Below are 71,204 nucleotides of genomic sequence, written 5' to 3'. Positions count from 1 at the left end.
GTTTTTTTTTTTTTCTCTGCAATACCCAAGAAGATGGAATATCCCTCGTGAAACAAGTCCTTCCCTGGGTTCACAGAGGTCTTTATCTTTTTATCGATAAAACCCACTGTCGTGCTGCTGTGGTTGAGCCCACAGTCTGGAGCTTGCAGATCTACAACAATCAGAGTTGATGAGGCAAAGCACTTCCGAGCCAAGCTGACCCCACTGGAGGGCAAGGATTCAGAGGCTCAAATTCAGTGGGGCTGGGATGGGACTCAGGCATCAGTGATTTTAACAAGCCCCCTCATGTTAATTTTAACGTACAACCATGGTTGAGAATCCCTGCTAGGGAGACCTAGAAGGTTCTCTACTCCTAATGCCCCTCACCGGCATCAGCCACAGCCATATTCTGATGGAAGCACACAGGGGCAAGGAGGACTTGGAGTCCCACAGGCCTCCCCTCGGGGCAAGGGAGACTCGAGGCCCACAGACGGAGTCTGCTAACCTCTGTCTTCCCACCAAGAATCTTCATGTAAAAGTCACAAGGTTTATTCTCAAAGATTCCCAGCCAAAATGCACCAAAATGTATCGGTTACTGCCCCATCCATCCCACAACTGTAGTATGGACAAACACGGTGAACTAACAGGCATGTGGGAAGTAGACGCTGAGAATGAAACCACAGAAGAAGCTAGAATAGTAAAGAAGGAGAGCCGGGTTGGAGAACACACCTGGATGTGAGGCCACCTGAGACTCCCTACCTATTTCTCCTCAGGGATGAAGATGCCCGTGCCCACCGATCAGGCTTGGGCCGAGAAGTTGGGAGGGACGGGAGCAGAAGCCTGAGGGCCCCCCACAGGCCTTCAGAGCTGGGCCCCAGAGGGCTCCAAGAGGGTCCGACACTTGCTCAACCCAGAAGTGAGACGTGTCCTGGCTCAGGGGAGGCCTCACGAAGCAGGTCCACCCTTCCTCTTCCTTCCTGTAAAAGGCAGCCAGGCACCACCGCGGTGCCCGAGGAAGGGTGAGAAGCAGCTGTGAGACAGGAGCCGTTCCGGAACTCTCCAGAAAGGAGCTTCTCTGGCAGGACCTGGGTCTGAATCTCTCCTGTCCACCTCATTGGGGACAACGAAGTATAACCAAGCTGGATGCATCACCTGCTACTTCCTGCCACCGGGGAGGTGGGGGGTGGTCCTGGGGGGTCAACCACGTGACATGTCTCGAGCTGACCCTGCATCTGCCTGCTCGGTGCCCTTGGGCCAGCTGTCAGCCTGGGTGCCTAGATTCTGTGATGGCTACTTGGGAGGGATGCTGGGTTCCCCCCGGGCTCCCCTCTGTGTCACTGCCATCGTCCATGTGAGCTGTCCCAACAGTCTCCATGAAGTCTCGCTGGAGGCCTGACACTCTGTCCACACTTCCTGAGTGAGCTTTCTAACACACTGCCCAACCAGGCGCCCCTCCTTGCCCTGGCCTGGCCCCACCATGCTGCCGCCACCTCCAGTCACACCTCGGGGACACTCCAAGCCCCTCCTCTGACCATGGTCTGCTCATGGCTGCTCCCAGCTCACCATACCACACCGTACCTCCCGGCTGGAAAAGGTCCAGTCATCCTTCCAGACTCTGTCCAGGCACCCCCTCCCCAGCCCAAAGGAGGCCTTCCTCCACCCTGATAACACCCACCGCTCCCCCAACCCCAGATGAACTCGAACCTGCCTCCCCAGTGCCCCCCCCAGGACACATTTCTGTCACCGTACCTGCCCCACGTCAGCACACAATTACTTTAGATGTCCGTCTGCTCCTGGCCATGAGCTCCTCAGATCCTCTAACACCTGGCATTTTATTGGTCACACAGTAGGTCTTCAAGGTGTTTTATCCCTTCAAACGTTTTTTTTTCACTTTCAAATACTAGTCCTGAGGAACATACGAGACCCCACTTGGCCAACAGAAAACAGCTTGTGAGTACAGGGATTGGTACTCTCAGAACTGGCCACTAGATGAAATAAACGGGATTGTCCTTGGAGACTTTGACTAGTGAAGAAGACTTGTCCCTTGGAAAACAAGAGGAGAACAGGAGAAGCAAGATCCTCCTCTCTTCCTCCCACTAGTCTGCTTCTCCTTCTTTTTCTCTCCTCCCTTCCTTTTTGGTTCCTTTCTCAATATGTTTAGTTGGCATCCTTTTATAATTTTCATTCCACCTTTTTTGAGACCAAAATAATATATTCACATAGTTCTAAAAGCCAAAGAGTATTTACCAGAAGACACAGAACAAAATCCAGCCCTGCGCACAGCCCTCTCCTGCTCCTCCAAGACTGGCCCTTTCCGCTCTTTCTTCTGGTATTTGCTTATATATTTCTAAATGATAGGAATGTGCTGTCGTATTTTGATTCATCAAATTTAGATACTACGACAAAGTCATAGAAGACTTTGTCATCCATGTGTCCTCTTTTCCCATCCCCCAAACTCCTAGTCTGACCACATGATATTTTTAATTTCTGTAACTTTTGACTTCTCCTGGGGTTGATAGTCACTCCATTTTTTTTTAATCGCTCATCATCTTTACCAAATATTGCTAACTCCTGCTTCTCCCCAAAATATGGTCCGGGATAAGAAAGCTTCCCAGAAGCATCTCGCATGTCATCAAATATATATCTCCTGTTTTCCCTCCTTTTAAAATCAGGAAAAAAAAATAGCCTATAAAAGTCAGGTTCAAGTGCCACTTCTCCCAAAGCACACTGACCCTCACCATCACAGGAGGTCTGGGTGGCCGCCTCCCTCCCTGAGGCTGCTCTGGCCCCCGTGTCCCTCACCCATGTGAATCTCTTCCTTCACCTGTTCTCTTGTCCCGTGTATCAGTTAGATCTGCCAGCTGCTGTCACACAGAAACCTTTGAATCTCAGAGGTGATCACCAAGGAAACATACTTCTCACCCTACAACATCCATTTTAGTATTTGGCAGGCTGGCTGCCACACAGTGATTCAGGGACCCAGGTGCCTTTGATCTTGTGGGTCTGCCCTAGGGACCTTTGCTTCCAGCTGATGGATAGAGAGGGGAATGGGGAAAAAGGAACACCTATTTTTTTTTTTTAACTGCTTCGGCCCAGGGGCAATCCTAGCCCCATTGCTGTTCAGATCCCCACTGCCAAGACACAGTGGCGTGGCCCCACCTAGATGTGGGGCTGAGAAGCTGGGAAACTTAGTCCCTGGGAGGCAGTCGCTTCTCAGCAATGACTCCACAGGAAAGCAGGACTCTGTGGAGGACAGCGGACCACCTCTGCCACACTCCTAGGGCTCAGGGTCTCCAAACTCCCCGGCTCTGCCCCCATTTTCACAGGAAGCCCCAAACCAATTAACATTCCCACCAGGATATTATACACCAAAAATCCAGCAAGCACACAAGTGTCATTCCTTTGTTTTGTTATGCAGTCATCATACATCAGTGGCAAACAAAGAACAGAACACTTGAGTCCTGTGGCCCACCAAACACACTCACCAGCTCACACGCTGGTGTGTCCAGTCGGTAGGTGCCAGGCACCCTGGCAAATCTTGCTGCTCAGCCAGGAGAGGGTGCACTTGGCAAGAGCTCCATTACATATGTCCCGTCTCCACACCCAAGCCTAATGGGTCCTTGAAGGTATTTTTGAATTGAAAGGTCAAGCTCTGCTTGGTGAGAGGAACAGGGTCTGGTTTGCATTTGTTTCTGCTCAAAACAGGAAGTGTTTACCCCATTTTATGAAATGTGTTTTCAAAAAGCAAATGCACTGTGGTGCACACAATGATTCAACCCTGAGTAATATGTGGAAGCTGCTTCCAGTCTCTGCACGGCCTGTTCCCTGTTCGTGTCCTCTTGTCACCATCAGCTCAGCCAGAGCGTATGTCGGAGCCTCTCTTTCGTGTAGGGTCCCGTGTGACAGGCACACAGTGTGGTGACCGCCCTGATCTTTGCACGTCTCACCTCTTCGCTTCTCGACCTTTTGGCTAAGATCAAGTGCACATCTCACCTCCATTTTCCCAGCGGCCACTACAGGATGGTCATTCTTGTGGGGGCGGTGGGACCAAGCCTGAGAGCACTTGAAATGATGCTAGATGTGGGGACCAGAGTTCCAGCTCTGCCTTTCACTAGTCAGAGGACGTTCGACAAATCAGTCTCTCTGAACTTCAATTTTCTCCATAAAATGGAGTGAGTCATGGTAAAAAATGATCTGAAATAGCAATGATCACAAAACTCAGAGTTGTGCCATATCTTACACTTTCCAAAGCACAGACACTCCAGTGTCGTGTGCCATGATTCACCCCGTGGCAACCCCAGAGAGCCAGCAGGGAAGGGGACGATCTCCCACTTCACAGATGAGAAAAGCAACACCCAGGTAGGACCCCAGTGGCCACAAGGAGAGATGGCAAACAGAATACGGGACAGTCCAGATTGCTTCAAATCAACCTTTGTGGGAAGGTACAAAGTGCCAGACACTGCACCAGTTGCTTTGAAAAGAAATAGAACAGCAGGTCCTTACATGGGGCTCAGGGTTGAACCGGGATGACACGGGGCAAATGGGCGAACCCCATCCCCTGGCCCGGCCCAGTCTAGCTCAGCAAGTTTGGATGAATTGAATGATGTGACGTTCGGCCACTGAGAGAGCTTCGTGTGGACCAGCTTTGAAGGAGAGTCTGGGGAGGGTGAGGCCAGGCCTGAGAGGAGCTCGAGACTTGCAGCGGGGACAGGAGGCCGGCCAGCAGCTGAAGAAGGTGCAGCACTCCGCAAGCCGGCATGACGACCTTCGAAGGTGCGTTCCTGCAGGGGTAGTCCACGGGCACGCCAGCTGAGAGACGTTCTTACGGGACTTGCTTCACTGAACATATGAACACGCATATCGACGATTCGTTAAGTAGACTGCCTCCCAGAAGCCATGTCTTAGTCACATGCTTGGGTGAGATGCTCCCACGGTCATGGACGACGTGCTTAGTTTCGACGCCTGCCCTTATCCTAGCTCGTGTTTTCAGACGCTGGACTGACAGCCCTAATCTACGCCTTGGGTCTGAGTTTCCGTTTTTATACATTCGCTGAGGACGTGACGCTGTTGTAAAAGGATGCCGATGGCCAGGCGCTTCTCCTGTGGGAGAGAAAGCCAGGTCTCCTCTGGAGCCCGAGTCAAAGCCACTGTCCTCGCCTTCTCCTCCATGGGGTCGGCAAGGGTACCTTGGGAGGCCCCCGGTCTGGAGCTTTCTCATCAGCCCGGTTTTGCTGGGCTGGGGCAGTATGAGCTCCGGTGGATCGGAGGCTACCCAAGGTCCCACTCGTCTCCAAGTATCAAGGTAAGGTCCCTCCCCCCACCTTTTCTCCAGGTGCCGAGTGGATCGGGATAGACCTCGGGGCATTGGAGGTGGCTCAGCTATCCTGCCACAGCTCCTGCAGGAGGAGGTACCTCTAGGAGAAGAGGTGCCAGGCCAGTTTCCCCAGCCCCCAGAGAAAGCCACCTCCCATCCCAGGGTCCCCCTAACACCATGCAAAGGCTCTCACCTGACCATCCTAACTCGCTCCCAAAGTAAACAAAACCATAATGCACTGTTTCAAAATAGCTTTGGCTCCCGAGAAGCAGAGCTGCCCACTGGGCTCCCGGAAGCGTGCAGATAGAGGTACGTTCAGGCCACGTTATTAGACAGCAACCACATCCGTGCTGGTCTGCAAGCAACCGCCCCAGGATCTCTGCTCAGCGGCCCCTCTCCCCTCCCCACGAAGGGGCAGCTCTGGTTGGTGGGGGCCCGGAGCCTCTGCCCCTGTGACCAGAGTGCAGGCCGGCCGGGCTCGAAAGCAGGAAGCAGGCTCTCTCCCTTCCCAAGCTCAGGCACAGAGGCTGTTCTTACACCAGGGTAAAGACTGCTTGGGGAGCCCCCCGCCTCCATGGAGCCAGAGAGGGGAGGCATTCTCCAGCTTTGGACGTGAAAAGAGATATTTAAAAGCCCCAATCTGGCTTCAGGCAACGTCAGTAACTTCTGTCACTTTGGACAGTACAGCTGACCCCTGAGTGCCCATGTGACTCAGTTCATGTTCCATCAGCCAGAACCTTGGAGAGAAGGGTGATGAGCACCCCAAACCCCAATCCCCAAGGGTGCGGATGCTTTAAGCACACAAGATGATGGCAGATAATGTCCACACAGAGGTCTTACGGCACTTCAAAGAGAGAAAATCAGGACGATGGAGTCGGGGTAGTGCCTTCGCCAGCTAAATTCAAGAGTCTCCCTTTCCAAGTCAGTGCCACATTTATCTTATGAGACGGTTTACTGAAGGCCTTCCACCCTGGGTGCAAGAATCTGCAACAGTTCATTTGCAGCCAGAGTCGATGGAAACATGTGATCAGAACTTTCCAGTTGCTGTATTTTGTGGAAGGCAGTGTTAACAATGATTTGGAGGGTGACCGACCATGCTCAAGAGTTGGAAGAACCGAGTTGACAAATGCAATATAAAACACAAATACCTCTGTTATAAACCCCAATCCAACATCATTTCGCCAGCTCCCATTTCCCATCACATAATGTTCGTGTTCATTTGAGTCTTATTGGTGTTATAGGTTTAGCTGCAATTAATTTTAAACGCATTTTGGTTTATTATTGTATAAGGGCTATGGTTTTATGTTGGTACGTATTCACACAAAATTATGTAAAAATAATTTAGTTTGCTGCAACGTTCTGAAGACGACTATATTATTTGGAGAAAAAAAAAATACTGCGTGGGGTTTGTCCACTTTGCATCCCCTCTCGTCCTAAGAAACGTATCGGTTCACAAACCATAAACCGAGTTCTGTGCAAAGTCATATGAGAACGATTTTACTGTAGAAGCTGTGATCTCTGTTATCATCATCCTTTGTGCACGGCATGAAAGCGAGAACACAAACTTTTGTCCAGAACCAAGTCTCTCTCAATAAATCAGAGGTTAACCACCTCACTCAATTAGCAAGCGCCGTTTATTTTTTAGCATATCCCTGAAATATGAATCAAGACGACAAGGAACAAAAACAAAACTATCAAGCCACTCTGGAAGGAAAAAGACGAAGTTCCCAAGTGAACGTGTTACTTGAAAACCATATAAACCATTTCTTCTTAGCTTGGCTCCGTCATCCATCTCGGGAAAGGATGTTTTTACAATCAGAGCAGAAATATGACTGGCGCTCGGACATTTACATTTCTTTGTTGCAAAATGAATGTAACTTGTTCAGATTCCAGCAGCGGAGAAAGCAGCAGAAGTAGTGGTTACTTTCCAAAGTGAAACTTAAAACCACAATCTCCAGAGCACAAAAGGCAGAATGAGTCACCGGAAGAGGCCACTTGCTTGCAAAACTCATTAAAGGCAATGCAGGGCTAAATGGACTTCCTGTGCCAGGGAAAAGCTAGCTGGCATCAGGACAGCCCCTCCAGGCTCCCACAATTTGGGGGAGGAAGGGAGCCACCAGGAATCTGGGCACAGCCCAGGTCTGCCGTTCACACGCACCCAGCTGCCCGGCCCGGTCGGCGGGCGGAGTCCCCTCCCCGCCGCCAGCCCAAGGAGATGCCGGGAAGGGGGCTAAGGCTGGCAGCTGTGCATCAGAGGGTTCCCACGGCACCCCGTGACTCAATCGAGCCCCCGCAGTGGGTTTCCAGGGGCCTCCTCCTGCAGCAGCTCCTTTCTGTCCCTCTGGCCCGGCCAGGTTAGTACAGTGCCCAGGCAGCCCCTGGGAACAGAGTGTGGGCCTCCACTGTGTCATCTGGAACCTGAGCATGCATCAGAATCCTGGGGAGGACACACCAGCTCGGCTCATGGGTCTGGGGTCGGGCCCAAGAACTTGCATTTCTAACAAGCTTCCGGTCGGTGCTGGAGCTGCAGGCTCTGAGACCCACAGATCTAAGTGGTTCTTCGACCTGAACAGCCATCACCCACAAACTGTTCCCTCCTCTGAGCTGGTTAGTGATGTCTGGCCGTGCGCTGTGCCCACTGGAGGCACTTTGGCGCCCAAACAGTCCCCGTAGGGCACTCCTCCCCCTCCCCACCAGCCCTCAACACACCTGGCTGGTCTCCAAGACAAGCACTACGGGGAGGGGCCTTTGTCAAGCCCGGATAATGTTTTTTAAAAAAAGGCTGTTGCCTCCGCACCAAAACTGATTGTGCCCCCAGGTGGCCATTTGGGGCCCGCTGGCTCCCAGGGGCCACTTCGATCAGGTCATAGTCAGGTTTCCTTTGGGCACCAAGCCTTCCTGCCACAGCAGGGATGCTCCCCTGTTTCGGGATGGAGCAGGAGTGGGGAAAGGCATCAGAAGCAGGAGGGAGGCACAACGGGCGTTTTGAGCACTTCTGTTTGGTGCAGAGACGGGATGCCCTCCCACCACCCCCAGGCCCGTGGAAGCAGGGCAGTCCCGCTCCACCCAGCCCCCCACCCCCCATCTGAAGACAAAGTACAGACGTACAAAGGGAGGAAGAGGGATGAGTGATGGGTGATACAACACAGCTCTCCTGAACAGCTGCTTAGAACAACACTCCCGCTACAACCAGGAAATCCAGATTCCAAAGGAGTTCGGTTTTTCATTTTAATGAGGCCTGCTTAACTTTCCTCCACGACCATGACTATGTCCCAGGGCTGCACCAGGGCCGCACGCCATTCCCCTTTGTGGGAAAGGGCGCTCCGAGGCCCAGCGCTGACGGGCACTGGCCCCACCGTCCGTGTGCCCCGGGCTCCAATGAAAGGGCTGGTGAATCCGGCCGGCTGTGTCAATTTCGAAGACCAAGATAGAAAGTATTTTAAATATTCAGGTGATTACAGCTGAGACACTGGGGAAATTCAAGCTGCCGAACTAGCTATCCTGCGTGTGTGAGAGCCGCCTACAGCACCGAATGGAAACAGCATAGCCTAGGGGACCGCTGAGAGGAGAGTGGCCAAGGGCGGGAACAGGTGGCGATCACCGGGCCAGAGACTCCAGCTCATGCTGATTTTTACTTTACAGATAAGAGAGTCTATAGTCTGAAATCAGAGGTGGGATAAATCTGTGATGTTCAGCTACGTGAAGGGGCTTGTTTTGTTTTCAAGATACAGAAGCATTAACTCTGAGTCGCCCAGATGGCCTGCTCGGTTCTGGCTTCGAGAGAAGCTCGGCCTGGGGCCCCGGATAGCCGTCTTTTACGCATTTAGGGACCCATACGCTTAAACATTTATCCCAAAACACTTAGGCTGATGCAGGTGAATCAAGAGGATGTCTCGGCATGCCAAGGTTGCACAAAATCAGTAAGAATTAGGACCGTTTTCAAGTCATCTGTGCAAACTAGCCAAGGGATTTCACTGATTCAATGAAAAGAGCGGGGCTCCTGGGTGGCTCAGTCGGTTAAGCATCCAACTCTTGATTTTCGCTCAGGTCATGGTCTCTGGGTGGTGAGATCGAGCCCCGCATCGGGCTCTGTGCTTAGCGCGGAGTCTGCTTGTCCCTCGCTCCCTGCCCCTCCCCCACACCGCTCCTGCGCGCGCACACTCTGTCTCTCAAATAAATAAAATCTTTAAAAAAAAAAAAAAAAAGGCAAGAGAGCCGGCCAGGTGCCCCCGGATTAAGGAAGGCACTTGCTGACCAGGTGCCGCAGGTAAGTGCTGAATCCCTAAACTGCACCTTTGAAACTAATACTACACTGTATGCTAACCGGAATTTAAATAAAAATTTAAGGGAAATGAGTCAGGTATAGCACAGAGAAGAGTCCAAAAGTTGAGGACAGGGAATGTGAGGCGAGGGAACCTGCACAGTTTATACTTTTATTTTCTGTGTATTATTACAGTGTTTTGACATCTGAGAGCCCTTTTGGCTGGGGAGAGCCTGGCAGGCCACTTCCCAGAGGCAGCCAGGGGCCCAGCTGGGGCTCGCCAGTAACATGCCAACCGACCCATCCAGAGCCAACCCTCCTGTCTGCTCTGCATGCCCAGAAGCCAACATTCCTCTGCCTTAAACATCCCAGGGCTGGGCACCGGCCCACCAGGGACCACCCCTCCAGCTTGGAGGCTGCGGAAATAATTCAAGCTGGACACCCTGTCCTGCCCTGGCTCTCCTTTGGAAAGCCCAGAAAAGGCTCTGGCCTGGGCTCTCACCTCGTTCCAGCCACTTCTGCCTCCTGACCACCCTGGGGCTTCCCCACAGGGCACTGCAAGCATGAAGTGCCTCCCATGTCATTATACTCAGGTATAATGAACTTGGTTTCCTGAGCCTCTCCTGTGTCTCCTCTTGCGGCTGCACCTGATGGAGCAGCTCATTCAAGAACACAGACCAGAGCCTGCTTGTGTGACACATCGATCATGGGCCAAGCCCTGGAGGAACCTGCATGCACCACACTTAACTGAGCCCACTCTGCTCTCAAGCAATTCCCACCGGGAGGACGGGCCCCGGACACAGCCTCCCCCCCCCCCCCCCCACCCCCCCCCCCCCCCCCCCCCCCCCCCCCCCGTGCTTACGGAGGGTCAGTACTGCACCAAAGGAAAACACTGGCTCTTTTATTCCAAATAATAAACAGTTCATAGCCTTAAGGATTTTTTGAGTAGAGAATAAAAATGTTTGATATCACACACTAGAAAGAAACTTAATAACTTACCAAAAAACTTTAAAATTCACACGCCTGATTTCCAGAGAAATGGCTCATCCATCTCCTTTATTACAATGTTTTCTAGCTTTGCAGCCAGCACGACACCGTGGGGCTTACAGTGATTGGGATCATCGTGCCAGCATACACAAATACAGACCAAGTGTTGTAAATTAAATATATTTAAAGCGGTGATCTCAACCTAGAAGTGAAAAGGGAGTTTCCCTGTGAAGGTGTAATCATTTGTCCATGTACCAGGTATGTGTGTTTCCCCTCGTCACACAGGATGATCATCTGATGATGCCATGTGGAGGGACTCATCTCCACAGGGCAACTGTGAAATGTGTGGTCCAGACGCAGCATGACCACAGGGTTACTGGGTAGTAAGTGTGTAAATACAGAAAAACCAGCTGATAGATGCATGAGTGTAGCCACGTACAAATCTCATTTTCGGAAGCCACAAGGCAGGTGCGAATGTTACAGCCCCTCCAGGGGTCACACGCTGGAGGGGACACACATCTGAGCGTGTCACCTCCTGGAGGGCATGCTCTGTTTCGGAGTGCAGCGGTGCGGAGGTGTTTAAGGTACGTCAAAACTAGGAATGCAGGGTTGCAAGCTCTCTGACGTCCACGTGGAGAGTGACTGCCGCTGGTCGTCCTGATGAAGGGTACGCAGGATGGCACGACGTGGGACGCACCACCCCTCCTCAAAGCCGGATCCTCCCCAGTGCAGGGGACAAACTGTGTCAGCCTCTGCAGGCATGTGACCTTATGCTTAGTTCACAACACTTCAAGTTCACCCCGAAATACCCTCATGACAGAATTAATGCAGCCTCTAAAAGTCACTAATGAACAAGCCCAGAGTAGTTAAGGCAGAACTATTTTTAATTATTTTTAATGCCTCCAAAAGGGACTCAGTGCATGCACGTTCCGATTCTAGGCAAGTCTGTGACCGACAACACACGTATGTTTGCCTTTCTCCGTCGCGCCAGGCGGACAGTTCCGTGAAGGCACCCCTCACTAACGGAGCCCAGCAGCTGCGAGGAAGGCAACACCTCTGGATTTTCTTTCACAGAAAGAGTAAAATTTCATTCAACTGTTGCAGGTTCTGACTCTAACAAGGCAATTTAAATAGGAAAGCATTTGCAATCATTGGAGTAAAACACTCTCTAAAAAAATAATACTTCAAAAAGTAAAGCAAAATCTTTTACCAAAATAGTTCTTTCACTTTTCAAATTATTCTCTCCAGAAGCCAATTTTATAAACAAGGAAAGGAATCATCTTCTGCCAACGTAAAGAATGTCACTCGAATTATTACTTATCCACTTGCCCTTAACTCGAGCAGGAAAAGCGAAGGAAAATAAAAAGTATTACCCATAAGCTCTGAAAGAAGGTCAGTGTTATGAGATATATAGAATAAGGCTCTTTGGATGGTCTAACATCTCTATCGTTTTAATGTATTCATGACAGTTATAATAGAAAGACTATGGCTAAAATGCTCATAACAATAACCCAATCGGAGTAAAGTAATAAATAAGAGTATCTACAAAGAACATAACGTCTTGAAGCGATTTTCGTAAAACCACCTAGTTTCTTTCGAGAGCTCCCAAGAGAAATCGACATCACCACCACATGGCGTGAGCTCTGTTCGAACCCACGTTTACAGCACCACGCGGCTGGAGAAGGGGGCTGGCAGAGTGTGGAGCTCATTCCAAGTGCTGCCCTAGGAATGCTTACTATAACCTGAATTTAAGGCATTGCAAAGTTACAGAGAGCTGGACAAAGCACATTCTAAATAAAAGGCCTGCCACAGATGCATTAAGGCATAGATATTCCAGCCTTGGGCCACAAAAATGGGGGGAAATATACCAACTATCTAGGTTATCTTTAATCAAAGGAATTAAAGAATTTATGGCCTCACCATCAGCCCTGTCGGCGAATACTACAGGGAGACACCCCTGGCCGAGCCAGCACAGTGAGGGTGGAGACCCCGCACAGGCACGTCTCGGGCCCCTCAGCACACACCGCCACGGATGGAAATGGGCCCCTCCTCTACCAAAGTCCCGTGCATCTGGCGTGCCTCAACTGAATGGTCATCGGCGGGGACCCCCTGGCGGCCACCTCTGCCCAGGAACCGGTAAAGGACCGCAAGAGTGGACGGGGCAGGGCAGCGTGGCAATTGGCTTGAAGCCACCACCAAAGGATGCCTTCCCGCTCTGAGTGCACCCAACGCCTCGTCTATAAAGTACACCCTTCGTATTTCACTAAGAAATGTCCACCCCTGGGGGCCACGGGGAAGTGAGAGAAAGTCCCCTCAGATTTCTCTGCTCTTAAGCAAATGACCGCACATCAGGCTCCCGAGCTCCTGCTCCGTGGCTCCCAAAACCTGTCCTTTAATCGGGGGTGCTGGTCTTCACATGATGTCAGGAGGTTGCTTGCAACATTTTATGCTGAGGAAGAATGAACATCCTGGTTTTCAAAAGGTGGCAGTGGCTCTCTCCAAAAGGTGAAATTACTGAAGGTATCTGAGCAGGGGAAGTCTGAAGAATGGCTTCTTTTCAGCAATGGGAAAACGTGGTCAACCACTTCGCAGAGTCTCACGTAGCTGGAGGGAGAATGGACAACGTCATTGCCTCCAAGGGACCCCCGGCCAGGTCCCCTGCGCTGTGCCTGGAAGCTAGGAGAGATCCACGGCCCCGGGGAACAGACCACCCTGCTTAACACACTGGCAGTTGTTCTAGAATAATTCCTTGCTAATTAACAGGAAATCAACGAGTGTGCCAAGTAGGACTCACAGAAGGCCCCATGGGCAAGCGGGTGGAACCTGACTTTGCTCGAAAGACCGAAGAAGGGAGACAAGCGGGAGTTGGGGGATGGGAGGAAATCAGCGTGGCAGCGGATGTCCAAGCCTGGGGGGAAGAATCACAGATAAAGCCTCAGAGACTGCTCCACTGTGCAAGGAGATGACCCTGGGCCTTGGGCTAAGGAGACACAGACTTGACCTTCAGCTCTGCCATTTACCAGCTGAGTGACCTTGGGCAAATGGCTTCATCCCTTCTAAGCCACAATCTCCTCAACTGTAAAGGAAAGGAAAAGAAAACTGACCCTGTGTCCCCATGAGAGTTAAACAGAAGAACATATGCGACAATAAAATAACTCATATTTGGTGCTCAGTGAATTTATTCAACATCCATTATTAACATTAGCCCTCGCTAATTATTAGCCTTAGGGAAGAAGCCTTAGTTAGCACGAGGGACAAGAGACCTGGGATCCACTCCCACCAAGCTTGCGATGTAACCTTGGGCAAGTGTCTTGCCCTCTCTTGGCCTCAGGCCCTTCATCTTTATGGAATATGGAGTTGGACTAGATGGGTGTTTCTCAACGTTCCCCGCAATATTCTCTCCCTCCGTTGTCTGTGCATTCCCAAGATGTTGTGTCTTCGTCTCTTTGGCCTATACTACAAAAGGAAAGCTGCTGTACTGAACATGCATTTTCAGACCTTTGGGCGCCTCCAACCAGAAATTTTGACAGCCCAGGCCTCTCCACGTGGGGAACAGAGGACTCCCAGAGTCCTCCCCTGACAGCCACGGGGTCCCTCTCCAGTTCCAATTTGCTAAAACCAAAAAGGGCTCTCGAAACAAACTCCAGGAATTAGCATGTTCTGAGGCATCAAATACCTTATTAACTAAGGATGAGAGTGTGTATTTAATAAAGGACCCTCAAACATCGTGCTTGCACAGAATGGGGAAAATCTCCCCTAACAAGCAAGAATTACGTCTTTCCCGGGGATTAAAACAAATTTTTAAAGTACCTCCTGGCCTGAAGACCTATTTGTTTGAGCTCTGTGGCTTGGGACGCGGCCCCTCCCCATGGGGAACAGTTCATGGCGCGTCCTCAGGGTGTGCGGCAGGCACCAGATCCAAACTGCTGAGTGCTCTGGGTGCTGGCCAGGCCCCATCTGCGCCCCTCTCGCACACAGGCCCTTGGGAGCAAACAGAGCTCCCACACAGACGGTCACAAACCACGGTAGCGAGCGCTGACACTCCCCGTCCGCCCGGGCCCACTATCCATCTGATTTCTCAGACACTGTGTCCCAGGATCCGAACTGACCATCCCAAGTTTGGTGCCAGAGAGAGCGTGTGCTCTCCGGGGGACGGAGGGGCACTCCCCCCCAGGAAGGGCCTCGTGTCCTGGCCCAGCATGAGATGACGAGGCGCCAAGTTCCTCCCACATAGAGATCCACCCCGAGCCAAGGCGCCTGAACCCCAGAGTCTCAGGAATGAGATAACCCCACAGGGCTCCGGGGTAAACCCTCACGGGGGCTGGGACCCCTCCTGCCACATCCCTTGTGACAGACCTGCCACCAGGTTGCTGCCATTTCTGGGCAGTGTCTCATCAGTTCAGGTGCTTTCTGACCCTGAAGAGAGTTCTCTTCGACCTTCCCCCGACCAGGAAACCCTTTCACATGGGAGGGTTAGCCCTGCGCTGGGGAATGCGGGAGAGCGGGCCCCCGATGCCATTGGGGCCGGGGTAAGGAAGGAATCCGTCCCTGCTGTTGTTCCGCCAGCCCGGAGGGGGCCCGGCACTGCCTCCTGTTCTGAAGGATGGAGGAGGCTCTTGGCTCCATCCTCCTCTCTCTCCCCGCATATCTTGAGAACTGCTCAGGAACAGGCATGACTGGGGGAAGGAGGCGTGTGGGGCGGGCCCCAGGGCCCCCTCCAGCCTACAACCGCCCTCATTTAGGCTAAAGTAAGCTTGAACGGGCATAAGGATCATCTTGGAAGTGAAAATGGGCTCTAGGAGGAACCTAAATCTCTCACCTACCTAAAACGCCCGGTGGGCAACACTCACCAACACAAGGCCTGAGAAAATGCTCTCCACTCTCACAAGTTAGGAACCCAGAGCGAAGCACACCAAAGTCAAGGGAGATTCTACAGCCGGCCAGGCTGCCTCATTTCAGACAGGAGCCCAATTCAGCCCACTGCCCAGGGAGCCTCGGCTCCAACCACAAGTATGAGAGGAATTCTGACGATTTCTGGTGAGAGCGGTGTGGCAGGTCAGTGTGTGAAGGCACACAGAGTTTCTCGTCCATAAATACAGCTTCACATGATATTTCAATTCGATTACATTTCCAATTTGCACACTAGGCTTTCAGTCCTCACTTGGCAAATCGAAACCACTAGTTTTGAAATTCATTCAATTCCACTCAGTAGCAGAACCTAACCACTGGTTTAAATTGTTGACTCAGAGGGGGCCTGATTTAATGCAGATTGTCCAAAAATTAAGTTTTGGACAAACTACCAGGAGTTAAACTATATTCTCTTTGTAGGAATTAAAAATGAAAATATAGGCAACAAAAAGGCAGAGTGTAAACTGTAAAACATCTTTCCAAGATCGAGACTCTAACAACGTAAGGACACAGCAATCCCACAGAACGTGCACAGTACTCACGAGGAGATGTTGGTCTTTGCGTGTTCCTGTACAAGTTCTCCTTTGGGATTGACAGTAAATATTCTGTTCAAAGACACTCCTACTTGCTTATATGAATACACATCCTATATTTGGGAAAGTATAAATTAGGGAAAAAAAAGAGTGCATTATAAACACAAATACGGGATATTTCAGATTTGATGCAATATTATAAAATTTTCATTAACCAGAACTCTACTTCCAAGTAGCGCAGAGAAAAAAGTCTGTCTGGATGTGAAATTATTAAATCAGTTCCCCCCTCAGGGCCTCCGTGCGTTCATCCGTTCAAGAGCTGAGCTAATGAGTAAACAACCTACCACATCCCCCTGCAATTCCTACACCCCTTAAGGCTATTCTCTGACCCACTTTTTCAGGCATGAGTTTCAAAAGGGGAATTTTCTTACTGGGAAGTTAGTCCCCAACTATATTATCCAGAATGCTAAACTCTCCCACAAATTTGGGTAGTACACATAAAATCTCAAAGCACTTCTTTTACCATATGCAACAGTGCTCTGAAAACTTGCGATGCCAAATTTCACCATGGTGCTAAGGCCTGGCTTTGCGGTTCCCTTCTGGTAGAAAGGGTCTAATCCTTTCGTTCTTGTTCTACTAAACTGGCAAGTGATTTGGAATTTGAAGTTTCTAGTCCCACATTTCAAGCTTTAGACTGAAACCCACCAGCCAATCTTCAAAGAAAACTAGAGGCCATGAGATAATTGAAAATCTCCTTACAGCTATTTCTAGCAAGATGGGAATCTGGCTCCCCATGGAGTCGAGACCCACCTTTCAGATGACTGCTGTCAGAAAAGGCGGTAATTTCAAGAGCTCTTTTATATACCCAATCTACTACTTACAGCCGGTCGGTTTCCAAAAGCAGCATAAAAGGGCTCTGTGTTTGGAAAAAACAGGTTTTTGATGTCTGTCAAACACTGGACTTTAAACTTCTCTGGCTTCTTCTCAATCACTTCTCTGTTAAAACAAATAAATAAATAATGGATCAGCTTGAGAGAAGAAGCTTCATTATCATCAAACTATTTCTAAATTCACAGAGGGTAAATCCATACTTTCAAGTCTTCCCACAAAGAAAATGCTAAAGACAAGTAATTTTACTAAAGACCTCCACCAGTCACCCAAGCAACAAAGAATTCCAGACGTAGGAGAAGAGAGAACATCTCCAAACTCATTTTATGAGGCTAACGTAGCCTCAAAAACAAAACTGAAAGAAGAAAAGCATGAGCAAAGTGTGGGCCAATCTCATTCATGAATGGCAGTGCAAACATCCTAAATAAATAGGCATATGCAAACTGACTGCAGCAGCAAAGCACAGAAGTATTATTCCAGGAATGCAAGAGTAATTCAATACCTTAAACCAATGAATGTAGCCTAACCCATTAACAGATTGAAGGAGGAGAAAACATACCATATTAATAGACACAGACAGGGTGTTTGGTACAATTCAACATCTTATCAAGATGAAAAATCTTAAACCCGGAATAGCAGGGCATACTCTAAACCCACAGCGAACGCCCAGTTAACAGTGAAACAACAGGTAGCCGTTACCACCAATTCAACCCAACACTGTGTGGCGGGTCCTCCCTGGCACGGTGACGGAAGGAAGACATAGTTACGAGGATTGGAAAGGAAGGAAAGAGAACTGTCGCTATTCACAAAAAAAAAAAAAAAAAAATTCATTAAAAAAAGAGAATCTACAGATGAATAATCATCATTAATAAGAGATCAATAAGATTGCTGGCTATAAAATCAGTGTACAAAAAAAAATTAATGAACAAAAATCAACTGCACTTTCATGCATCAGAAGAAACAAACAGGTAAAAATGTAATTCCGTAAATAGAAATTTAAAATTTAAAATGTCTAGGAATAAACCTAATAGAAGATATGCCAGGCTTTTATGGTTAAAATTATAAGCTTTATTGAAATACATTAGGGAAGACCTAAATGAACAAATACACCATATAGGTGAATTGGAAGACTCAGTATTACAAGGAGATACTGACTCTCCCTACACTGATGTACAGATTCATTGTAATTTCAATCAACCTCTCGACAGGATTTTGTCTGTATGCCTTTATAAAACTTGATCGTCACAATTACACAAGAAGGGCAAAGGCCAGAAACCAAATCACACATTTATGGACACTTGATTTATGAGCACAATGACAGCTCAAAGCAAGAGGAAATGGGCCATCATTTCAGCAAATGATGGTGGGACAACTGAACATCCCTAGAAGGGAAACCAAAAAAAGAGAGAAAATGGGCCTCTCCTGCACTTAATATGCAACAATCAATTCCTGGTGGATTACACACTCAAACATGAAAGGCAACACCTTTGGATAAAATAATAGGAGCCTCTCTTCCTGCCCACAGCCAGCGAAGCCGTTTTTAATACACAAATAGCACAAACTACAGGGGAAATGATATGTTCAAGCACATGAAAAGAAGAATTTATGTTCATCACAAGCCATAAACTGGGGGAGGCTCTTTGCAACGCTCTTAAGAAAGGCTACGTATATAGAATCCATCACACACATATCAAAAAGAAAATTGGGAAAACACTTGAGCAGGCACCTCACAGAAGATGAAGCCCAAATGGCCCATAAAGGCACGAAGAGAGACATTTCACACCCACCGGACTAGCAAAAATGTAAATGGCTGACAACGTGTTGGCAAGAAAGCAGAACAAGGGGAGTGCTTACACCCCACTGTCAGTGCATAAATTGGTTCAACTACTTTGGAAAGCAGTTCGGAATGACCTAATGATGCTGAATATGTGCATCCTCTATGGCCAGCAATTCCAATCCTAAGTGTGTACCTTGGAGTACCTAGTGCCCCTGTCCCCCAGTGCAGACACACAAGAAACTGCTTTTAATGGTAAAATCCTGGAAATGACCCAAGCGTCCATCAGCAGTAGGATGGATAAACTGTGGTTGTCCTACAACAGGATACCACACAGAAGTAAAAGCAATGAGTCACAACTCTACTCAACAGTCATGGGAACATAATGTTGAGCAAGAAAAGCAAGCTCCAGAAGAACATATGATATGTTTACATGAAGGCCACACATGCGCACAATTAAGCATATTGGTCAGGATCACAAATATACGTGATAGAACTGTTCCAAAAAGCAGGGAATGATTAACACAAGATTCAGGGAGAGTGGCTACTGTCACTACTCGGTGGGGAGGGATGGGAGGGTCTAGGACTTCAAAGGGAACGGTCTGAGCTTCTGCTTTAGCTGGATGGTGGGTACACTGCTGTTCACTATTTGATTATCATTTATACCTTGCATGTATTTTAGAAATATTCTTCTGTACCTACTCAAAATGTAATTTAGATGATGATGATGGTGGTGGTGGTGGTGGTGGAAGACTATCAACCTGAGTATCACAAGACCCCAGGGCTGGTCCTGGCTCTGCAGGGACTTCCGTGGACTCCAGAGCCTTCCCTAAAGGTAACACTAAAAGGGTTTTATATTCTGTATCTCAGGACCCTATGGCTGACTGTGATTGAGTCTCAAACTTCAATCCACTCAGGGGAAACCATCCAAATTCAGCTTCCTGCTCCAATCTCAATTTCTATCTCACACACACACACACACACACACACGCTCAAGCACACGCCCCTGGCACGAGTGTGTGAGTGTGTGGCAGGCGGGGAGGAGGATGTCTGCGTGAGTATAGAGCGCAGTGGCCAGTAAGAGACGACCCGTGGCCCCGTGGCCCCGCGCAAGGCTCCCTGTGGGCAGTAAGGTACGCCGGGAGGAAGCAGTGAGGACTGCTGACAAGTACTGAGGTGAGCATCCAGATTGCTCCTTGGCACAGCCTAGGTCTTCGGTGATCTGAATGTGCAAATAATCCCTGGTCCTAACTCACCCTTGAGGTAATTTTACTCCAGCGAACAACAAAATGTCATTTATCCAAGTCTCAGAGCACCTCAGAAAATGCCAAAGGGAAAAACGTGGTTACTTGTGAAACAGCTTCTTCCTTCTCAGAGCTGGAGGCTCTGTTGTTGCCAAACTGCGGAATTTCACATCTGCCCAGTAACCCAGTCTCGGGGCTTAGCAAAGGCGAGTTGCCTGTTCAGTGAGCCACCCCCACCCCCCGCCATGAGACTGAGCCACACGTATCAGCAAAGTGTGCCGTACTCACAGAGGCTTTGTGAAAACGATCTGAATTGCCCTGCCGCTGAAACACAAGAGGGCAGGTAACGAAAACTCAAAGCCAATTTCCACTTTAAAAGGAGAAGCTCCTGGACCAAAAGATGAGGTGTGGGAAACAGATTCCCTCAACTTCTCTGACATGACATGTTTCTTAGAATCATAGCATTTCATGGCTGAAAGGTGACACCTGAGATCACATTCAGCAGCTGAGGACACAGACTCAGGACAGGGAGGCACCGGCTGGTCACACCACCAGCCAGTTGCCAAGCAAAGCCTGGGGCTCCCCGTCCCCACCTGCCGACTGGGTTCCGCCCACCATGTGGATCTGCCTTCATTCCAGTTGAGACCCAGGCAGTATCATCAGAAGTGCACCCAATGAAAGCATCTTGCTAGGGAAGGTCATTCTGGCTCATGGCAGACATGCCCATCAATTCTAGAAGCTCTGCAGGACGGCTGACACAGAGAACGGCTCAGGCTAGAATGTGGTGTTGGAAGGACCAGGCTGTTGGCCCTATCTGTCAGGAGCCCCTCCAGCTCCGAGAGGGAACACACACTTGGAGGAGTCCTTGTTTGGTTTAGTGATTCCTCACTGTCTAAGATCGATCACTTTTGATAGATCTTGGACAGTGGTATTTAAATAAGAAAAAAATGAAAAAGATCACCTTAAATGAGTATTTAGTGGTCGGGTATTAGAGTAATAATGTCAACGTTTGCCTCACCTTGCAAATCCGCAGTACTTAACACATGACAGTGAGTCGCTTGCTACAAACGGTCGACATACATCAGGGACCCCATTTCATTACCGTCCGGATTCTACGGAGGCCTACGCTGTCAGGACAGCTCTAGGGATTTAAAATACACTATGGCATCCAGAGGTTTGCCTGAATTTCCTCCCCAGAATGCGCAAGTTTCAGTGTGAGATCTTTTACCACAAGAAAAAAATTACAAATCACACAAAACAAAGCTGCGATGGAAAAGGTATCTGCAGAGCTGAGGAAAAACACCTAAGAGGAACCAATATGGTGCTTGGGGTCCATCTGGATTTTTCTGTTGTCTGCATGGTGAGCAGCAGGAAGCAGGTAAGCTGGTCCTCAAATTGAGGCAGAGCCTCTCGCTGGGTCTTGAAGACAGAACTATCTGATACTTAGAACCAGCCTTTGGCAGAACCAACGTCCTGTTATGACCACAATAGATGATGCTTTGAGAGGAGCCTGGGAAGCTGCCCTGGGCCTCAGGGTACAGGGAAGCCCTGTCTTCTCCTCTCCCACCCCAGGGGGGCCAGACTTAGTTTGGCTCAACTTCTCTGAATGAGGCTGTGATGGTGAAGAGAGGGGGGTAATCAGACATTGGCTAGTGATCATCAGAGGACCAGTAAACCAAACCACGGGGGGGCACCAGGGGGCTCAGCCAGTTAAGCGTCTGCCTTCAGCTCAGGTCATGATCTCAGGGTCCTGGGATCGAGCCCCACATTGGGCTCCCTGCTCAGCGGGGAGCCTGCTTCTCCCTCTCCCTCTGCCCCTCCCCTCCACTCCTGCTCTCTCACTCTCTCTCAAATAAATAAATAAAATCTTTAAAAACAACAACAACAACAACAACAAAATGTGCGAGCACAACTCCCAGAAAGGACAACTCCTCTGGGAGCCAAGGGCCAGGTAGGTGGTGGTGGCAGGTAGAGGGGCCACTTAACCCAGCCCAGGTCCCCGATTAGATGGAATGCAAGTTGATTCTCAGAGTCGCTAGGACTCAGCCCGGCCACGCCAGCGGGGCAGCCGCCCTCTAAGGGAGGACAGCAGGTGTACAGGCTTGTAGTAGAAACACTGTTCTGGAAAAACGGGGGCAGTTCAGCGTGACTGAGTTTTAAGAACTGCAAAGGAGGGCAGGGGGAAGTCAGGAAGAGTCACGTGAGCCGAGCGAATGAATCTGGACTTGATCCCGAGAGCCGTGATGAGCTAATGAAGGGTGAGGCCAGGGGGACAGAGCCAGACCTGCATTTTAGGGTGACCTTCCTGATGCCCACTGTGGGGCACGGATACAGGTTGCAGCAGAGCGGTTGAGAGGCTCTTCTCGCCAACACTTCCCGGGGAGGAGGCGAGGGGGCCTGGACGGGCCCGCAGCTCTGGGGCGGGAGGTGGCTGAGCCGAGTGCCATACCTGTGCAAGGCCGAAAAGAGACTGCTTGGGCTCAGGAGCAGGGGCCCCTGAGGCAGCACCGTGCCCCTCTCGTTGACCCAGTGCAGGTAGCCCCTCGTCATGTCGGCCATCCCGATGGCCCGTGCAGAACAGTAGAGAAATTTATAGCCATTTCTGAAAAAGAGACAAAGCATTCACGTGTCATGGCATCACACCACAGAACGGTTCTGCGTTCACAAACCCTAACCCGAATGTTTCACACGGAATGACACTGCTGCAAGCTTCCCTCCCCAGCCGAAGGCCACATTCTAGAAATATTCTTTTGCATTGAGAACAAAGCCTGAATGCATTTCACGGTCCCTTACTAAGCACTTTTCGCTTCCCTCACTTGCTTTAATCCTCTCGAGAACTTCGTTCCGGTAGGTATTTTCCCTCCTCTTCACTGCTAGGGAAACTGAGGCTCTGTGCCAACTGGCCGACCTGCCTGTACCCACCGAAGGATTTCCCTCCCTCTGGACCAAATCCCATCCCCCCGTTCCCTTGGCAGCAAAACTCCTTCAAAGGGCTGTGTATCTGCACTGACTGCACATCTCACCCCGTCAACCCACTCCAAGCAGACTCGTTCCCCTGCCTCGTGGCCCCGTGGGTCCCTGCGATGCCACAGTTCTCATATGGACAGACTGCCCGGCAGCACCCCTTCCTCTGGAACACCTCCGTCCCTCGGCTTCCCACACAGGTCCCCTGGCTCTGTCTCCAACCAGGCTCCACGTGCACAATCCTGGGGTCCTGGGGGCACTGTCCTCCTCAGCACCTAGCTCCCTAGGGGATCACACCCACTCCCCGAAGGCTCTAAATGCCACATCCAAGCCAAAGCGGTATACAATATTGGTGATGTTGTGATATAATACAGATGTATGTGCTCTTCATCTCGGATCCCAGCATGGAGCTTCTAAGCCCTTGTAACAAGCCATATATTATTTGAAAAAAGCCCCTCCCTCCAACCTGAGTTTATGCTACTGAGGTGGTCCTTGGAGGGCGGGGCTGGTTGCCATAGGAACCAACCATGCAATCAGAGTGTTGGTACTTTCAGCCCCACCACCACACACACACACACACACACACACACAAATCCTGGGAAAGGGAGAGGGGCTGGAAGTTGAACTCAGTCACCAATGGCCAATGATTTGATCAATCATGCCTACATAATGACCCTCCACAAAAACCCTAAATAATGGGGTTCAGGGTTCAGAGAGGTAGGGGAATGCATCCATGTGCTAAGACACACCCCAACCCCATGGAGGGGAGACCCTTCCAGACCTCACCTCATGTACCTCTTCATCTGGCTGTTCATTTGTAGCCTTTAGAATAAACCGGAGTGTTTGCCTAAGTTCTGTGAGTCATTATAGCAAATTACTAAACCTGACAAGGGGTTGTGGGGACCCCTGATTTGAAGCCAAGGAGGGCAAAAGTGGGGGTAAGCCAGGGACCTCCTACTTACAGCTGGTGTCTAAAATGGGAGCTGTCTTGTGGGCCTGAGCCCCTAACCTGTAGGGTCTATCCTACCTCCGGGTAGTTGGGGTCAGACCTGGATTGAATTGTTGGGACACCCAGGTGGTCTCTACAGAGAATTTCGGAATTGCTCCGTGTGACAGCCCCATGCGTTGGGTGTCCTCAGTGTTGGGAGTGAAAAACAGATCACAGGATCATTCTTCTGTTAAGCACAACTTTACTACTTTATTAGGACTTCATTTCACTTTTTTTAACCACTGAAAGCTTAGTGTCCAAAATGAGATGTCCTGTTAATATAAAATACATAGGGCGCCTGGGTGGCTCAGTTGGTTAGGCGACTGCCTCCGGCTCAGGTCATGATCCTGGAGTCCCGGGATCGAGTCCCGCATCGGGCTCCCTGCTCGGCAGGGAGTCTGCTTTGCCCTCTGACCCTATCCCCTCTCATGCTCTCTCTATCTCATTCTCTCTCTCAAATAAATAAATAAATCTTTAAAAAAAAAAAAAAAGTCTTTTATTGGGCGCCTGGGTGGCTCAGTTGGTTAAGCGACTGCCTTCGGCTCAGGTCATGATCCTGGAGTCCCGGGATCGAGTCCCGCATCGGGCTCCCTGCTCGGCAGGGAGTCTGCCTCTCCCTCTGACCCTCCTCCCTTTCATGCTCTCTCTCTCTATCTCATTCTCTCTCTCAGATAAATAAATAAAATCTTTAAAATATATATATATATAAAATACATACCATGTTTCAGAGGCCTACTATAAAAACAGAATAGAAGATCTATCCCATTAAGAATTTCTATATTGATTACATGTTTAGATGGTAATAGTCTCCCTATATTGGACTAAATAAAACACACTTAACATTTTTAAACACCATCTATACATGGCTGTCTCCTGAATTTATACTTCCAGTCCAGGCCCCTCTCTTAATCTCCAGGCCAACACATGCAGCTGCAAACCCCCCATTACTCACGGGCTACAGGACAGTACCCCCCATGTGACGTGCCCACAGCCAAACATGCGCAGGTGCTCCTGCCGCGACCTCTCCACTCAGCACGCGGCACTCTCTCGCTGGCCCAGGTGTGAGGCCAAACCTCAGGACCGCCTGGGTTTCTCCTTCTCCTCACAACCACCCCCCAGGCCCCCACATCGGCAGGCCCCCTCATTCCACCCCAACAAGGACCCCAAACCACCCCCAAGTCCCCTGTCGCCGCCACAGTCCTCGTCCACACCTCTGGGACAGGGCCCCCTGTCCTACGCCCCTCCCACAGCAGCCTCAATCAGCTCCCGGCCCCCCACACCACGTGTGCACACAGAAGGAAAACTCAAAACCCACTCCCATCATGCTCAAAACCCTTCAGAATCTCGTCATGTCCCCCAGATATCATCCAAATGCTTTGCCATGACCTACAGGGCTGGCGAGACCAGGTCCCCGCCCCTCTCTCCAATCCGATCTGCTCCGTCACTCCCGCTTACCAGAAGGTGCCCCTGCCAGTCCTGTGAGGCACCATGCTCATTCCGGCGCTGGGCACCTGCACGTGTTGTTCCTCCCGCCTGGAACACTGTTCCCCACACCTCAGGCTCGCTCCCTCCTTCCCCTCACATCACCTCCCCAGAGGACCCTTCCCTTGCCCCTCTGTTTAATAAAACACACCCTTCGCTTACCCTCACTCCAGACACGGAATCTCTGCTCTGCTTTATTTTTCCTAATGGCACTCGTCACTAATATTAGAGGATAGTTCCTTGTTTGACAGTATCTCTCATGAATCCATAAGCCCCCGAGGGCAGGGACTTTGTCTCATTCCTTGCTGTAACCCCAGTGCCAAAAACAGTGCTCAGTAAGTCACAGATACTTAGTAAATATTTGCTACATGAGCGAATACAAACTACCCACTTCCAACCCGGCTTATTGTTCCACCATGGATATTTTATGCTGGTCAAGGTACTCGTCTCTACACTTGCTTAATAAATACATCCTTTAAAACCAGGAAACAGGAAAGTTTTAAGATGAAGAGAATCCAGAAATACCAGCTTGTTTGGAATACAGGGATGCATCTGAAAATCAAGCAACCTTTTTAATTAAACATCTTTGTATTTTAGCTGTCTAATTAATGCAATCTTCAAAAAAAAAAAAAAACCCACTCTGTATATAGCTCTTCACATCAAAGTTCCTAAAAGCTGCCACCTGCAGGGGCTTGAGATGCTAATTTTATTCAAAACTTGATTTTCAAATACATTTCATGGTCTGATCAGGCCACTGCCTTGTTCTCACCATGCAAGTATTCTGCTTCAAAGGCCGTTACTAAACTTGGCTGGAAAATCAGCTTGAAGACGTCCGGTGGGGTGGGGGGTCAGGGGGGTGGATGTTAATGCTTGTTGGTGGCACAGTATTCACCCCCACGAAAGCCGTCTGTGATGCCATCAAATGCTCAACGGCACCAAGTCACCAAAGCTCACTCTCAGGTGAGCCGCTTGGGGTAAGACGCCACACTCAGAAGGGCAGGATGCGCTCCTCCTGTCAACGCACCCCCAGCGGGTGCTCCCACCCTGGGCCCAGGCTGACCTTGGGATACGCATGCGGCCCGCCCAGCCCTGCCCTTCGGGAACAGAAGAACACATGGGGACACCTACCCTCGACAGCAAACGTGGACTACAACACACACACGGATCACACTTACCCTCTCATATCTCAGCACCTTCAACAGTGCTTGGGAAATACCAGAGCCTAAAAGAAAGAACATTCCACGTCCAGGCTTCGAACTAACGGTTTCTCCATCTGTCCCAGCCTCTGTCTCTCTCTCTTAAAACACTTGGCCCAGGCCAATATTAAAGTAGCTTGGAAAGATTATCTTTGGGGCTATTTGCCAAGATAAGCTTCTAGGCTGAAGTTTCCCCTCTCCTGACATCTTGGACTGGATAAATAATTGTTGGGGGGCAGGGCAGAAGCCCCGACCATGCCACACTGTGGGACATCTAGCAGCAGTCCTGGCCTCTACCTGCTAGGTGTCCATGACACGCCCCAGGAGGACAACCAGAAACGTCTCCGGACATTGCCATGGGTCTCTGGAGGCCAAAATCGCCCTCAGTTGGGAGCACTGTTGTAGAAAAAAGGACCTCTGTAGCCCCATTTTCAGGCCTAGAGGAAGGAAAATCACCCGCTCCCTTAAGGATGGAAGGCTCTATGCCAAACTCAGACTTGTGCTCAGCCCGGCCTCCAAGGCCCCCTGCCCGGAGCCTCCCTTTCATGTTCACCACGCACAGGCTCAGCTCTCAGCCCCACTTCCCGTGACAAGCGTGCTTCTCTTGAAACCCTGCTCGCCCAACAAGGCTCAGCTCGAGCGCCTCCTTCTCCTTGAAACCACCATGGAGTCCTCGTCCCTCCGATCAGAATTAATTTCTCCCTCACATCCATATGAGAAATCTGCATCTCACTGCGTGACCCCCTCACTGCCTCATTACAGGGGTACCATCCGCTTCTACAGGACCCAGAGCTCCCTGGGAGAGGGGGGCCTGCAGCCCATACAGCACCCACAACAGCCCCTGGTGCGCAGGTTTGCAATCAGAGTCTGCTCAGTCCTGGGGTTCTCACGGAGGCCTGGCTTGGTTTGCAATCAGAGTCTGCTCAGTCCTGGGGTTTCCCCGGAGGCCTGGCTTGGTTTGCAATCAGAGTCTGCTCAGTCCTGGGGTTCTCACGGAGGCCCAGCTTCGAAAAGTTCACCCTGCGACAGCACACACCCTGGTGACCACAAGCCTGCGACCCGCGGCACCAAGCTTCTGGCCTGGCAGGGACCTCAGGGATCACAAGAGCTCATTTTCCCATCTTAGAGATGAGGAAACCAAAACTGGGAGTGGGGACGAGGTCTGCACATCCAGGGTGAGCTAAGGGCTGTCACCTTGAGAACCCAGGGCCCCCGGCCCCCCAGTCACCTCAGAAGACCTCAAGTGGAGGGGAGCACAAGCGCTATGGGCAGGAGAGAAGAGATCCTACTGAGTCTGCTAATTAGGATTTCCGCTCTCAGCATCCTGGCTTCACACGGCGCCCTCTTCAGGCCACAGCATTCGTTGTCGCTACGCTGTCGCACCCACGTCGATTTTTAGTTACAGCAATATAAAAATACGCATCAAGTAAGATGCAAAATCAGAGCAATTATTGTCCAGATTTAGCCCCCAAAAGACCCACTGGCTCAATGATCTAGATATTTTAGGAAATAGTCCTTTACTTTCCTTGTACTTATTGAACATATTTGAACGTGAGGGAGGGTTTCATGTCTTCCACGGGTATTTGTTACAGTTGGTTTTTTTTTTTTTTTAAGAGAGTGCAGGTGAGGACGTGGGGAGGGGCGGGGGAGAGAGAGAATCTCAAGCAGGCTCCACGCTCAGCACGGAGCCCGACTCGGGGCTTGCTCTCACAACCCTGAGATCATGACCTGAGCTGAAACCAAGAGTCTGACGCCTAACCGACTGAGCCACCCAGGCGCCCCTTCTTTTTAATCAATAACCAAGCAAGCTATTTTCTACCCTCTGAACTACCCTGAACAAGGTGACAATCAGCCCTACAGATAATTTCTCACAGCTGACTGTATTCAAATAAGTAATTACATTTGGCAAAAAATAAATAAAATTGCCCTCATTCTCTGTTGTTTTCAGGCAAAAGGCTATCTGCAAGACTGGTTTTTCCATTAAATACTGCAGTGCCTAAAATTTAAGTGCAGCCTAAGTTCAGAAAAAGCAGGGTGAAGACAGAGTGATCAGTCCCCAAATCCTGAAGTTAACAGCATCACGTTCTTAGTACACCAGCATGCAAAAGCTCTGTGGGCAATCACAGGAGGACATGAGAAGAATGACCTGGACTCATGAGAAGAGGGAGTCCGCACCGTGACCAGTCCTGAGTCCCTGCCCCTGTCCCGTGGCGGCCACCCAGGGCCCTGGAGGAGGAAGCATGTGGGGCGCTGCCAGGATGGGGGTTCACGCGAACCGACAGTCAGCCATGGGAGCGTCACAGCGAGCCCAACAGCGCTAGCATTCCCAACAAGCCAGGCCGAGTCCTGGGCGTCCACAAAGAGCTCAGTCAGGAGGTAAGTAAGAGCTGCCGGGCTTGCCAACTCTGGCCTGGGAAGGCATGGTGAGGACTATGGCATCCATGCTGGGCATCACAAGGTGAAAAATGCTGAGGCAAAAATCAGAGGTACAGGCATGGCGGGCAGAAGCCATCGTTGGCGTGTAGGTGGGAAGATGGGAAAACGAATCGTGGACCTGGATTACAGCAAGAAGGTCTGGGGAGAAAGTTGGGAAATAAGGGCCTACCTAGCAGAAGGCAGAGAAAGGAGCCTGCACCTCGGCCCGGAGGCACTCAACGCAGGCCCCTGAAGGCCACGGCCAAACGGTGTTTGCACCGATTGCTCCGGAAACTCTGACCGTCACTGACCTGTCTGGCTGCACTGAGGACACACACCAAACTCAGTGAATGAATAAATGTCAAGCTCCTTCCTCTCAACCAAACTGAAAAAACAGGAAGTATTCTGCACTCATCACCGACCCTCATCGACAGACCTCACTCCCCGTACGCCCATTGATCAAAGTCAAGAATGCTCAGGTGCTCTCTGGTAAGCTACCCTCCTTTACTTTCCAAAGAGATATCTTTTCTGGGAAAAAAAAAAAAATGCAACTGTGCCCTTTTTCTTTTTTTAATGTACAGTAAGAAAAGGAGTAGATTTATGTTCCAAAGCCCAAAATGATTCAGGCTGTGAGCTTCTCAGTATCCTGACTCATGAGGGCTTCTTCCAACTAAAAATAGATGCAATTTTCAGTGTCGTGCAAGTCCAGGCAGCTCCTCAGTGGATTAATCCTTCTCAACGAGAGAGAGGTCAGCCGCGGTGAGGCTGTGGGGAAAGGGACCGGCACACACACCGTCCACAAGACTGCAGACGGGGTGTACCTTTGCAGAGGGCAATCTGGCTCTATTGATCAGATCTTCAAATGCGCTCATCCTCTGACCGGCAATTCTACTTCTGGGAATCCACTTTACAGCAGTCCCTCCCTACGTGCGTGTGCCTTCTTTATTTATTTATAGGCTCATCATACATAACAAACACTCTATGTGAGTGCTTAGGACATCAGTCTTGGACCTAGTGAAGAAACTGGAAACTCCGTCCTCCGTGCACCAACAGAGGACTAGTTAGATACAGCACGGTTTATCCACATTATACAATGTGTGCCGCACTGGAGAATGAGGTAAATCTTACATGTAATGAAACAGAAAGACGTATTACTAAATCCTGGAGGCGTGCATGTCGGTGGGGGGGGGGGGGGGGGGCGTGGGGAGAGCGGAAATGGATTTTAAGGACACCGAGACAGAACCAAACTGTTCACGGTGGCTCCACATCGGGGAGTGGGTTAACCTGGCGGTAGGGCCGAGAGGAAGAAGACACAACCTTCCCACTCTCAAATTTCTCTCATTTTCCTTATTTCTCTTCATTTTGTTTAAAGAAGCATGTATTACTTTTGTAATTTTTTGAAGAGGAAATCTGGAAAAGTGAGGTCAAGCCAATGAGCGGGGCATCTAAGAGATCAGACGCTCTCAATCCCACCAGGGTACGAGGCCCCGTCCCAGCCACCCCGCCCCCACGGCAGCGTGAGGCCCAGGAGGCCAGACGCCGTGTCCACTTCGTGACATCCCAAGCACCTGTCACTGGGCTGATCACACAACAGGCACTCAATAAATGCTGGGTAAGTGAATGAACGAGGGGCAGGAAAGTGCGCTTCGTTCATCGGTGCTCACAGAGCATGGGTGCCCAGCCCCCACCCCCCTCTGTCACCTACGTGGGCCAGAGGTGAGGCACATCAGCTTGGGAATCATGGGTCCGGTTTTCCGGCCTGACCTACACTATGTAATTCCTCACCTTCCTCAGCCAGGGAAAGGAGGGGCTGGCCTGCGCTGGCCTGAGGCCCCTTCCAGCCCAGGTGGCTGCAGAACAGAAAGCATTGGGGGGAGAGTTTTCGCGGATGAGGAGGCTCTAGTCCACAGAAAGATGGAGAAAGTGACGAGCCAGTGTGGGGAGGGAGAGACCCCGATGGCCCCTGACCCCGGAGACAGAGCAGGGCTGAAGGTGCCCTGCCTCCTGTCAGCAGCTATGGGAATGCGGACCCACCACTTCTGAGGGAACTAATGATATTAATTCTTACAGTAATTTTGAAAAGCTAGTAAGTGAAGTAACACGTGCCCGACACAGGAAGCAGTTTAAGATCTACCCTCCCCCCGGGCATACCGGTGGGAGGGTACAGAGCAGGCACTGTCCTGCACTGTGGCCACACAGCGGAGGACCCCCCAGGCCGGCGGACAAGATGAGCACTGCAGCTAAAACCTGCCTGGAATCTGCACCTCTTCGGCCTAAACTACGTGGCTGGGCAGCTATCAGAGGACCATTACCTCACCTCATCTGAGGAGACGGTCCTCAATAGGAACTGAATCTCAAGCCCTCCCCTAACGCCGCCACCCTTGTTCGGCCAACAGTTTTGGGGCCTCCTATCACTTCCTTTCTTGTCTCTTGGCACTGAATTCACACTTGGGAGTTGGCGGGATGAGCACTCGCTGTGTCCTCAGAATCCTCCACACCCCCACTGACCCCGCTTGACTGAGGTGCACTCCTCTTGCAAGTCACGTTCAAGGTCAAGGTTCCGCGGGCAGAGTGTCATGCACGCACCAACAGCACACAGGAGATGGGGGCAGGCACCCGGTACTTACTGGCTCACTTTATGGTACAGCTTAGCGATGCCCTGGTGGGTCCAATCCTTGCCCAGGGTGGGCAGAATGTGGCCAAGAGTATCTGATCTAAATAAAGATAGAAATGAGAAAAATACAATAAAAGGGGCATGACAACAGGGGAGAAAGCCCATTCCAATTCACTGTACCAGAAACACCCCATAAAATATGCCAACAAGACCCATGACTTACTTGCTGGAGAGAAAGCACAAACCTAGAGTAATCAGAGAACGCTCACGGAGGGATACATTAACACACGAAAGGGCACCTTCTCACTGATCACGCATCAAGTCCATGACTTGCTAAATCAAAGCGGAAAGGGCATGTGGAAAGACACTCCTGGGAAGCATTCCACATGAGCAACATCCGGGAAACAAGCACCACGACCCAACTACGGCTTAGTTTAGGGCAAGGATCGAAGATTCCACGGCTGCACCAGAAACGGAACTGCACGAGCCCCACGGCACCACAGACAGAGAATGGCGATGCTGGATCCAGGCCCCGGGGCCCTACAGGAAGGTGAACTCGCCCACGGCCCCTGAGGCGGCGGCACCTACCTGGTGATGGTCCCATCAATGTCTGAGATGATGACTTTGTCGTCCCAGTTCCACAGATAGATGGTGCCTTCGCAGCGACATGTGCCTTGGTACTGTGTGGTCACGCTGAACACCACGTCGTTGGGGCCATTCTTCAACTTCAAGCTTTTCTGAAAAACATGAGCCATGTGTCCACTTGAGCGGAAGGCCCAGACTGAGGGCTATTTGGATTCCAATCCATGAGACGCTAGATTAGGACTATTTTGTAAACTCACTGCCCTGGGCCACTGTGTAATTCTGCCTACAGATGAGGATGGTTCTTTCCAGGATTTGGGCCACCTGAACCCAGCTCTCCCCATAGGCCCCCCTGTAAGGCAAGCTCACCCTCTTCCTGCAGGGTTGAATGACAGGCTGGGAGGCTTGCCACAGGAATCCCACCTTCAGAACAGGACGCACTTACTACTCCGTGAATAAATACGAAGGGCCACAACGGGGGAGACAAGGCCAAGTGTGGAAACATGTTTTCCTGAATAACTGCAGACCCGAGGAATTCACAACAGATCCAGAAAGCAAAATTACCTTTTTGGCGGTTTTGCGTCTCATTGTGGGGACCCTCTCGTGCATGCCAGCTGGCTGCCTCACTCCAGGTCCCCTCAGCATCGCTGGCCTGAGCCACATGCCACACAACTGCACAGAGGCTGCCAGGCTGAGGGGCGTGCTGGTGGTGTTAACTGGGGGTCTGGCCTGACCCTTTCCCACGAACACCGTCACAGCTTAGCCTGGCCCCCCACTCATTCTTCGGATAAAACAGAAGAGGGAGGATACTTGCTCGCTGACTGTTCATGGGCAACAAGGTCCAGGAAAAGAAGGGTCCGACTAAAACTGGTGGTACACCCTCACAGAAGAGGACACTGTGACCATGATGGTCCCCCTGCCACCTGAAACTCTCTCAACCCCATCGCAAGTGCTTGATTTCCCCCAATTTAGGAGATGCCCTTGAGTCGACAAACATCTCTCTAAAAATGGAAAGAGCCTGCAAGATTCAGGTTTATCAGTCATTTACAACTAAGCATAAATTAGCTTCCTCAGGCTGCCCTCCTCCAACACTTGAAAGCTCCAGGGCTACATCAGGGAAGACAAAGGGGAAGCGAGACTGTGGGGTCAGCCTGGCCAGGGGTTGAGGCTGGGCTGGAGAGCAGGAGGGGCACCCAGACCACCAGGCCGCTGAGTCTGGGTGGCCACGCCTTGGCCAGTGCCTGTGAACACGGCGAGGGAAGAACGAGACACACACCAGTTGCTCTGAAGTGAGCCGGAGGGTCTTCCTGTAGCTGACATTGGACAACAAAGGGAGGTGGCTTGCGCTTGATGGCTTGGCAGCTGCGTGCTCTTCATCACTGGAGGATGATTCATGCTTTATTCTGGAACACAGAGTGATGTAATCACCAATTAGGAAATGCATCTGGGTGGCCATTAAAAATGCATTAGGCCGGAATCAATGACAGAGTCAAGCGGGTCTCTCCCGAGTACTGTCTCTCGGGTGGTCATTTACCATATGCCATTACATTTATCAATGAATGCTCACTAACTCCCATTCATATGCCTCCTGCATTATTCATCTGGGGCTGCCACTCCTCGTTCACGTCCCTATTTCCTAGCTATCATCACTCTATTTTAAACCAAGACGCTGCTTCTTCCTGATAAACAGAGTTAAGCTCCCTCCTCCTGAGGAGGATGCTCGTAAACATTCTCTTCTGTTCCGGGTCTAAGGCTGCAGGCCAAGAAGTCCAAATTTCTACACATCCTGAGTGATCAATTCTGTTTATACCTCTCCAAACACCCATCTCCAAAAAACTAGGTAACTGTAGGACTCCCCACCAGGTGAAGACACGGATGGTATCAGTCCTCCTCCGGGAGCCCTGAGCAGGCTGTCCCACCGGCAAGGGTTACGCACGTCATCTGCCCGTGCAGAACACACAGGGCCAATGGCTCCTGACTCTTCCAGATTTCTCCGTTTGGTGAAGGGCTGGGGGTTGCAGGTGGGAAGCAGGCTCTTTTTCTCTAGCCAGCTCTTAAAAAGCCTATTGGTTGTTCCCTCAATCAAAATCCTGCTATAGCATAATCCCCAACCCAGCAGCATCAGCCCTGCTCTCTGAGGCCATTACCGTCAAAAATGTCTTGCCACTATACAAAGTTACAAAGTGTTTGTTAAGGCTGAGTGGAAAGGGCTGAGTCGGCCCCAAGCAGGCACGTCCCATCCTCGGGTGCACACCTCCCTGCAAAGCTTCCTGCTCGGGACATCCCTTTATGCAAGACCGACACGCCTGGGAGCTCCATTTTATCTTTTTATCTCAGTGTGCTCTGACCTCTCAGTGCTCAAGTCCCCTTGTCCTCCGGCCTCCTCCAGCCTCCCCTTCTCCCCCACCTCCCTTCCCCATCCCGTGCAGCCTGTTGCTTTCTCATCCTGTGTGTTCCTTCCAGAGCAGTCCCTACAATCCAGGACCATCCCAAGCTAGGGAGACATGAGGGAGGGCACCGTGACACAGCACCCACTTCTCTGCTATTTCTAAGAGGAGACGGGCCTCTTTCCACATCTAGAATGAGGGGCCCTTCCCTAAGCACCTGCTGCCCCAGCCCCACGAGAGGGAGACTGTGGGCTGCAGGCTGGCGGACTGGGGCTCATCCGCCTGATGCTCGTTGCGCTGTGCCGGCCGCTGTCGATACGGCAGACAGACCGGCCCCTGCTCCCCCCGGTCGCTTTGTCTAAACCATCACAGCACAGCAGGATATGTGCTCTGATGGGAAAGCAGACTTGGCCATCACCAGGATACAGTGACTGTGGGGAATGAGCCACGGGGACAGGTCGCTGTGTCCACGAAGAAGGACAGAGCGTGACGGCTGGCATCCTGCTTGGTACATGGTAGGGCCGGGCTACATGCGCATGAATCTAACCCGTGACACTGTGTCTCTAGGTATGGTGAAAACGGCCCGGGGGTTAGAACCTGAGAAGCCCAGGCTGGAACCCCATAGGAATCAGCTTGTTACCCTCACAGACTGTTCTCCTTTCCGCCCTGGTTTCCTTATCTCAAAATGTAGAGGAGCGAACCGCATCACACCCACCAACACACTCAGGGTACAGGCAGGTGACAGAAAGAGCCGGACTGGGAGACATGAGCCCCACTCACGGAAGGCCTCACGACCGGAGAATTCCTCTCGGGGCCTCTCGCTCGTCCGGACAATGACATGTTCCAAAGCAACAGAACTTTCCGGTCCCGCTCCCCGCCCCCCGACCCTAGCGAACAATGCCGGTTCTTCTGAACCTGCGACCCACAGATTTCCCGTTGGGGAAGACACAGTCCTGGAGCCGACCCGGCCGGACATGTGCCCAGGCGGGGACCCAGAGAGAGACCAGGCTGCAGGCCCCTCACTGAATCGGGAAACGGTTCTGCTCCAACCAACCAGTTTGGAGTGAACGGAGATCCAAATGTGAACCAAAGCTCTCATGACACCACACAGATGTGTGCCTCTGCTCAGAGGGTGAGGAAGCAAGGCAGAAGCACTGTTCCTTTCCATTTGCTGCTTAAAAAAAAAAAACAACCCACCAACCCCGTGCAGCATGCCGTGTTTCAGGGAAAACAGACCCAAACACTGCAACGGGAGTCGTACAGTTGGCTGCTAGGAAAACCAGCTTAGGGCAAGGATGCAGCATCTGAGGACTCCGCCACCCTGCACGGAACAGGCCCCCCGCCCGAGCCCGAGCCCCGGCCCCCACGCTTGCGAGGACTCGGGAGCTGGTGCCTGCCTTACGCCGCCGCCAAGAAGCAACCAACAAACAAAAGGGCTCATCTCGCTTGAAAATCTGTGTTCAGAGAGTAGCTGTGAACAACATCTAACTTAGCACTTGTCACCGTGCACATTTTTCAAATAGTACTTTAATGATTTGTGTGGTGACAAGCATTTTGCTCAATTAGGAGACTTCAGGGACCGCTCTGTCAATCAAGCCTGTCAATTAGGAGAGCACTCCAATGCCTTCTCTCCGTCGGCTGCACGGATCCAATTGGGAGGCTCAGCGTCTAAGATGCCAGTAAAAATTAAAAGATTTCCATTTCTCCAAAGAACTCTATGTTAATACCTTTCAAAATCTCAATTACTTCTCACAGGAGTCAATGCTTCGCTTTCCAGGTTTAATAAAGAAGTGCGGCGTGACTAACTCGCAATGGTGAACAGTCCTGGATGATTTCTAGTTAGCTGGGAACAGCATCTGTGCCAACATTTGAAGAGGATCGTATCGGATGGTAAGAAAATCGGCGACGCTTCAAATGAACCTCGCCGGCTGATGCCGCAGCTCAGGAGGAGCCGCCCTGGGGTCTTGCTGCTCGTCACCCCACCCCCTGACCCCCCAGGGTCCTCCCCGGTCCTCCACGTGGCTGCTGGCAAGGAGAGAGGCCCAACCAGTAGCAGATGCATGCCACACTGTCAGCTGTTGTCACCTCCCGTGCCTTTTTTTTTTAAGATTGATTTATTTATTCTAGAAAGAGAGAGAGAGCGTGCACACAGGGGGAGGGGCAGAAGGAGAGGGAGAGAGAATCTCTGAGCTCGGAGTCCTATGCGGGGCTTGATCCCAGGACCCTGAGATGGTGACCTGAGCCGAACTCTAGAAGCAGCCGCTTAACCGACTAAGCCACCCAGGCACCCCACGTTCTGTGCCTTTTCAACCTTGGGCCAGGTCCCCCGAGAGCCGCCTCCTGACTGCTCCCATGCAGCCGCCAGAAGCACCCCTCCTGTGTGGCCCTGTGGGGTTTTGCATTCCGGTCTCCTTTCTCGTGAGGATGCCACGAGAATTAAATCAGCTGATATACGTGGGGTTGGTATCATTCTTAGCCCCATTTTACAGATGGAGGAGGAGACACCGTGGGGCTGACGAATTCACCAAAGCTCACGTGGAAGGCTCGCAAAGCCTCTGCTCTGTGTCCTGCTCATGCTGCCTCTCGTGTTTGGAAATCGTAGCTAGGACAAACAGCGTTCTTGAAAAGAATTCCCGGAGAGCAGAGTGTTTCCAGTGCAGCTAAACCGCTGGTTTAAACGCTCAGGACAGGTGAGCTGAGGCCTCTGCCTGTGTCCCCCCCACAGTGCTGCCTCTCTCCTGGGCTGCCTCCCCCGCTGCTCTGGACATGAACATCACACCTGTTCCTCTGCTCGGATACAGAAACCAGTTTCCCCAAAGCCAGGATTCCAAACCAGGTCCGCCCGACTCCCAAGCCTGCTGCTTACGGCCTGCTGCCCACTCGTGGGCGTGAACGACGACCCCACCGACAGTCCACTGGCTTCCAGCCCGCCTGCTGTGCACGTCCCCGCACAGGACAGCACATCCTCAGCCTGCGCTCCATCTAGAACACACCCACCTTCTCCCTACCGAGCTCCCTCAAAGTCACACTCAACATTCCAGGTTGGGAAGGTATCCAGAAAATCATGTCTGAAAGCCCTTTTCCAGAGAACGAGCCAGAGATGGAGGGCGAAAAACTGAAAGTCAACCCCGCTTCCCTCTCCAGCGTGGAGGGGCAGAGGGTCCCGTGGGAACCAGCAGTGCCGGGCCCCCCCATGGGAACCAGCAAGGGTGCCCCCAGTAATACTCCAGCCGAGAGCTGGCGAGGCCTCTTAGAGTCATCTTCAAAAGGTCCTGCACGTTCTTCTACACACAGAACAATGAAGAAACCAGATTTCTTCCTACTTCCTCCTCTGTGGGTTTCTATTTCCGCAGGGGATTCTGGAAATAAAACAGCTGATGAGGCAGAGCTATGGCCAGGAGGCCAGGACGTGCGCTCTTAGCCTGCCTCTCCTGTGAATCAACAACGTGCTGGGGAAAACTTACCAATTCAGTAATAGGCCAACAATACTTACGAAGTAATCCAAATCAAAACCACACTGAGATACCACCTTACACCAGTTAGAATGGCAAAAATGGACAGGGAAAGAAACAACAAATGTTGGAGAGGTTGTGGAGAAAGGGGAACCCTCTTACACTGTTGGTGGGAATGCAAGTTGGTACAGCCACTTTGGAAAACAGTGTGGAGGTGCCTCAAAAAATTAAAAATAGAGCTACCCTATGACCCAGCAATTGCACTACTGAGTATTTACCCCAAAGACACAGATGTAGTGAAAAGAAGGGCCATATGCACCCCAATGTTCATAGCAGCAATGTCCGCAATAGCCAAACTGTGGAAAGAGCCGAGATGCCCTTCAACAGGTGAATGGATAAAGAAGATGTGGTCCTTATATACAATGGAATATTGCTCAGGCATCAGAAAGGATGAATACCCAACTTTTACATCAACATGGATGGGACTGGAGGAGATCATGCTAAGTGAAATAAGTCAAGCATAGAAAGTCAATTATCATATGGTTTCACTTATTTATGGAACATAAGGAATAGCATGGAAGACATTAGGAGAAGGAAGGGAAAAATGAAGGGGGGGAAATCGGAGGGAGAGATGAACCATGAGAGACTATGGACTCTGAGAAACAAACAGGGTTTCAGAGGGGAGGGGGGAGGGGGGATTGGTTAGCCCAGTGATGGGTACTAAGGAGGGCACGTACTGCATGGAGCACGGGGTGTTATACAAAAACAATGGATCGTGGATCACTACATGAAAAACTAATGATGTATTGTATGGTGACTAACATAACATAATAAAATTAAAAAAAAAAAAGGAATATAGAAAAAGATGAGAAAATTAAATCCAAAGTAAGCAGAAGAAAAGAAATAATAAATACTGGAGTAGAAATTAATAAGATTGAAAACAGGAAATCAAAAGAGAAAACCAACAAAAACCAAATTAAAAAAAAAAAAAAGGCTGCCTGTGTGGCTCAGTTGGTTAAGCGACTGCCTTCGGCTCAGGTCATGATCCTGGAGTCCCGGGATCGAGTCCCACATTGGGCTCCCTGCTCAGCAGGGAGTCTGCTTCTCCCTCTGACCCTCCCCCCTCTCATGTGATCTCTCTCTCTCTCTCTCTCTCTCTCTCTCATTCTCTCTCTCAAATAAATAAATAAAATCTTTAAAAAAAAAAAAAAAACAATACTTATGAAGCGCCCGCTATGTGTCAGGCATTGGCTTAGCCTCTACGATACAAAAATGATTAAGATACGCCTCTTGCCTTCCATCAGTTTGTTAGTATTTTCCGCCTGCTAAATAAGGAAGGCAATCCTGGCTTGCTTAAGCGCAGGGATACTCTAAAGGTAAGGTGATAGGTAAAAGGTGCTACATCAGCTCATTCGGCATCGATATACATTATTAGCATCAAACTAGTGCGCGAAGGCTTTGCCCTCAGATCAGAGTTACCCTCAAATCCTGTACAAACAGATTAACCTGAACACAAAACATTAATAGTATTGATCAGTTGCCAAGTTCATATGAACCCATATCAGTACTTAGAAAAGTATCAACATAAGCCCCAGTAAGTATTTAAACCATAAAGGCAATTTCCTTCGGAAAGAAACTCATTTCCATGCTGCTGTTAATGCTCATTTTGTCATCGTCATGGTCAGCAGCAGCAGCAGCACTGCTGTTGTATTCTGTATGTCCGGGGCCATCACACAACAAGACCCTGAGCAGCGCTCGAGTTCCATGGCCTCACTGAAGCCTCGCATTTACTTTGCCCGGGAGACGTCCAAGGGGGCAACTGCCTCCATTCGATCGATCACGGGAAACCACGCGAGGTAAATGGCTCCAGGTCGTTGAGCAAGCACAGAGCCAGGCCTGCAAGCCAGGTCCGCCTGTATATTTGGTGAACCCCATCAGCACCCGGCAGGCACGTGCCACGCCCTGGGACGGAGAAAGGGGCCGCAAGAGCCCACGTGGACTGGCGCCATACCTGGTGGCCGTGCTGAGCGCCGACGGCTGTTCCCCGGTGCTGTGGCTCTTTCCAGCCAAGCACTGCTCCGGCTTACTTTCCTGGAGAAGGAGACAAGAAAGAGTCACGGGGTACCAAAGAGAAGGACCAGCACGACACTGCCGGGGTCCCACGACGGGCTCCCCTAAGCCCGGGGCAGGGCCCCCAGTGCCATCCCCAGCATTACACGCCCCAGGCATCGCAGGTCCCAGTCATTCCTTTGCTTGGAAGCGTTCAATTAAGCTGAGAAAATTCTTTTGACAGAAATGAGTCTGTTTTCCGTAAGTGTTTGTGGCACCAAACCAAACTTCATAATCACGGGAGCTTATGCAAATGCTTTATCAAGGGCTGCCTGGATACCCGAATATTTTCAAAATATTTTCTTATAATTGCTGATAGAAATGCTCAAAAATACTTTCACGCCATATTTTGCTTGGGAAAACGTGGACGCCTTCTCTCTTTCTCAACACCACACACTCTTAATAGGAAATGCTCCTTCAATGTACTGGAAAGAGCTCTGGAACCCTACAAGATCTGGGCAAGTCCTGGAACCTTCCAGAGCCTTGTCTCCTCACCTATAAAGGGGGGGCAGGATAACATCCATCTCCTAACGCTGCTGTGAGGACCAGAGAGAAGCTGCGTGCGCGCACACACACGCACACACACACACACAGCCTGGCCCACAGCTGGCTAGGGAGGAGAAGACACCCACCGGCCCCACAGACTTCATGGGAAGTCATCAGACAGAATTATCCAAGGACAAAGGATGTACAATTAAATCCCATTACTTGGGATCATTTGGTCAGGAGGCAGGTTAATGTTTTCAATGTTAATAAAGAAAACGAGCGAAATAAATAATATATCAGGGTGACCATCTTAACACAGGATGAGCACAAACTATTTCCAAATATTCTTCAGCTTTTTATAAGCACACAAATAATTGATGTGACAATGTACTCAGTTATTTTTAATCTATGTATCGAGGTAACTTAGCCACCACTATCCACAATGCTTTATTAGACAAGTTCAAATATATATATCTATCTGAAATAAATGTATTTCCATTTTTTTAAGAAATATTTAATTTCATAACTGTTCCTTCATGCTGGCATTCCTCTTAATTCAAACTGGTGACAATGTGAATACCCTACAATAAATAGGCCTTTGAAATAGGAAATAGCCCTTTGCTTAAATTCTAGAACATTCTACTCTCTAGTAAGGGAACTAGAAAGGCCCTTTAGGTTTTAAGCCACCTCAAGTAAAGCATATGTTTGGTCTAACTTGTTTATACCCCTTGAAGATAATGGGGTAATCGGTAAAACTTGGATATGCTAAGAAAATGTGAAAGAACAATGTTATCTTGATAAAACCCTTCCACCAGACTTTTTCCCTTTGAACTCATGGAATAAATACATTGAGCTCACTGGGGTTTCTGTCAGTATTATAATAACCAACTTGACTGCTGTCCTTGGGGTTTCTTTACACCATATTCCAAAAGTAATCAGCACTCCCTCTAATATTCGCCAAACCCCTCTTATGTGTCCAATATGGGCACCAGGGATATCCAGGGATCAGAGCCAGACATGGTCTCTGCCTTCCTGGAGTTTAGGATGTGGAGGAGAAAGAGATGTTAATCAAATAGTCACACTAATACGTGTACGACTACAAACCTGGCAAAAATGTATGAAAGCATTTCCCCCAGTCCCGGGAGGGACTATAAGAACAGAGAACGGCAGCCCAGACTAATCTGCTGAGAAAGAGTCTTTTGAGACGCTAGTTAATTAAGTGAAGGGGGTGGTAAAGGGGTCCTAGGAACACCAGGCAGAGGAAACGGCATGTGCAAAAGTCCTGGGGTAGAGTGCACATTCAGCCAGTGAAGCTAAAACAGGGAGGGCAGGGGGTAGAAGGGCAAAAAAGGGCTAAAGAGGGAGGCAGGGGCTATGACACACAAACACAGTGAACCATGTTAAGGATATTGGTCTTAATTATGAGAGCCCTGGGAACCCAAAAGCTTTTAAGGAAGGAATAAAATAAATTGGACCAGTATCCTACATCGACTAATGCAACTACATTATAGAGGCTGTGAAAGAGAGGGCAAGAAGAGACCAGTGGACCACAGGAAGCAATCCTGGGACAGAGGGTGCTAGCCTACACTTGGGGGAGTGGAACTGGAGAGAGATGGGTATGTCTGAGAAATATTTAAGATGGTAAATTGATAGGGCGTGGTGATGAACTGAATGTGGGAAATGAGGAAAAAGGAACGGTCTAGCCCATGAAGGGACACTGGCACCATTTTCTGACTATGGTCCAACAAAGGAAGAATTCACACGAAATCCGTGAGTTCAATCTTGGAAACGACCCAGTTCGAAGTGTCTTGAAGCATTCACATGGAGATGTCCACAGTCCTGGCTACTTGATAAACGGACAGGAAACACAAAAGAATGGTTTGGAAATCAAACATGGGTGAGTGGGGTTGCCTAGGGAAAGGTAGGCGGTCTAAGCAGAAGATAAGACCCTAGGACAACCCCCAATGACCCCCCTGTGGGGGCAGAGCCAGAGTGGGGCCAGCCTTGGGAGGAAGAATGCCAGGCGAACACAGGGGCATGGAGGTCAAGCAAGGAAAGTGCTTCAAGAAATAGCTGAAGAGGCTGACAGAGACCTGGAAAAAAGTACAGGCATTTATAGAAAGGGACACCAAAGTCACGCATATTTAGACACACCATTTAAGTGAAAGGACTGATGAGAATTAGTCTACCACTCTAAGTATTGCCTCATTACAGTTATACTCACAAACAGCAAGAAGATACTTAACTTAAAAAAGAAAATTAAACTATCGGATTGAATCCCTTCTTTTGACAGATGAAGAAATTCCAGAGGGGCGGTGACTTGGCCTTGGGCTCCCAGCCAGGAAACAGGGTTGGGAGGTGAACCCACACCTCCCCTTCCTCTGTGCCTTCCCTACATTCTGGGATGCCTTTCCCTGCTTCAACGCAGAGCTAGCTCGTGAAAACTCAGTATTATGGCTTGTGCTTATTTCTCTGACATACAAGCATGAAAACACACTCCACTACACAAACCCCCAAACTGGCTGAGCTAGGTAGAAACACCCTTTTGTTTTCCATGCTTACCTCTTTGATTGTGGTATTTCTTCCCCTCCATGAAAACCACCATCTTCCTCCCTTTCTGGGCATCTTATCCCTCATGATAGATTCCACAGTAGCCTGTTTTAAATGGATGGTAACATAAATAATGGAACCAAAAAAAGATCAACTTAGCACATCAAACCAAAAGACACACACGCGCAAATTAAAGTAAGATTAAAAAAAAAAAAATCAGAGAAAACACAACATACTATTTGTGGACCAAAAATTTTCGAGAAGCAAAACCTAATGGCGTCCAAAACCACATGAAGATAACTTAAGCATGAAGACTTAAGAAGATGTTAAAGGAATAAACAAACAACAAATAAAATACAACACAACAACAACAGAAAAAGAAAGCATTGAAAATCATTAGTGATTAGTTAAGATCAGAGGTTTTCAAATTAAAGTGATTTACTGGTTAAACTACTGTTACTCTCAGTATGATGATTATAAAATTAAAAAATGAAATGATTAATATGGAATATAAGGTAAAACGGTTTTAAACAAAGAGTAAAATGCACAGGATCTCTTTAGTAAATGTAAATCGCCAAATTGGGACAAACTGAACCCTAGTAGATGCCTTTGGGTCAAAACCTCAAGTATTAAAAAGAAAACTCATACTCACGCCCTAAATAAATCAAAGTTTAATGGGGGAAGATTAAATATTAATTAATAATTTTCTAAAAGAAAATTTCCAAAGAAGAAAATATCTATCTTGAGGCGAATTCCAGCACCAGGTAAACAGTATTTCCTCTCCCTTCCTTGGTTCACAGAACTATCAGGGAACGGACACCCCCCACCAGTAAGGAAAGAACAATTTACATCTTTTGACCAAACAGGCTTCAGGTTAAGTGAGAGATTAAAAAATTTACATATTTCGCCTATTGTGCTTCTTGTTATCATTTAAAAGTCCCTACTTGATACAAAAGAAACTGAATACACGGGAAAGCAAACCATGAGTAACCTATTCATAAAGAGGATAATTCGTACAGATGTCGATTACCCTATTCCTCCTAAATTCATCCATAAATGTAACAAAACCCCAATTAAAGAAAAAACTAATAGGATTATTTTCATACCTAGACAAAGCAATTCTAAAGTTCATTTATAAAACAAATAAAAACAGCCAAGAAAACTCACAGACAGAAGAGTATTATTAGGTAGGTACAAGCCTTACTAGATACTAAAATATACTGAAAATCTATCATAATTATAAGAATGCATGTTGGTACATGAGTAAACATATACATGGAACAGAAGACAAAGTCCAGAAATGAATCTAAATTCATGAAGAAATATCATACACACTGTAGCTATAACTGCCTATCAGTGGGGGTAAGAGTTATCTAACAAAAGGTACTGAGATAATTAGGTAGCTATGCCAGACCCGGTTACTTGCATCCCTGGGCACATCATCCCCTTTCTTTCTTGCCAACACATCCAAAACTCTGTTTAGGAATCAGGTGCAATATGTTCTGACCTCACTTCATCTACGCCATTCACGTTCATGCTACTGTTTCGCCAGCAACTGGTTTGGAGGTGATCATGTGACCAAGCTGTGGCCAATGAAATGTGAGAAGTCTGTCTCATCCTTCCTATTTGGGGTGTGGCTGTTGGAGAGGATGATGTGGGGGACAGCCACCTTGTGATCATAAAGGGAAAGCCAAGACAATCACGGAGACGCTCACCCTGAAACTACCAACCTCGAAGATTCTTACTATGTCAGATAATAAACCCTTATTATTCAAGCTACTCGTGGTCATTGTTTCCTACAAAGCATCATGATTCAGTAACCAGCTGGGAAAGAACTGATTTGGTTCCTGATACCTCACTCAGTATCAAATATAAAACCCAGACAGATCAGAGATTTAAGAAAGTACTAGGGGAGAGCGCCTGGGTGGCTCAGGGGGTTAAGCATCCAACTCTTGATCTCAGCTCAGGTTTTGATCTCAGGGTCGTGAGTTCAAGCCCCACATTGGCCTCCACGCTAGGCAGGGAACCTAAAGAAAAAAGAAAAAAGAAAAAAAAGAAAGTACCCGGGGAAAGCTAGCATATTTTCACAAGTTTCAGAAATGGGGAAGCAGGGTCATTCTAAGTGTGATACAAGACCCAACAGCCTTAAAGGATGGACAAATTCTACATACAAAACTAATTCTACATTAAGAAACACCATAAGCAGAGTCAAAGATTTACTGACAGCTTGTAAAGGATATCACAAAGCCTCAGCTTAGGAGCCATGCACACGTCTTTTGTGAGCTAAACCCCTTTAAGTTAAAGGATATTTCTATTGCATTGGTCTTTTTTCTTCCTGATTTGTTAAGAGCTGAGAAATGTAACATAAAAATTTATCCTGGGCCATGAATACCAAGAGGGGACAGGGAAGCCAGCAGGGACAAAACAAAACCAGGGAGGAAAACAAGACCTCAGATAAAGTACCACCACAGAGGAGGTCACAATCTCCAAACCCCAAAGCTACCCACACAGGTATGTGCGCATCCAAGCACGCACCCCCCGCACACGCGCACACGCGCACACGCGCACACGCAGGAAGGAGTGAGCATGGGCCCAACGACGTCAGAGCAGACTTTCAAGAACCTCGGATATCACAGCTAGCTGATGGCTACAATATCCAAACCACACGAAGCTCTTGCTGAGCGGACGAGGGAGACAAGGTAAGACATGGCCTTTGCAGCAGAAAGAACGTATAATCTAGTAGGAAGATAGAAGGTGGAAAAACTGAACAATTCCAGGCCGAGTGTCCGGGGAGACCTCGGGGGAGCACGACAGCATGGGGGGCTACAGCGGCCCGCCTGCCCTTCTAGCCCTGCCTCTTCCCGCGGCCACCGCCTGCCCTCTCGTGCGGCTAGGAGCTGTCGGCCCTGCGCTCTCCCCTCCTCGGCCAGTGAGGCCCGGGGCTTGCTTCCCGGCTCACATCTGATGCTCTGTCTCCCTGCACCCACACTGCCATTGGCTCCAGCCCTTCTCTCTCGTCCCCTCGCCACCCCTGGGCTCTGACATCTGTGCATCTACCCACTCTGCCCCCACCTCCGTCCCTAGCACGGCAGGTGTCGGGAAAGGAGCCCCGGAAGGGGCAGGACTCGGGACTGGGAGGTTTCGCCCCGATAAGCAGGAAGGGGAAGGACCTTCAGGGTGCAAGAGAGGCAGATTCCAGACCCCTGACCTCTATAACCATGAACTTCAAAAGAACGTAATGTAATCAACGCTGTGGTTCTGAAGTAAAAGTTAAATTCCAACCGCCCGGATTACTCTGCCTGTGGTATTTAGTGCCACCTCTTCCGCCTCGTGTTCAAGCTCACCTTTGGCAAGGGTTTCTGGAAGGCCTGCATTGCCAGGAGCAGAGGCGCTGCCGTCGTCCAGTTATAATATCTGATGTGGAGAAAAGAAATAGATGTCAAAGACCGAGGCTCGAACTGAAAAATCTCCTAATGTCACGAGAAACAGTCAAGGAAAGCTCTGGAACCCCGGCTGGCTCCTTAATGAGCCCAATGCTGTTGCCAACACCCCGGCCCTCCCCCATTTGCCCTTCACCCTGCTGACCCCACAGCAGCTGCTCTCGGGGGCCAAGCAGAGACTTGCCACACCTCATGGAAAAGGCAACTAGGTACCCCAAGTTAATACCTAAACACCCTCAACTTCCTCTCAGGGGGAAAAGTTTGCTGACAGTCTACAAGAACACCTGCACATCCCCTGACCCCAGACACCGAAGCCTTCACGGGGTAGATAAGCAGTCTATGCTGTGATGCCCACGGACGATGTGGGCCTGCGGCTCACGGGCCAAGGGCCGAGACTGGATGCATTCCACTATAAAATCTAGTATGGGGCCGCCTGGGTGGCGTAGTCGGCTAAGTGCCCCACTCTTGGTTTCGGCTCAGGTTGTGATCTCAGGGTTGTGAGATCGAGCCCCCACATCGGGCTCTGCGCTCAGCAGGGAGTCTGCTTGAGATCCTCTCTCTCTCTCTCCCTCTCCCTCTGTCCCTCCCGCTCATGCTCTCTTTCTGTCTCTAAAATAAATAAATACATCTTTTTAAGAAAAATCTAGTACAGATGAATATTAAAACCCACAAGATTGACAGTTATACCAACCTACCAACTATATAACAACACGGTAATTTGCCAAGAGTGAAGAGATAATAATAAATTTTAACAAAGACTTCATCTTATATATTTCTAAGGTTTACTGTCTGGGTCTCTGCTTTTGAAAAACTGAAATGCAAACAGTACCATGAGGCAGTCAAAATGACTTTCAAGAGGAACCTACTTATTCCCGATCTTCACCACAAGATTGGGGTCATCAATGAGAGCCGGGTTGTCCACAAACTGTTGATACGACACGGCTTGTTCCAGAAATGCATCTATGAAAGCAATCATAGGGAACAAGGAGAAAACAGAAGGAATATTTTGTTCAAAAAAACAGGCTTAGGTTTCCCTCACTCATTCACAAGTGTTTTCAGCTGTATAGACAATTCTTCAAACGTATTTGTAAAGGGGCTTGAGTTAGTTTGGGGACAGCGTCTGTGCAGAAATGAAGGGCGGCTGGGGGCAGTCCGAGGACGTGGGGCAAGCGTATGTCCAGGCAGGGAGCAGGTGTGTGGAAAATGCAGTCTCCCTACGCATCTACAGAAGCAGGTGACTGGTAAGTAGATTTAGAAACCAGGCCATGCAGTTTCAGTCACATTCATTGGTGTGAGCTTGTGTCGAGCAAGTACTTAACCTCCCCAAGCCTCGGTTCCCTCGTCTGTAATGTGGGGATTAAGAACCACGCCTGCTTCCTCGGTGGCTATGAGGCTGGGAAGCACAATGTCCTGCCTAAAGCGAGGGCTCACTCCATGTCAGTGGGTGAGGTGCTGGTCACTGTCACGTGTAGGAAGTGCAGAAGACAGCGTGAGGCCTGGCCTCCTGACCCAGCCCCACCACATTCCGGGAGGCAGGAAGGCCGCAGGGGCCGGAGGCCCTGGACCTTAGCCCTGACTCTAGCTTCTGCAACGAGCTCTGGCCAAAGGCTCTGGCCTCCACTCAACATCCCCCATTCAGCTGGCCCTGGCTGGAGCCTTGATGAGGGTTCTGCCCACCTCTCTGGCTCTAGTTTGTCCCCACTCCTTCCCTAAGGGGGTGCAATATACCCTGAATGGAACCAAAACCCAGCAGACCCTGGCCACCGGGAGTCACCCACGTCCAGTAGAAAAAGACCCCTTGGTCAGGACGCCAACCCAGACTGTCCATGGCATGTACCTTTGGAATCCTAATTCATACCGCTAGGTACTCTCCTCAGGGGCTCCTGGTCGTGGGAATCTGGCCTCATCTGTATGAACCCCCGTGAAAGGACACTCAGTGTGCAAGTGTACCAGAGAGGGGGAGCCATCAGACACCAGCCTTCTCACACCTCTTCCTGGCCCACAGAGTGTGCTCACCTCTTCAAGGCCCCAGAGTGGTTGGTGATCGAGATTTGGAAACAACGTGGCTGGTTATTAGAGGGGTGGGGGGCTTAGAAAGACCTCCTGTGATGGACTAAACCAGCTGGATCACATTAAGGAACTTAATGTTCAGTTCAGCACCAGGTGATGGACTAGCTGGTTCAGGTTCCAGAATAAGGGGCCCCAGCTTTTGTGTGAGAAGAACTTCACAAAGCCCTGCGGGGACTTCGGAATAGACAGGAGTCTAGAGTGGCAGCTCAGGGCTGGAAGGGCAGAGGGCGGCTCCCGAGTCGCAAGGGGATGAAATGCACAGCCTCACCCCTTCCCGGCTAGAAAAACAGACCATTGTTGGGGGCGGGGGGGCGTGATGAGAAAGAGAGAACGGTGGAGGTGGGAGAGGTGGGAGAGGGCCACTCAGGGCCACTAAGACCACCCGAGGAATTCATCAGTTGGTGATGGCTGATGCATCCATTGGGAGTCTTGGGGCCACCTCACCACGTAGCTGTCACGAGACACTGGGAAACCATCGTTCTGGATTTGACGGACACTACAAATTAACTCGCCACTGACACCAAGCCTATGAGCACCCTTGAGATCCAGCTGGCAAGCGCGCCTGAACGTGCTCAGACTCAGACGTCCCTCCCTCCCCAAGACCCCACAGCCTTTCTGACACTTCCGGTGCCCTGTGTCCCCATAACCCTGACACTCCCACTGGGCTGCAGGCTCCGGAGGGCACCTCTGCAGGACAGGCACAGGGAAGGAGACACACATCACGCTCAGCAAACACGCCCCGCGACAAGCGGCCCCGAAGCCATGTGTGAACAGAGCCCTCGGGGCAGCCAACTGCAAGCCAGCAGCACTTGGGCCGTGAGCTGCAGCGAGTCGTCTGTGCTCTCGCGAACCCGGCCAAGTGAACAGCGACTTTGGACATGAACTAGAGGAGCCCAGGCTTCCGGACGTTCTGGCCATTGGCCACACGAGGGCGCTCGTGGCCCGAAGACCGGCTCCAGGGCCAGGCTCCCAGGCGGTACCTTTGGTTATCTCCCGATGGTCGCTGAGGCCCCCGCACAGGGAGATGGCGATGGATGGCAGGTCCCTCAGGCTGTCCGACGTGCTCTCCACGCCGCTGTCGATGCCAGAGCTGCCCACAGACTGTGGGGACTGGTTGGCAGACCGGGCCCCGTTGTCGCTGGCGTGTTTGGAGAGTCCAGAAGGATCTCCGCTGGGAGAAGGAAGAGGGGAGATGTTCTGACATCACAGACAGCAAATGGCTCCCGAGTAGTGAAGGAGCTCATCTCAGGACCGTGACAAAGACAGACAAATGAAATCAACTACCTTGGGAGAGAAGCAATTATTTTAGCCTATTGTCCTCCCCGTGTCGCCTTCCAAGCCTACGTGAAACGAACGGCAGGGAAAGCACGCTGTCCTCAGAGGCCACGGATCTCGCCACCACCCTCGGGGGCCATGGGAGAATCTCTCCTGGGGAGGGACAGGGCTGTGCAGCTGCCCCCTCTTGGCCACTGAGTGGGGTTGTGGGCCACCACCCCCCGCGCGCGACTGTGGTGTCTCCCCGGCAGCCAGCCTCGGGGCCTGCCTTCCTGTTCGGAAGGTGGGAAGCCAGCCACACAGAGATGGCCACACACGTGTCTCCAGAGAAAGTCCATTATTTACTGGCAGCTTTTCACAGTAAAATCCGAGCCTCCCTTTTCTTACTCACCTTCCAATCAAATATAAGGGGGGAAAAACCAGACTCACACAGATTAACACAGAAAATGATACGAGGAATAAAAAGAAATTTTACTTTTTGGGAAAATACAGGGCAGCCACTTCAGGATCCATATCTGTGAGGTCATCCAAGTAGACGCCGTCAGCACCAAGATGCCTGCTTCGTTTGTCTGAAAGAGCAAACGGGTCGAGTCAGAGCCCTGGTCTTCCAGGGACTTGTGAGTAGCTCCGGAAAGCACTTAAACAGAATGTGCAAATTTGCTCCAAAGTGTCCCCACTGGCCCACGAATACACGAGCTGGAGGCCGGCAGCGCGGCAGGACTCCGGAGGCCGACTCACCCAGCCTGCGTGCAACCCCACCACTGCCAAGAGCGTGCCCCTGACCGAGTTACACGACCTTGCCGGGCTCCGTCCCCCATCTGTGAAGTGCCTGACGTGTACTGAGCACTCAATCTATTGAAGCGACTGCCACCATCATCATTCAATGATGAAAGCTTTCATTAAGCACGTCCTGGGATCCATAGTCCCAGGCCCGGGGGCCTACACGGCGCGCGGGCGGTCACTGCACACCATGACCGCGGACTTCCTGTTTGCTTCTGCCAGAGAACTACGCCACTGGTTCACACAAATCTAGAAAGCTGCACCACACCACGCGGTTAACTGAGCAGGCTTGACGTCACCCCTCCTGACGTCACCCCTCCTGACGTGCCACCGTGTGTATTCCACCAGCCTTACGGAGCAGTGACTATTCTGAGCACAGAGGAAACAAAGGTAAACCAGACCAAAAGGTTCTTGATCTCATAGAGCACATATATTCTAGTAGGGGAGTTCCCGGCAAAAAAAAATATAAACAAGTGATCCCCCGAAATAGTGATATGCAGCATGCAGAAATTAAAACCAGGCAACGTGCTAGACAGAAACTGGGGGCAGGGCATGAGGAGACCAGGATTAGCTCAATAATCAACTTCCTCCAGAGCCCCAAGTGGGTGAAAAAGACTTCATGCCTCTGGATCTTAGCGCCCCAATCTAGAAAGTGAGGGGGCTCATGACACCCCCCCGCCCAAGGGTTCCTTCGGTCTGATTCTATAATTAAATTCTGCTAACATCTTCAGCAGAAAGCTGTCCTGGTCCGGCCTCCCCCTTGACGCACTAGGGACCTCCAAGGGAAGGATCGGGAACGTGCAGAGCACCAAGTCTACACAGAAGGAGCTGGGGCGCAGCGGCCTTCCCACCTTTTTTCCTGGAAGGAGAATCTGTCTTGCTTGCCGTCGGGGCTACGCTGGCAGAGAGGGATTTGGGTTCTTCGATCGTAGGTAAAGGCGGGGCTGCCGCCCCCAAGGCCTCGACATCTTCTTCATTCACCAACTGCATCTCCGTGGGAGGCCTGCCTGACTCTGGAACGGGCAGCACGGGAGGCCTGGCCAGGGTTGGCGACTGGTCACTAAACGCATCTGAAGACTCACTCTGGATGGTCTGAAAGTGCATCTTTTCACAGATTTTTCTACTGTTTAACGGGCTGCAGTCTTTCATCTTGTGTGGAGAGGACTATGTCGAAGGGGCAGAGACAGACAGACAGACAGACAGACAGAATGGTCAGAGCATGGGCAAAGAGAAAAAAGGAGTTAACTGAAGAAAAAGTTAACCCATTAACAATCTGCACAACTGTCTGCCCATTTCGCAGAGAGACAGTTAAGCCTCAGGAGTCACCCGGTGGTTTCCCTTCTGCCAAAAGAATCTAAACAGAAGGATACCAGTTCCAAAGCAAATGAACTTTCATATAAAACATCAACTGCCAAAGAGAATGAAGTGGGATCGGTAAAGGCCAACAAACAGAAGTAGCTCAAGTACTCAATGTCCATCCATAGAACGGGAAGTTACTCACAGGATGGGTAGTTCGCAGCAATGACAAGTGAATTACAATGACACATAATAGCATGATGACGGCTGCCAAGCTCATCTCTGCTGTGAGAGGCAGGAGGACATTTATCCTTCTGGGGGGGAGCAGTTGGAGCGGTACCTGCAAAGGGTGGGGCTTCCAAGTGGCTGATTAAGCCCTGCTTCTCTCTGGGTGCAAGTCCCGTGAACACATTCGCAGTGCGAAAATGTACCGATCTGTGCACTTACGATCCGGGCATTTCTCTGTACACATGCTATGTTTTAATAAAGTTTACCCCCAAAACTAAGTGAATAAGTGGTTGGTTCACATAAGTGGGAAATTAGCATTTCTGATTCTACTTCTCCAAGGAGTGTCCAGTTAGGGAAAAGATTTATCCGAACAAAAACCAAAATGCAATTTCTGGGGTTGGAGGGGAGAGGGAGGGTATTCATTCCTGTATTCGATCTCACGGCTCTAGCACAATGAAAACAACGCTATGGCCCATCTGTGGTTGGAAGCGTTTTGCCAGAAGAAGTGATGGGTTAGCACTTCACTTTCATGCCACTTCTCCAGCAACAAATGACCTGAGCTTGTAAAGACGGCTGGCTGGGTCAGCACTACAGCTTGTGGGCAGAGAAATCAGTGTTGTCCACAAAAGCTAAATACAACCCAGAAAAGGAGAGCATCCACAACTCTACCTCAACAGATCTTCCCTCCATAGAGTTGCCCATCGGGATTCTTAATAGGAATGCTTTCAATGTTCACTCATTCATTCATTCATATTACAAATATTTACTGGGGATACAGGAAGTTGGAGCATCTTCTAGGAGCTTTACAATGTTAGAAAAAAATTTTATAGTAATATATTCAAGATTCTTTTAATAGACTGCAATATGAAACAAAATTTCGTGAAAGAAAAGATTGTGCCCGTTTCATGTTTTTAGAAACTATCTTCGATGTATGGCAGGACTGAGGGGGAGAAACGTACCTTTGCTGCCTGTGGCAATTCTCCCCAAAGCCAAAGCATTTCTAGGTTATTCTTCTGCATCGTCCTATCGGTGGCCTTACTGACCAATTCTGAATCGCTTTTAGGTGTTGAAGGTCGAGAACCTGAAGGACTTAAGAAAAACACAAATCCATGATTAAACTGGGAAGAGAAACTTTTTAAGATGTTTTTTGGTCCAGAATTCTATGGTTCAAACAGCCCAGAAAATGCACACAAGCTTCGTGACATTCCCCTCTGTGGCCACCAGGGGTCCACAGAACACACAGCCAGGTGGAAGGAGCTCCCAATTTGGGTAACCTATTCCAACCTGCCCCCCAGTTCCAGGTAAAGTTGAGAAGAGGCATGTAGAAAGGAAAATTAAGGAAAAGAGAGATGAAAGTAGAAAGGGAAAAAAAAGTTTGTTCTCATCTCCAAACCACCCATCCTTCCCCACCTCACCCCAAGCTCCCCTCTCCTGCGTTCTCAACTTCCAAACCGAGTCTGTCAGCTCTCAGTGCAAAGGGGGTCCTGCCTATCTCAGACACGCACCCATTATATTCTATTTTTAAAATATTTATGAATCTGCACTGGCTTCAAAAACAGGGAAACTGCATCATGTGCCAATTTTGCCGCAAATTCCAGATGCCAAGAATAAACTCAAACTCCCTAACGTGGCAGGAGCCTCTATGTTGAGATTTCATTAAATACTCTATCTTCCAGGAATACTTCAAAGATCCACCTGTTGGCTAAGGCTTGTTCTGTAACAACGTATCACGAGGCTTAATTCTCAGGCCAGCTTTTAAGTGGTTGTAACTTGTGTTCTCGTCTCTCCACCTTCCCTATTTCTACTCTTTAGACCTGAACGAAGTTTTCCCTCTGTCCAGCCAGAGTGACCGGCCAAGAGTAATCAACTTGTCTACAAACTTCTCACAGTCTCCTAAACAACATCTGGATGAGAAAATACATCCATTTAATCTCTCCCTGCCTTTACTCTCTCGCACCCTTTCCCCCAGAGTAAGACGACGGTGTTACATGACGCGGGGGACAAAGCCGCCATGTTTTCCTTTCGCACCCCCTTCCACAGACCTCACACTCTCCTGGATCCCCGCTCACCGTCGTGCTTGGCCTCACAGACCTGTCTGAGTTAGATTTCAACTCCAGCTGAACATAGCTTCCTGTCAGGACAAGGAGCAGGCAGAGATGAAACCAATAGGGACCCTGAATGGCTAAACTGGGCCCAGATCTCTTCAGTCCAGCCATTTGGACCAAAGAGATTGACTGCTCTCTCTCTGTCCTCCATTTCACACCAAGGTGCTCAGAGGCTGGTTCATCGCCCGTGGTGCCCACGGCCCACCAAACCATCTAGGTGGTACGTGGCTACAGCGCGGCCCTCACGCTTTATTTTGCCATGTGTGGACAGGAGGACCCTGAGGCAGCATATCGTGGGGGTGTATACAGTGGGACAGCTCTCCCAACACACAAACACGCACACACACCCTGTTCCGCCCCATGGGAAGTGGTCCCACAGGAGGAAGACTGAGCGCCCCATACGTCTAGGCGGTAAAGTGCTCATCGCCTCCCAACCTCCCTTGCTCCCTCTAGCCCTGCACAATTACAGGAGGGTCACTGCCTTCCTGGCACTGGTGTGTCCACAACCGTGACCTGAATCCATTTTTTCTCCAGAGTCATCGCAGAAAAAGTCCACTGTAATTGGCTTCCTATCCTCAACAGCATTGCACCCAAACCTCAAATCACTGGTTTAAAAGGCTCCTGCTGTTACATTTTACCACAAAAAATATAATTTCTATCTTGTGGAACAATGAACTGTCTTACCCTCTGCACTAAAGTCAGTAAAGCCCGTTAGAGCTTTTCTGGAGCAGGGGGTCAGCACACTTCGTCTGTGAAAGGCCAGAGACTGAATACGCCAAGCTCTGTGGGTCATGCGATCTTTGTCAGAAGTGCACAATTCTGCCACAGTAGCACAACAAAGTGGCCACAGACAATACGTGAACGAACCGGCTGTAGTCCCATGAGACCACGGTTGGCCCACCGGCTGTGGTTAGCCAACCCCAGCTCTAGAAGAAGGCGAACGCTGAGCACAGGTCTCGTGCGGCGCCAGCTCCAGAACACCAGCTGTCCCGATCCTTGCACAAACACCACAAGCCCCAAGTTCCCACAGAGCTATTCAGGTTTGCAAACTCATTCATAGAGAAACGAGCCCTGTGTGGAAGTCACGAGCTCGGAGTCCCACCTCTCACGCCTGATACGCCACCGGGATAAAGGGCAGTACGTGGGCAACACCAGCCTTTGTCAAAAGGATTCTGGATGCAAATAGACACGCCACGTTCTGCGGGATTCAGACTGACAGAAGGTGAGTCGGGGAAAGGTCCCCCAGTGCTGGGTGTGAATCAGGAGAAAGACGGTGGTCCCGAAGTTTCCTATTATCACATATGAGACTTTTAAGGTCAAGGGTTGTTCAAAAAAGTAAGCTCACAAGGTCCGTGATGGGTTTTTGTAAATAATGCACTTATTAACCACGTGATAGTTTTCAGGAGTTTGCCAGTCCCACGTAGGCAAGTTAGTTTTAACTATTCACAGCTTAGTTTACCTCCTTTCAAAATGGCCTTTCCTCTGTACGTGTAACCTCCAAATGAAGCACATCCTGAGAGGTGGCTCTTTAATCAAAAAGAAAAACAGTTTCCCATGCAGAAGTCAATCAGAGCTTCATTTGTTAAAGTTTATAAACCATGTACGTCCACCATGTAGCTTGGAGTGTGGACGACATGGAGGGAATGGAGGCAGGAACCTCAGAGGAAAATATAAACCTACGACCCTAAACCTAAAGATCCACCCTAGGCTACGCCCCAAAATTCCATTTTAGAAATGCTGGGGCAACAGGATTCCATTATTCAGACAGTCTAAGAAGCTAATTAAAGAGCTATAATAACTCCCCTTATACGAAAGATCTTATAAACTTATATGTTGAACAACCCTAGACACAAAGCAAAAGTCATATTACCAATTTTTATTTCATTATTCTGTTTTGCAAAGCACTCCACAAAATTAGGAAGAGCTATATGCTTAGCCATAATAATTTCCAGAGAATCAAATTTAGTCGTGGAAAAAAAAAATCTAATAATCTACAAATGCTTAAAATCAAAGGCAAAAAATCATCTCTATGTATTTCCTTCATAAGTAATTTGGTTAGTCAAGTAGATTTGTAAGAGTTAGATCAAAGGTTTCACTTATACAGGCTCTACGTGTTTTCCACGTAAGTAATTTGGTCAGTGATAAACAGACTTGTAAGAGTTAGATCATAGTTTTTATTATCGAAGACATCCCAGTGGGGAAAAGAGCCCCTCTACCTTTCCGAAGCATGGAAGTGGGAAGACTGTGGAGGGCAAGAGCTAGAAAGGCCTCCCTCGGCCGCAACCACCAAGCGGGGGGCAGTCCTTTGGCAATCTATCGGGCTACTGGATACCACGTGATATACATTAAAAGAAAGAAAAATCATAGGTCAATTAAATTGAACTTCATATAAATTCTTTGACTACTCTCCACAGTAACATTTGTAAGAAAATGAACATAGTTAGGCATCTGACAAGAGCAGAACACTCTCTGTTGAAATCACTCAGAAATCAACATGAATTTTTTTGAACCACAAGAACAGGAAACTGCCAAAAGACTCATTTCACTTTCTATTTCATCCATATGGGCCATAAAAGATTGCTGTTCTCTGGTCAGAATTTAGTGCTTAATCAAACTACATTCTCCAAAGAATTGATCGTTTCTGCTGCCAGTTGTCTCTTTAAAGAAAATACATAATTCCAAGTATGGAAATGTATCTATTTATCCTAATTTGTCATTGCACTTGACAGCAGTCAGACCCACACGATGTGACAGAGTCGCTATTCTGGATTCACATAGCAAATCATGAAAGACCGGGGAACATATCCAGGGTTGTGTTTTAAACATTTATTTGAAGCTCTTAAAATTAATGTAGAGTGTTTGAACAGATTTTTCAACCTGATAGTGGTTTTTAACCATCCCACGTAATTTTCTCCCTAAAGTACTGTCTTTTTCCCTCCTTAGGGTGCCTTTCCACAGACCTAGGGAGACGATGTGGGAGGTTCCAGAAAGGCCCAGTATCTGCACTGTCCATTATGACAGCCACCAGCGGCCCATGGCTATCGAGCACATGAAGTGTGACACATCCAAACCGAGGTGGTCCTTACACGTGACATACACAATGATCTCAAAGACTTAGTATGAAAACAAGAACGTGAAATATCTCATTAAGAACTTCGTGATAACGACTTGATGATATTTTGGATATGCTGGGTCAAAGGAACTCCATCATCAACGTGAACTTTTTCAGTTTCTTTTCACCCTCTAAGGCTGGCTGCTACAAGACTGTAAATGTCCTAGGTAACCAGCATTCTGTTTCTGTTGCATGGGGCGGGTCTGCTGACAGACCTCCACAAGGACACCTCCCAGGCCCCCAGCCCCACCCTGGCGGACTAACACTCGCTGTCCTGGTCCTGGCTGGAACCAGGCATGGGACCTATCTAGTTCTCTCGGACTCGGGCTCCAGCGCACGCTGCTCACTGTGCTGTCCCACTGGCGAGATCACTCTGGTGAAACTGAACGAGGAGTGGTATTGGGGGGACTCTGGCTTTAGGTGGGGAGCCTTTGCAGCAGGGTTTCTACACTTGCACTGCAAACCACAAGTACATCTAAAACATGAGGAACAAGAATGATCCAAGGTTGGGGCGCCTGGGGGGCTCAGTCGGTCAAGCGTCTGCCTTCAGCTCAGGCCATGATCTGGGGGTCCTGGGATCGAGCCTCGCATTGGGCTCCATGCTCCGCTGGGAGCCTGCTTCTCCCTCTCCCTCTGCCCCCCACCCACTGCTCATTCATTGTTCTCTCTCTCAAATAAATAAAATAAAATCTTAAACAAAAAAAAGAAGAATCCAAGGATGTCCCTGTCACTAAGATCGGTGTTTGTCAACCTCTCTCCTTTTTAGCGCACCTCCGGACAGCTGAGGCATCCCCCCACCCCACCCTGCTGTGGTCCTCCCTCCTCCGTGAAACTTGAACACCACAGATGGACTCTGAATCTGCTTATGTGTGAGGCCCCGTGGAGGCCACAAGCCATTATAATATCTAAGAATTCTTCGTTGCCTAAGAACCAATTTTTGTCCCGATGGGGGTGATACGGTCCCTGCTGAGAACACTCGGTTTCTATCTGTCCCCGCCCTAGTCCTTCTGAGAAGGGCTCCGAAGGGGTCACATATTCTCAGAGGTCTCACTGACTACAAGTCTCTGGGATCTTCAGGACGGCAATCCGCAGCCTGAGCAGGTCTGGTTCTCCAAGTTTATACCCGATTCTAGGGCAACATCAGAGTTATACTAAATATTCCTGATTTCAGCAGAAGGGGTTAAACATGGGGCGAAGGCATCATTCTAACAGCCCAGAACCATCTTGGTGGCTCCTGAATCGTACTTGAGGGCTAAGTGTCAAGAAAGGCTCGGCCACCTGTTTTCTCCTGCTGACAATTAGCCCTGAGGAACCACAGTGGTTTTGCTTTCAAGGTCACCTGTGGGGAGTGAAGAGCCAGATATGCAGCTTGATTATGGTATCAGAAGTTTATGGTCTGCACATGTCCTTTTTCAATCCTGATCTGTACCTCCTACTCGAAACTGCATTTTTTCGCTTTTTACTTATATTTCACTATTTTATTAGACACGTTTCCTGTCACTGACTTTAAATCCTCTGGACCGGGGTGAGTGAATGCACACACTTCCCCCAGCAACTTACCTGGCGCTGGGTGACCACTCTCTATCAGAATTAGGGTACGATGCTGACTGAGGGTAAGTCATGATGGGGGAAGGGCTTTCTTTAGAAACATCTTCTTGGAATGCAGGTATATCGTTAGGAAGAGTTCTGGAGGGAAAACAAAACAAAAAAAAAGACTAACATCAAAGAACTATTAGTGATTATTAGTGATAGATTCACAGTAAAGGCAAGTTTCCCTTTTATCTTGATTATCTCTCTAAGTTCATTGTAGATAAACATGATCTCTTTCTGACCCACCCACACACATTGCAGGCAGAGGAAAAACATGAGACACAGATACACAAAAATGTGTTCGTGCTTTGGCTGGATTATTAACGTAAAATGACTGTATTCAAGCCTCTGGGCTGATAGAAGTGCACAACGGTGATCCTGCGGCCCCGAAACTGGGCCCAGGAGGCTGGAAAGTCTTACTGTGCACGGGTAGGGCTGCCGAGTAACTGAATGACCACACACAGACCATGCTTCATCTGGCAGAATAAATAAATGATCTAAACCAAATGATTCTTATAATTACAAAATGACTGCAAAGCTACCTCATTTCAGGTAGAAAGCATCCATTAAAAAAAAAAACGATTCGCTCTTTCAGTCACACAGAGGCCATCTATCCATACTTTTGATGTTCCCTGAAATATCCGTCACTAAGTTCTGGAATTAAAAGCCATGAAGGGATGGCAACTATAATAAGCCCAACCACCAGTTTCTGAGCCTATAGCTGATTAGAGGCTATAGTTAGAAAAAGTGACATTGCCAATTTGCCTGTATTTTTAGCCAAGTGGGGGAAAAATCCTATTTTGGATAATGAAGCAGAGGGATACTCCTGATGTTCGTTATCCCTTCTTTATGTTAACAAGATACAAAAATAATTATCAAAAATTATACTGAATTTTAGGGGTGCCTGGGTGGCTCATGTGGTTAAGCGCCCGACTCTTGACTTCGGCTCAGGTCCTGATCTCAGGGTCGTGAGATCGAGTCCTGCATCAGGCGCTGTGCTCAGCAGGATGTCTGCTTGAGATTCTCTCTCCCTCTGCCCCTCCACCCCCCCTAAAAAAAAAAGAAAAATTATACTGAATTACATAAAGATCTGAAATATCAAGTATACTTTACAAATGAGTTTTGACTTTTAAAACCGGCCATTTTCACTAAAATAGTAATACACAGAAACTAAATTTCAGCACCCTGTTAAAAGCAAAGAAAAGTTGAGCAAGACGACCATGAAACCTCCGGCCTAGTCAACACTGAAAAGGAAAAGTCTGCTTGGAGAAAAAACTGGTCACATTCCACATGTACTTGTAACCTGAAGGCTGTCACAGATCAGTCCCCAGCCACACATCAGCCCAACGGCCGGGTCCACAGTCGGGGCCCAAATAAGAGCAAGCAGGCTCTGAAACAACAGTTTAGTGCATGAAGTATTAGTTTGCTCACTTCTCTGTCCCTTGGCTCTGTCCTGGATGCTGAAGCGACCAGACGAGGAGGTCGGGTCCTACCAACTGCCTTGTAGTTGTAAGCTACCTCAGATCTTTATGCTCCTTGAGGTTGGGTCCACAGAGTTCTAAAACTCAGTCTAAAATGCATTCACATAAGAATAAGGAATAGTGGGGCACCTGGGGGGCTCAGTCGGTTAAGCATCTGCCTTCAGCTCAGGTCGTGATCCCAGGGTCCTGGGATCAAGTCCCACGTCGGGCTCCCTGCTCAGCAGGGAATCTGCTTCTCCCTCTCCCTCTGCCCCTCCCACCTGCTCCTGCTCATGCTCGCTCTAATAAATAAGATTTAAAAAAAAAAAGAAGAAGGAATACTGGGGGGGGGGGGCGGTAGGAAAGAGTTTGTAAGAATCATCTCAAAGAATGACTGCACCCCGACACAGATCTCGCCTTTCATGCACATTTACCTACTGCCGTCCAGCGGGTCGGCCTGGTCGTCCGAGCTCATCTCTATGGGAAACATGTCCTCATCCTCAGAGGTGTTCATGTTGTCGTCTCTTTTCAGGGTGTCCAGCTGGGACTTTCTCCTCCTTTTCCTTCTCTTCTTCACTAAAGAGCCGCTCGAAGGGGCCTCACTGGGAGGTAAGGCCTGGGCTGATGCGCTGGGGTCCAGGTTTCTGATCCTGTCTACAGAGCTCCTTTTCAGCTGACACTCCATGCGCGACCCTCCCTCTGACAGGATAGGGGAGGTGGCCAGGTACATGGGGATCGCTTCCTAAAGGACAGAAAATAGTTCTCGAAGAGTCTCGCTAGTTTGGGTTTAAGGAGCAGGGGGATGCCAAAGGCCGGCCGGTGGTCCTTTAGGAGCACGAGCGCCCTTGGGGAGGGCCACGCGGGGCAGGGGGACTAACGGTCACAGCCACCACGGCTGGAGGCACAGGGCCAGATCGGACAGCCAACCACGAAGTCAACAACGCATTCAATGCCATTTTGTACTGAATCCTGCATTTTCATAATTGTAACAAAGCGAGGTAATGAGTGATTTCGGGCCACCCAGAGTCAACTTTGTTTGAACTCTCCAAAGTAAAGAGGGAAATGAGCTTTGAGTCATCACATTACCTGGGAACTGGACTCAATTTGCATTTCAGTGTGTGAGGGTGGGTAGGTGCGAGGAGGGTGAGTGTGTGTGGTGGGGTGTGTGGGTGTGTGTATGTGTGCGTGCACGTGACTGCATGTAAAAGAGAGAATGTGTATGCGTTTTTTAATATGCACTGAATTAAGATGACAGTAATTAAAAACAAAAATACAGCTGACAGCTCTCCATCCCAAATGCCTGCCTACACCAGAGGGCATCCAGGTATACGGCCGTTGAATAATTAGATCCTGACTCTCTTCTTAAAAAGGAAAAAATATATGGCCTGTCCATTTAAGTTATTTAATAATGATCTACCAGTTTTTTAAAAACTATAACAATCATTTTATTAATGACTTATTTATTATGAGCCACTTGGTAACAGGAAGTAAAGAATATATACAAAGGAGAAGAGAGAAACAGAAACCGGCTCCTGACCCTTTACAGTGGTTTCGAAAACACCCAAAGTGCTGCAGGTATACAATGAACATCTGAAAGACCAAGGCTTAGGCTGAGAGGTGAGAGGTCATCTTGCCCAGCTGCTCAATGGGCCAAACAAAGAAGAAATACCGACAGTGCTGACAGGGGGTTAAGAGCAGAGGAGAGTCCAGACTGGATAGGGAGGGGACAGACCTCCACAAACGGAGGGGGACTCCATCCTGGAGCAATCTGGTGATGAGGGACACAGGCTTCCCCAACTTCCAGCAGCCTTCCAGGGGCAGCCAGGGGCATCTGTAAGGGGCAGAACATACTCTGGACTCTGAAGCCCCGTCCCACCCACAGACACCCTGAAAGCCAGCGGAGCAGGCCCAAGACCCTGCAGCTTCCATGGAGGCCTCGCCCAAAACACTTCTTCAACTCCCACAGCGTACAATCTGTCCACAGCTAAGGGACAGCAGAAATTTAAAAGGCAAGTATCCATTTGAGATGGAAAGAATTAATAATCGCGAATGAACGATTCTCAGAACCTTGCCTTTAAATAGGGAAGTAATTACAGAAGAGGTAATTACAGAAGATGGGGGCACAGGATGAGGATGCTGGTCCTCCTGTTATGTCACACCTTTGGGGACACCAAAAAGAACAACCTGGGACGGTTTTATTCTGAAACTGAAACTATGGGGTCCGTTTTCGAGCCTGGAGCTATTTAGAGCTATTCCTTTTGAATCACGCTATCTTCCCGTACAGCAGCTAGTCTAAGTGGATTCTCATGAGGAATACAACACAGGATCCCTTCCACATGGCTTTCTCAAAGAAGGAAAGAGTGAATGCTCACAGCGGCATTATTCCTAACAGCCAAAAGGCAGACACAACCCAAATGTCCATGAACCCACAAAAGGGTAAAAAATGTGGTGTGTGGATACCACGGGCAATGATTCAGCCCTACAAAGGGATGAAATCCTGAGCCCGGCTACGGTATGGGTGAGCCCTGATGACTTTATGAGAAGTGAAGGAAGCCAGGCGTAAATGACAACATACTTAGGACTGCATCCGTGTGAAAGTTCAGAACAGGGAAATCTAGAGAAACAGAAAGTAAAAGAGTAGTTGCTGAGGGCGCAGGAAGGTGACGGGGTGGGGTCTTGGGGAGAGGTAAGTGATAAGCTACAGGGCACCGGGTTTCTTCTTGGGGGGATGAAAATGTCCTAAAATTGACTGTGGCGACATACCTTAGAAGACTGAAAACCACCGAACTGTATACTTGAAACACAGAAACTCTATGGTAGACAAGCTATATCTTTAGAGAGCTGTTAAAAGTTTTTTAAGTAATAAAAAATGACAGTGACTTGGTCACTCACTGCACAAAAACTAGAACACTCAGCCCTCTGAGATTCGACACACCAGTGTAACCCGTATGCTTCGGACAACAGCTCAGATGTGATTCGGTTCCTGTCTCCTTGGAAACAGTGAGCACGCGGAAGCAGGCCAGGACTGCGGAGTCTTGCTTGTGTGGACACGGCTCGCACCCACCCTGTCAGGCTCACAGATCCCCGGTCCAGATTAACAGCCACGCTTCTCTGCTGCGATGGTCTCCACCACCCAGCACCAGTGTTACTTCTCTACACACACTTCCGCTGGGCCCTCGAGACAAGCATTGCTCAAAATTCAAAACTAGAAAGTCACAGTGACCGCCCACAGCCTTCCTTACCTGATCATTATCAGTCTCTTGAACAAAAAATGCTTCTCCATTATCTCCCAATTTCATGTGCAAATCCACGGATTCCCCGTTGATTTCTATGTCAACCTGAAGGAAAAAGACACTTCACTAAAACAGGAAACCTCACAGGGGATGCCATGTCTTTACATAGGCATCCTTTAATCACATATATCCCAAAATGATCTCACAATTCCACATCCCAATCAATCAACCCATCAGAAATGGAGTCTCCTTGCCCCCACCCCCGACCCCGCGCCCGGGGAGGCTGGTGATGGCCCCAGCCAGCAGAGTGCTGTAGGAGAGGCTCTATGAATTTCCGCGGCTCCTTTCCTCTGGAGAGGCTCACCCTGTATCCGGCTGCCATGTTGTGCGGCCACCCAGGCCACATGCTGAGGCCACGTGTAAGCACCCTGGCCAACAGCCTCAGCTGAGAGCCCAGCCAGGAGCCCCCGGCCGCACGAGTGAGCGCCCCTTTAGAGCGGGTCTTCCAGCCGAGGCTCCAGATGGCAGAGGGCAGAGAAAAACTAGCCCTGCTGCACTTGGTCTGAATTTCTGACTCACACAACCCGTGAGCTTAATAACTAGTTGAGTTTTGCCCCTATGTTTTGGAATAATTTAACTCAATCCGAGTTAGTACTTGTCAATTCAGTGACCAGACCCTTCCAGCATGAAGCCTCAGCTCCAGAGGCCGAAAGCTCTGTCTAAAGACAGAAACACGAGGGGCACCTGGGTGGCTCAGTCAGTTAAGCGCCTGCCTTGAGCTCAGGTCATGATCCCAGGGTCCTGGGATCGAGCCCCACATCGGGCTCCCTGCTCAGCAGGAAGCCTGCTTCTCCCTCTCCCACTGCCCCTGCTTGTTTTCCCTCTCTTGGGGCGCCTGGGTGGCTCAGTCGGTTAAGCGTCTGCCTTCCGCTCAGGTCATGATCCCAGGGTCCTGGGATTGAGCCCTGCATCGGGTTCCCTGCTCCACAGGGAGTCTGCTTCTCCCTCTCCCACTCCCCCTGCTTGTGTTCCCTCTCTCACTGTGTTTCTCTCTGTCAAATAAATAAATAAAATCTTTAAAAAAAAAAAAAAAAAGACAAAACAGGGGTGCCTGGGTGGCTCAGTCATTAAGCATCTGCCTTCAGCTCAGGTCATGATCCCAGAGTCCTGGGATCGAGCCCCGCATCTGGCTCCCTGCTCCGCTGGAAGCCTGCTTCTCCCTCTCCCACTCTCCCTGCTTGTGTTCCCTCTCTCACTGTGTCTCTCTGTCAAATAAATAAATAAAATCTTCAAAGACACAAACACGATGATTTGCTCTAAAGAGAGAACCTGCCCCCCGCCCCAGGTCACCAGGTCCTATGCTCTTACCACTTTCTCTCGGGAACGCAGGACCCCCATCTTCCCAAAGCGCACGTGGAAAGGGGAGCACTGCAGGCTCCCGTTGGGCTGGCGGACAACGATGATGTCAATACATCCGGACAGGGTGGCAGGGTTCAGCCCCTTGTAGAGTTCCTTCACGGTGACAAACACCTGGCCCGCCAACTGCCCCACGTAATTCATGGTTTGAGTCTAGAAACAGAGACAGACCCACGATCGGTTAATTCAGAGACGGCATCTACCTGGAGCCAGTCCAGATGAGCTCATCATCATTACCCTGGCTCGACTGTGTTCTGCACTGCAATGGGCTCCATGACACCCACCCCCACTGCCCATCTACCCCCACCCCAGTCCGCAAGCCTGCCAACCTCCACCCTGCCGACCCCGGGAAGCCTCATCCCAGAGAGCGCGGGGCTCCTCCCTGCTGGGGCGCCAGCACCTGCTCACAGCACCCTGATGGCCCTTGCCAGCCGTGCCCGGCTCTGTCATTATCTGCAGGTTCTACAGCTACCTCTTAAGACTCTTGAGAAAAGAGACTGTACTTTATACCTCTTAGGATCTAGCCCCCACCACGCCAAATCCAGTAGGTATTCAACAATATTAGTTGGGGAAAAAAATGACTCTTTTTACTTGAGAAGGAAAAAAGCTGACTTTTTATTTGGAATAATTTCCACCCTGGTGTCAGTCTGCCTAATCGGATTCTGCCCCACGGCGGCTGCAGGGAAAGTGCAGGCTCCGCTTCAGTGGGTCTGCCCGGCCAATCAACTGAAGGCCAGTCAGCAAACATCCAGCGTCTACTCTACACCCAGCCTGGTGCTGGCGACACGGAGATAAAAAAGACAAAGTCCCTATCCCCTGAAGGGACTCCCAGGCTCATGAAGGAGACAGAAGGAAACACAGGGAACTAAAATATATGTCAGTGTTGTTCTGTTTTAAGTCGACAGGAGGGGCCAGAGCCGAGGGAGGTGGAGAAGGCCGGGAAGGAGGGCAGACACCAGCAGGGACAGGTGCTCAGGAGCCCGGCCGGAGGGGCTGTGCCTGCCACAGAGAAGATGCAGGGAAGGATGGAGACTTGGAGACACGCTGGGAGGTCCGGACGTTTCTAAGACGCCAGCCTGAAAGGAGGCAGTAAAGAGGAAATGGAGGTGGAGGGACAGTTGGAGTGAGGCTCGGGGCCGGAGACCCACAGTGAGCTGGCGCCATGCTCTGGGCCTCTTCCCACAGCTCTGGCTGCCACAACCGCCTTGGTGCCCGTCCTCACCTGCCCGACTGCCCACCTTGGCAGAGCCCGCCCTCCGGTTCCATGGTCTGGCCCTGCCACGTGCCCCAATGGGACTCGGACTCCTCAGACTGGCCCACAGCCCACAAGGGCCAACCCTGCAGCCTTCCTCCTGGGCACCCCCTGCCCTGGGACGTGCCTGTCCTCAGAGGTGTCTGCCCTCACTCGGGGTACCTGCCTCAGGGTGCAGGCAGCTCGCTTGGGGCTCCCTTCTTGCCAGCCCGCAGATCCCTTCTGCCCCCAGCTTAGCTGCACTCACACGTTGGCCCAGTCACAGCTGCTCCCTTCTCCTCTCTGTGCACTTAACACTTTGGGGGCCTCCTCAGGTTCCACCATCTGAGCATGAAAGGCCCACACATTGTGACTTCCAATCGCTGGATCCCAAGACCTCTCTCCCAACCCTCACGCCCCAATTCTTCAAGGAGACTACCTACCCTACATGGGGGCGCAAGGGACCATGCTGACCCCACCCACTTCGGGTCCCTTACAATGATCCCAGCAACCACCATCTCACATATACACACCTGTCCCTGACCTGTCTGCACAGTTTGGTTCCGTGAACTTTCTCGCTCAGATGTGTCTCTATTTTTTCGTGTGGTTTTCCTGTCACTTGGCAAAGCCAGATTGTCCTTGAGGCCGAGGATCAAGCCTTGTCTTTGCAAGTTGAAAAAACCAAAAACTACCTTTCTTTTTTTTTTTTTAAAGATTTTATTTATTTATTTGACAGAGAGAGACACAGCGAGAGAGGGAACACAAGCAGGGGGAGTGGGGGAGGGAGAAGCGGGCTTCCTGCTGAGCAGGGAGCTCGATGCGGGGCTTGGTCCCAGGACCCTGGGATCATGCCCTGAGCTGAAGGCAGATGCTTAACAACTGAGCCACCCAGGCACCCCAAAAACTACCTTTCATAAGCCTCAGCTCAACCCCTGTGACATAAGCAGGAAGTGATATTAGCACTCCCACTTTAGAAATAAGGAAACTGAGGCTTACAGGTGGTTGATTAAAAGCCCTGCACGCCATAGGCAAACACGAACCGCTGACTCGAGGCTGAGTTAAAAGAGGCGAGAGCCCTAAAAGCAGTGACAAAACCTACAAAGAACACAAGAAAGCCCTCAGTGGCTCATTTTACAATTGTAAATGACACCCTGTGGATTGATGTGCCCGCCTCCCTCAGACAAGCGACGAGCAGACCCTCCGTGAACACGAGCAGAGATGCACACAGGCCAGCCACCCTTAGATGGAGTCGGGCGCCGACCGATGGTGGGTGGTCAAGCTCCCACCGCTGACGCAAGTCACATGGACGCAAGAACAGAAAATCGCGCAACTTCTAAGTCTGTGTGGCCGTGCAAGCTAACTAACTTCAGGCAAAACGGGAGAAGAGACAGTTCCTGAAGAGATGAAAAATGCAAAAAAAGATTCTTTGGAACCCTGATACCTCTTTTTTTGTTTTTAGGGGTTTTTTTTAGTAAGCTTTATGCCCAATGTGGGGCTTGAACTCATGACCCCAAGACCGAGCTTGGCAGGCTCTACTGCCTGAGCCAGCCAGGCGCCAGGAACCCTGATACTTCTTACAGGGAATCATTTTGCAAAAAATACAAATAAACCATCACATCAATGTTAGATGTAGATTTTAACATATGGTGCTTACCGAGAAGTAAGCAGCTAACCCTGCAGCTAAGCACAAGCAGTATGAACAACATCTCTGTACGACTGCTTCCGCATGACCTCGTGCCCCAGTGGTATTCACAACAACGCTGTGGGTACGAGGCCTTTCAGACCAACGAACTAAGGACAAGCAAAAGTGCAATGAAGCAAATGCCCAAGGGCACAGGCCTGGGCCTGAAGCCACCTCTGTTTTGGTTCCACAGCCCCCCTCCCGACTTCATGGCCCTCAGCTGTGGGCCACACCGGTCCCTGACGGGTGACCGTCTCCTGCAGCGAGGCTGAACCCATGCCCTCGCCTCTGCGGCTGCTCACACGGTCCTGGAGGACCCGCCAGCCAACCTATTGTAGTCACAACCAAGAGAAAGCTGGTAACTGGATGGTGTGACCACATGTCTGCATCCCGGCCCCTCATCTGTAAGACGAGGACATCGGCCTGGATGACCCGCAAGATCCAATTCCAGCTCCGACTGCCCCAAGATGAAGCCTGGAAGGGCATCTTTAATAATTAAGCGAAATGGCACTGTGCTCTCTTGTTCTCACAATAAAGCATCCTTCCCCCCGGCAGTGAACAAACTCAAGGTTATTGCGCAGAATCTGAAGATTTCGAAGGTGGCAGGACCCTGGGCTGTTACTCCGATAGCGTTGTTTGAAAGAAATAAGGCCAGAAATGGGAAGTGATGGGCAGCGCTCCCCACCTCGCAGAGATGGAGCTGGACTCTGACTTCCCAATTCCCGGTCCTGGGATCGTCCCTCCGTGCATGCCACGGGATTGGCCTGGTGGAGTTTTCCCACCACAAATAATCGGAAGTTGCTTTGATTATCTTTAGCTACCCGCTCTATTGAACAACTTATCTGCAAATCTGAAAATGCCTCCTCTTGGAAGCAGGGCATCTGTTCCATAATTCTTAATAAATGATGACAGGGTCATGGCCCCACCTGGCAACACGCTCCCGGGAACTCTCCTCAACACCGACAGGGGCTGCTTTAACTGACCGCTGAATGTTTTTTACAAAGAAGACCACCTGGATGGCTACTCTCTCAAGCACAGGAAGAAGCAAGGGTTGGCAAGGCTGGGAAGAAATTGGAACCCATGTGCACTGTTGGTAGGAATGCAAAATGGTGCCACACTATGAATGGAACAGTACAGAACACAGTTCCTCCGAAAATTAAAAATAGAATTACCATATGACCCAGCCATTCCACTTCAAAATATATACCCAAGAAAACCAAAAGCAGCGTCAAAGAGATATTTGCACACCCATACTCACAGAAGCGTTCTCACAATGGCCAAAAGGTGGAAACCACCCAAGCGTCCATCGATGGATGAGTAGATAAACTGTGGTACATACACACAATGGGCTATGAGTCAGCCTTAAAAAGGAAGAAAATTCAGATATACGTTATATATACAACATGGATAAACCCAGAGGACATCATGCTAAGTGAAATAAGCCAGTCACAAAAGGACAAATACCATACGTAGGCTTCTCCTTCTACGTAAACCCCCAGAAACCGGAAGCAGAACCAAGATTACCAGGGGCTGCGGGGAGGAAGGAAGCACAGTTAGTGTTTAATGGGTTAGAGCTTCATTCAGGAGAAGAAACCAAAGCTGGAGCCGGATGGTGATGACGGTGACACGAGAGTGTGAATCTGCTTACACGACGTGTACTGAACTGTACACTTAAAATGATTAGGACAGTAACCATTTCTGTTATGTGTGTTTTACCACCATTTTAAAGGGGTGAGGGGGAATGCTGTACTAACCGGAACTCATTTCAGGAAGGCGACTACTGTTTGCTTGGGCCCAGGAGGCCTGGGACAGGCTTTCCGGGGAGGGCAGTGCCCAGTTCAGCCCCAGCACCTGCTTGGCTGAGGGGCGCAGGCAAGTTGGGGGCAAGCATGGCTCTTCTTCATCTCTGCTCTTCCATGATGTTTTCTAAAGAAGTGCTGGGCAAATACTGGAAGAATACAAGACTAGACCAGCTGGACGCCAGCTCCCAATTTCACTTGCTCAGTTCCGTTGGAAGGAGACGGCTCAAGGAAGAAGCTAATTGGATGTACCTAAAGATAAGAAGCCAGACAAGCCAGCCCGAGAGGCACGCACCTCCCTGCACCTGCCCGTTACTCTCATGACTGCCCTGGCCTCCTGGTGCTCACCACGACACAGGATCCGGCAGTAAAGGCAGTCTTGTGAAGAAGAAAGCATCTTAATTACCTGCAGAGTAACCAAAGTACGACCTGTAAAGAACAAAACAAAATGCTTCCGTATCCAGTTAAATAGCTCTGAGGTCCCGGCTCTGCATTCACGCCATGCCAAATTACTTTTAAATCTGTTGATTTCAATCTCAACATTGGGCAGAAAATGGCTGCTTCCCCTGACAGGGCTTCATTTATCACATGAAACAGGATTCCACAACCTATTTCAGAAGTTTTTCAAGGAGAGATAAGCCAAACCTATAAACACTCTCTGTCTGGCCAAACGAAGGCTCTTTAAACTATGCTGTGGATTTTCAGAGCAATTCTGAGGTTAAGAAACGTGTTAAAAATATATATATATAGGGGCGCCTGGGTGGCGCAGTCGTTAAGCGTCTGCCTTGGGCTCAGGTCATGGTCCCAGGGTCCTGGGATCGAGTCCCACATCGGGCTCCCTGCTCCGCGGGAAGCCTGCTTCTCCCTCTCCCACTCCCCCTGCTTGTGTTCCCTCTCTCACTGTGTCTCTCTCTGTCAAATAAATAAATAAAATCTTTAAAAACATATATATATAATTAATATGTTGTATTATAATCATTTATATATTATTATAATAATTATAATTATATATTATATAATTAATCATGTTATATATTATATTATAATTAATATTAGTATTAATTATATATTGTATTATATATGATTATTATATATTACCCATTTAATACTGAATATTATTACTATTTATTAAATATCCTTAAATATTATGTAATTATAATTATTGTATATGGTTACAATTATATATCATATATACATTTATTATATAACGTATTATGTAATATATAATGTAATATAATATATAGTGTAATATATAATATTAACTAATATATAATATAAATATAATGTATTTCTATAATCAATAATATTATTATATTTTTATATTATATATTATATTATATATTATATATATTATATAATAATATATTAAAATAAA

The 71,204-nt window shown here is 49.5% G+C and overlaps 1 protein-coding gene and 1 long non-coding RNA gene across 7 annotated transcripts; both read right to left on the bottom strand.

Moving 5' to 3' along the window:
* Nucleotides 1-12,747: 12,747 nt before the first annotated feature.
* LPIN1 (lipin 1) lies at nt 12,748-65,444 on the bottom strand. 5 transcript variants are annotated; one of them, XM_021697637.2, is made up of 20 exons: nt 65,071-65,444; nt 63,712-63,807; nt 60,904-61,211; nt 58,980-59,105; nt 56,524-56,631; nt 53,162-53,291; nt 51,530-51,842; nt 50,374-50,467; nt 49,604-49,794; nt 47,420-47,513; nt 46,458-46,527; nt 43,126-43,218; nt 39,980-40,059; nt 33,406-33,532; nt 32,136-32,284; nt 31,561-31,647; nt 22,338-22,490; nt 16,864-16,978; nt 15,992-16,095; nt 12,748-13,145 (listed from the first exon to the last, which is right to left on the bottom strand). In XM_021697637.2, exons 1-20 carry the CDS (start codon nt 65,260-65,262, stop codon nt 12,986-12,988), a joined length of 2,790 nt encoding a protein of 929 aa, XP_021553312.1. In that variant the 5' UTR covers nt 65,263-65,444; the 3' UTR covers nt 12,748-12,985. The 5 variants fall into 5 exon arrangements, with proteins under 5 accessions (XP_021553312.1, XP_021553315.1, XP_021553313.1 ...); XM_021697640.2 differs by having other exon boundaries at nt 53,144-53,291; nt 65,071-65,271; XM_021697638.2 differs by having other exon boundaries at nt 53,144-53,291; nt 56,524-56,628; nt 65,071-65,265.
* A 2,074-nt stretch (nt 65,445-67,518) lies between these two features.
* On the bottom strand, nt 67,519-70,592 carry LOC110587390. 2 transcript variants are annotated; one of them, XR_002480754.1, is made up of 4 exons: nt 69,785-70,592; nt 69,495-69,560; nt 69,289-69,391; nt 67,519-67,743 (listed from the first exon to the last, which is right to left on the bottom strand). It is a non-coding gene; the product is annotated as an uncharacterized LOC110587390 (long non-coding RNA). The 2 variants fall into 2 exon arrangements; XR_002480753.1 differs by having other exon boundaries at nt 69,495-70,592.
* Nucleotides 70,593-71,204: the final 612 nt, after the last annotated feature.

The sequence above is a fragment of the Neomonachus schauinslandi genome, chromosome 10 (assembly GCF_002201575.2).
Source record: "Neomonachus schauinslandi chromosome 10, ASM220157v2, whole genome shotgun sequence".
Taxonomy (NCBI): Eukaryota; Metazoa; Chordata; class Mammalia; order Carnivora; family Phocidae; genus Neomonachus; species Neomonachus schauinslandi.
Note: the sequence above shows the minus strand (reverse complement) of the source record. Positions and strands in the feature narration are given on the sequence as shown.

Bases quoted from the DNA above. Each gene is read 5' to 3' on its own strand.
- LPIN1 (XM_021697640.2), bottom strand. From the start codon at position 65,262: ATGAATTACGTGGGGCAGTTGGCGGGCCAGGTGTTTGTCACCGTGAAG. The intron at 56,632-58,979 runs GTAAGTTGCTGG...CGTGGTATCCAG, and splicing joins GAGTGGTCACCCAGCGCCAG to TAGCCCGATAGATTGCCAAA. The intron at 13,146-15,991 runs GTGAGTACTGTG...TTCTCCCTCCAG, and splicing joins GCAAAGACCAACATCTCCTC to CTACGTGAGACTCTGCGAAG.